At 34.6% G+C, this 56,874-nt stretch overlaps 3 protein-coding genes across 3 annotated transcripts; 1 reads left to right on the top strand and 2 right to left on the bottom strand.

Annotated features, from left to right (window-relative positions):
• The first annotated feature begins 9,175 nt into the window (after positions 1-9,175).
• Positions 9,176-10,662, top strand: LOC132285019 (E3 ubiquitin-protein ligase PUB23-like). Its single transcript, XM_059787182.1, has one exon. The coding sequence runs from the start codon at positions 9,360-9,362 to the stop codon at positions 10,620-10,622; it is 1,263 nt and encodes a 420-aa protein (XP_059643165.1). The 5' UTR covers positions 9,176-9,359; the 3' UTR covers positions 10,623-10,662.
• A 3,067-nt stretch (positions 10,663-13,729) lies between these two features.
• Positions 13,730-14,638, bottom strand: LOC132289471 (dof zinc finger protein DOF3.5-like). Its single transcript, XM_059789987.1, has one exon. It carries the CDS (start codon positions 14,636-14,638, stop codon positions 13,730-13,732), a length of 909 nt encoding a protein of 302 aa, XP_059645970.1.
• Positions 14,639-20,865: 6,227 nt separating this feature from the next.
• On the bottom strand, positions 20,866-55,644 carry LOC132293219 (protein virilizer homolog). Its single transcript, XM_059790595.1, has 28 exons — positions 55,251-55,644; positions 54,001-54,089; positions 50,978-51,101; positions 49,678-50,343; positions 48,918-49,286; positions 48,636-48,740; positions 48,076-48,258; positions 42,760-42,901; positions 42,502-42,683; positions 42,274-42,359; positions 42,122-42,170; positions 41,506-41,572; positions 40,926-41,404; positions 40,751-40,850; positions 36,222-36,355; positions 33,489-33,556; positions 33,190-33,406; positions 32,828-33,043; positions 32,517-32,672; positions 32,380-32,433; positions 32,077-32,291; positions 31,898-31,961; positions 27,902-28,230; positions 24,414-24,597; positions 22,924-24,315; positions 22,000-22,821; positions 21,765-21,836; positions 20,866-21,314 (listed from the first exon to the last, which is right to left on the bottom strand). The coding sequence occupies exons 1-28, from the start codon at positions 55,323-55,325 to the stop codon at positions 21,294-21,296; spliced, it is 6,660 nt and encodes a 2,219-aa protein (XP_059646578.1). The 5' UTR covers positions 55,326-55,644; the 3' UTR covers positions 20,866-21,293.
• Between the last annotated feature and the right edge of the window lie 1,230 nt (positions 55,645-56,874).

The following is a 56,874-nucleotide window of genomic DNA, read 5'->3' as shown; positions in this document are numbered from 1 at the left end:
AACCATCAACATCAAGTTTGGACATATAAATCAAATTACGGGAAATTGAAAGAACATAAAGAGTTTTAAACAAATCTAAATAAAATTCACTATCTAAAACTAAACGAAATATCCTAATGGCTTCAACTGGAATGTTCTCCCTATTCCCAATGAACAAGAAATCATCATTTGGATTTGCGGTTTGGATTGAAAGGAATCCCTGCATCGAATTTGAAATATAAACATTAGAGCCTGAATTAACTCACCAAGGATTAGAAGGAACTTTAATTAAGTTTGATTCAAAACATACAAAAGCCAAAGGCTTACCCTTCTTTTCGAACCATTTTTTACGTTTCATGCAATCTTTCTGAAAGTGTCCAGATTTGTTACAAAAAATGACACTTATCATTCTTGCGTTCCTTCTTTTAAGTAGCTTGATCAGAATCATTTATTTGGGGTATTGCTCGTTTAATGCCTTTTTCAGGCATTTTCCCAAATTTCTTTCTAACTTCATGGGTCATAAGATGAACATTATGATTATCTTGTTTCTTAAGCCTTCCTTCCTTCTGAACTAACATACTTTCTAATTCATTCACATTCCACTTGCTAGTGTTATAGTAAATTTGAAATGGCCCATATTGAGTAGGTAAGGAATTAAGAATAAATTGAACGAGAAAAATCTCATCCACATTAATCCCCAAAGTTTTCAATTTCGCAACAAGATTAGCCATGTCAAGAACATGCTCGTGCATATTACGAGTACCATCAAAACGCATACTAGTGAGGTCAGCAATTAATTTCCCTACAAGAGACTTATTTGCAGTACAAAAACGTTCTTCAATATTTTTCAAATATTCCTTAGCACTATCAGTTTGGGGAAGAATTGTTTTAATATTGTTTGCAATAGTCATTCACATAAACATAATACTCAATCTGTTCAATTTCTCCCAAACTTTATGGGAAATTTTTTCTTCCTCACTGCTTTCACCAGTAATAACAGTAAGTTTCTCAATTTGAAATGTTAAATCAAGATCTAACACACCTAAGTTGAACTGAACTTGCTCATTCCATTCTGAGAAGTTAGTCCCATTGAGAATTGGAACAGATGAAACATGCGAATTCACTGAAACAGGAAGAAATACCGCAATAAAATAATCATAATAAGGTAAATGCTTATAACATTAATACTTTGAGAAAACAACACATATAAAAATAAATAAATACATTATACAATTATGGTATCCCTTTGGGTAGTAACCACAAAATACAAAAAATGATGCTTAGATGTATTTATTTATATACAGCTTCATTGGTGACGCACTAATTAATTAAATAAATAAGTTACCTTTGCATATCCTATATCTACCTAATTAAAAATTACATACAACCCCTTAATGTTTATTTAACCACTTGAAAATTAATTCCCTTTGAGGAATTATTTCTAATAATTGAATAAATCCAATATTCATGAATTTTACAAAAAATTATAAGTATCAGTATTCATGAAATACTGCAATTATGTCTACCAATAAAATCAATATCCAATAACCATTATGGTTAGGTCACTTTGGTAGCTACCAACCTTTCTATAATATGAATATTTAATTATTTAGTAATAAATTTATTATTAAGTTACCCACATTATGCAACCATACTTCACAAAGTTAATTAATAAACAGTGGGCATCCAAAATATCAATAAACATATATGTAACAGCGGACATCCTTACAATAAGCATATATACTTCACAAAATTAATTACTGGAGTGTATTCCAACATTATGTAATCATGTATAAAATAACATCATTACAATTCACAGCCTCGATTTGCGCAGCGGAATCAAAAGTAAAAAATTTGCATTCTGTATACTACTGATATGCACGAAAATCACTTGAATTGTCTCATTATTATATATTTGTCTCATTATGTTTATATATATATATATATATATAGTTATATCAGCAAAACAATTAAGTTCGGAAATCGAGGCCTAATTTAACATAAGTCAACAAAATTGAACAATACAAATAGATCCGTAAATCCTAATAAGGAAAAAGCTACTGTACATGAATTAGAAAAATTTGATCGAATCTATTATTAAAGCAGTGTCCGAATAAAATTAATAAATTAAAATTATATAATTATAAAATTTTAATTTAAACTTAAACATATTAATTATGCAAGTATAATGGAAAAATAATGAGTTCCAAAACTACTGGCTCTAATACCACAGGTAAACTCTAATTAATTTGTATTAAACTTTAATCACAAATAATTATAATAAATCCCTAGATCTTAGAACTTCAATTAATTTCACATTCTTATAATACATAAATATATATAGTTAAATATACATACCTCAATTCATGATATCAAACCTTATTGAGATTAAATCCAACGTCTAAATCCTTTAACCACGAACGAAGCTGCAACTCTAATAAACAGATAAAGGTGGAAACTGGTTTCTCCCTCTTGGCCTTTTTCACATATAAAACGTTTATGTGTTGTTTCATTAATTGTACATAATTGATGAAGTTATATGCACTAAGAGAACCAGTTTTTCTTAGTAGTAACCTAATTCCACTTCCCATCAAAGTAAAGAACAAGAAAGGAAAACACTTCTCCAATAAGTAATTACCAAAAAGGTAATTATAAGTTGACCAAGAATAAATAATATTAATTGATATCTATTTACTTAACCACCAAACAATAATATGTCACATGTCCAAATCATATGGGGCACAATTAAATAAATAATCTTACATAGCAATCTAACAAAAAACTTAAGCTATTTATATGTAACTAACACCTAACCCATTTATACTTATTAAACTTCCCATTCCATCTAGATTTGGCATGGGACAAGGCACCCCCTGTAACACCAAGCCTCTTTAGATTTTGGACAATACTTGAGTCCTCCCCTAGGAGGATGAAGTAGCTCATGTGGTCCAAATACAATTTGAACATATGTCTAAAATTTTAAATTTTTTGAAAATAGTCATTACCCATTTTTTTACGGGTTAAATTGAAACCGATTATATATATAAATATATATATATATATTTTCTTTCCAAAACAATCACCATTGTTTTTATACCCCACCTCCATTTGAAATTGGAAAATTACTAAATTCATTTAGAGAATGTAACTAATAAAAAACACCTATTCATATATGTGATAAAATCTCATATTTATATAAAGTAACATATTACTGGAACAAATAAGATACTAAAATATTACTACGTATATGAAAATTTGATGTTAACCTGTAAAATAGAGCTTTTCTAATATGAAAAGAAATATTAGAATTTTGTGGCAAATTTTGATTGGTATAGTTTTGTGTCACTTATGAGCTTTGGTTGGTTTGTATTTAGATAAAGGTTGGATTTGCAGGGAAAGAGAGAAGAGAGTCACCCTAAAAGAGGGATTCTAAAAAAATTTATACTGGGAAAGAAAAAAAAATTGGGTTTCGGTTTAACCGGTAAGAAATTGGATATAGACCATTATTAGAAAATTTAAAAACTTAGATATGTGTCTAAACTGTGTTGGAGAGATAAACTTCCTCCTTTCTTGAGGGAGGACCCAAGTATTATCTAAAAAAATTTGTGTTCTTTTAATTTTTGCGGCAGGACTGAGCTGTGAAATTGGGCAGGATGGCCCAATTGTCATGGGTAAGACTGGACTGGACTGGACTGCACTGGACTGGCCTAATAATTATTGGGCTTGAGCAGTCATCGGGCCAGCCCATTATGAGCCATAAACACAAGCCTCGATCATGCCTTTTTGTAATCCATTACAGTAATAAAATACAAATTGAAAAATATATATCCGATGACTGCTCAAGCCCAATAATTATCAAGCCCATTGTCAAGTTTAGTTATTAATGCAATATTTCTTAAGCAAAGTCTTCTCCACAAATACATGCCACGTGTAATTTGTTTAGTTTAATTCTTACTTTTACTAATGGCAAAAGATAAATATTATAACTTCCGGAAAAGAAAAAAAAAGAAGATAAATATTATATCATTATATTTATATTTTTATATATAGATAGTTGGTGCCTTGATAGAGTCTTTACCTAAGTTTGGCAGGTGGTTTTATTATATAATTTTGACCTGTCTCTTCAACCTTTTTTTTTTTTTTTTTTAGATTTTAGATTTAGTAGAGTAGAATCATTCCGTTAATTTGAATTAAAATGGCCTCATCATATCATTCTGACTTTCAGAACTCGTCTTTTATTTTTTTAAAAACTGATAAACTATACACTTTAAACTCTTTTTGTAAGGGTGAGTTTTGGCGGGTTATGAATGGACGGGATAGAAATAGTTGATTAGTCCGTTAGTGACCCGATTGGAGCCGGTCACAAATGATTTAGGTATTTAGGCTACTCAGCTCACATCTAACCTAATAACTTGTAAATAATTTAGACACTAATTCTTTACTTGTTGAGAAATCGGGTTGTCCAAATATACATTATGCCTACCAAACTTTAAATATAAGAGTTCAATTTAAGATGGCATAATTTTTTTTGGATATACAATTTTTGTTGTACCAAATGGTCTATATTTTACATAATATTTAAATAGTAATATTATATTATATGATTTATTTGGACCATTTTGTACAACAATCTTAAAACAAATTCGCCCAGTTACGGTGCTGACTGACTCTTAACATCTGTCTTCAAGAATACAACTATCTTCTTTCTTCGAAATTCTCGTATAAACGATCCCACTTCCCACTTTCTCATATAGATAATATCTTATTAAAAGTATCCTATCATAATTTATTTGATTTTTCAAATTATAAGAATCATCAAAAGCGTAACTTATGCTTATCTTGCTATAGATAACACTCCCTCATTGTAAAAATCACAATGAAATGTGGATGAACTTGCTCATAAAATTATTACCCCGAATATCTAATAACGTGAATGACTTTCACACTTATTATTTACCCAAAAAAGGAAAGGACTAAAATGGCAGTTTTTTTCTTTTCATTCTTCTTGGTGGAAATTTATTTACAATGTGGATTTCATGCTAAATTTAGGTTGTGCAAACGCAACAAAGTTCTAAGTATTAGGCCTAAAGCCACACACAGTACACACTTGCTAACTACTGTAAGAATGTGATTATTATATTATTAGTGCTTGCCCTATATATATATATATATGTATGTTTTAACACGTGCAGTGAGAATGAAATTTCATCCGTCAATGCAACTAAAGTGCCTTATCATTATTCAACCCACTTTAAAATAGTAATAGTTTAATAACGTTTTTCAATTACTTTGAAAGTGATTAGATGAGTAGGTACCATCGGAAGATCATATATTATACATCTATCAGATATACACATTTTTAAATAAATAAAAAAAGAGAAATGGAAAATTGTCTAATGATATATCATGAATATGGTCTGTAATCTGTAAATAGTGATAATTCAAAATGATAAGTATTAAGAAGTAAATTTGAATCAGGGCAATGGAGTGAATTTACGTACATTCAAGTCCATATTTTTATTCTAACATTTGGATTCATATCCGATAAACATATAATTTTCTGAACATGTATACCTATTCGCCTATACAGACGAATAGCTGATCTCTTTTAAAAATTAAAATCCAAATATATATATATATATATTTGGATGATTGAGGTTCTAGTGAACAATAATAAATTTATGTGTCTGACTTGCTTACCTACAAAGTATATATATATATATATAAATTAAAATTTCAAAATTAATGGTATGAATTTAGATATATAAGGTCAACTTTATCATTAAATGTATAAGTTAGATTTGTCTTTAATAAATATTCTCTCGCATCTTACATGTATCTCAGATAAAAGGTTCGCGTGGTCAAAACTACACAAATAAAATAAATACTATAAATATAGATAAAGAAATGAATGCTAATATGACCGTTTAAAAGTGACGGTCCATTAGTGGGTTGACATTTAAATAGTACTCCGTAGTCCATACATGTGCAACAAGTGATGGACCCACGTTAGTGACATTAGTCCCAAAAAATAAAATAATAATAATAATAATAAATTTACAAATTTATATTCGTTACAACGTGAAGTGGACACCACAAAGACTGTCTCCAGTCCAAATAAGAATAGTGTCTGGTAATCAATCAATCATACATACATATATCTATATATATATATATATATAGAAAGAGAGAGAAAAGAAAGTTCGTAACAAGCGGCAAGAAAAATGGAAATGCAAATGAGCATGTGGCCTACAGAGTTAAGTGAGAGTCATCTCTGACCTGAGGGAACGACAGCGCTACGCTGATTTAACACGCCTTGTTCATAAGTTGGACAATTAATACTGCTACACAAACGTAAGAGTATATCCAGCGGATATATATATATATATATATATATATTGTATAAATTTGATGCATAGTAATAAATTTATAAAATTTTGAGCTACTTATTTTTAGCTCCAATAAAACTAATCTAATGGTTAATATTAAGACACGTTATTTGTCACATCTCCTTCCTCTTTTTCTCTCTCCTTAATCTCTCTTTGTAAATCTTAGATACCAAATTTTTCTCTTATATTTTCAGTAACTTTCATGTAATTAACCTACCCACAACCTACTTTTTCTCTCAAATCATGAGCTTTCTATCTCAACCAAACCATGCAGTCTCCATGTTTGGCCACTTGTTGGCGCCATGCTTGAATACTTCGGTGTGAAGGATTTTTGTTATTTTGGCGGATATTTGTAGTTGTACATAAGTCCATCCATGCTTATATTGACCATGGATATTTGTATCTTTTTTGGATATTACATCTGATTTTGTATCATCTTCAAAACCAACAATTGAAGTTTTAGGTTTTGCTCAGTTCACTGGGGAATAATCATAAATATATGTTGAGTTTAAAATAAAAAAAAAAAAAACAGAACAAATTAACAAACCAAGAAATCAATCAAGGAATCCATTGGGACTCTCTGAAAATTAATTAAGGTTTAAAATTTGGCAAAGGTCATGGCATTGCATCCGACCATGACGAGAAAGACAGAGAAGACCATCTTCAATTCGTTTCAGTCCCAACTCCAACAACGAAGAGACGTGTTTTATAGGCGTGAGGAAGTTCATCAAGATCGATCTCAACCTTCCTTCCCCACCTAATCTCGCCGGAAACATAGTCGTTACTTAAAAGGAAAGAAAAAAAAATTGGTATTAGTATCTAAGATTTAGAGAGAGAGAGAAAGAGGAAAAGGGAGATGGGACAAATGATGTATCTTAATGAATGACATGTCTTAATATTATCCTTCAGATTAATTTTGGAGAGAGCATGATCCGTATCCTTATTTTATACCTTTTGTGTAAAAATATATATACTAATAACAACCGATCATGTGTCGTCATATAATTTGTACAAATTTATAATAACTACGTATCGCCATATAACTTGTACAAACTTACTTAATATAAGGTTAATTAATTAATGGAATGAGAAAGAAGGAGAAAAAATAAAATATATTGATATGGCTATGTAAAATAATTATGTAAAATACATAATAATTTTAAATATTTATATATTTTAACAAACTGTTAAAGATAAGAAAAAAAAATTTACACATTATATGCAATAGTATATATTTTACGCAAAAGGCTGTTTTAATACTGCTGGCTCTAATACCATGAATACATATATACATCACATTATCTGAATCATCTCACATCCACTACTTGAATTGCGTAGAAGAAAACAGTTCACCCTCTTGGCTTTATGCATGCATGTTTGATGTTTCCATCAATTAATATAAACATCATGCTCTTCACGGCTTGAGTTAGCCCTTACGTGGACAACTTTAGCCGACACCGATCACTAGACACGTCACCCCACACCCTTTTTGTTTTGTCCAGACTCCAAACCAGAGCCTTATCCATATACACCATGCTTACAAGGACTAAGTAATTTTGCAACACTCTGTGTGTGCGAGAATACAACTTCAAAAAGGGTGTGCTGTGTGGGCGCCAACGGGAATATTCTAAATTATAATTCAAATCATTGAAATCTAAAATGTGGGCACAAATCATCATCATCTTTACGGGAATTTTTTTTTTTTTAAGGGCAAAAAAATTTATATTTTTTCATAGATATTAATCATCACCAGCTCTCTTTAAAAGAAAACGTATTTGAACACGTATTTCATATCACATTAAAAATCATGTACTTTAAAATAATAGTAAAACAACTAAGCAAGTATGTTGATATTATATATTAACAAAAATGATTCATCACCTAGAAATGATAAGAATAGAAGAAAGCTTTAATTGTTGAATTCATGGCAAAATTAAAATTAAAAAATAAAGTTTACACTATAGTTATGATAATCAAATATATTAAGGTCGGGTGTGCATGTATAAAATCCCTCCATCTTTAATTAAGGATTTAAATTAAAAATTATTCCACCTCGTAACAAATTAAACTGGGTGGAAAAGAAACGATATCAAAATAAATAAGTTCACCGAACTTATAACTATTTAATTCAACCTAAATCTTTTGGTCCATTAAAATTTGTAATTTGACCAACTTAATCCCCATCCAATGTATTTCATTTAAATCAACAAAATGCGCCTAACCAATTGTGTTATGGTGAACTAGAAATTGTTATGTGATACGCTTATACTATACGTATTCCCACAAATCTTCAGCCACTGATTCCATTGGATGTATTTTTGTAGATGAAATGGTTATAATTTGTTGATCAGTAATAAAATTTAATCTTCAATTGGAACGGTTGATATCAGATGAATAGAGGCTCAGATTCATGGGGTGCACACAAGTACCCTGTACATGAATCAGATAATTATTTTATTGGTCAAAAGTGCAGGGAATTGAGCCAAGTAAAAAGATGAGTGAACGTAGCAGCCAACTAAGAACCTCCCGATAGCAGTTGTCGGCGTCCACCGCATGATAAATTTCCATTTAAAAAACACGAGTTAGACAGAGAAAGGTTTGAGTTTTTAGAGAGAGAAAGTCAAAAGGACCTCCTGGCCAACAAAACACCCATTGATGACCAGGTAAAGTTGTCTTTCTTGAGCCCTTTCAATACCTTAGAAAAGTCGTCATCTCTCACGTTTTTCCGTGTTTTGACTTTCGCATTTGGAATCAAATATAAAACCAGCCCCCTCTACTCCCAACTTCTTCAAACCAAAATCCACAACCTCTCCAACAGCAATTCACAATCTACTTTCAAACTCTTATTTACTCTCTATTTACTCATTTTCACCAACTATATAAACTTTCTGAGTTTTTCTTATTTGATCCAACTTGTCATCTATCGATCCAGGAGATTTTAATTTCTTGGATTAAATTTGATCCATCTTGTTCTTCTTTGCATTACTTACAATGAGTACTGAAATTGAAGTTCCTCCTTATTTTTTGTGTCCCATCTCTCTAGAAATTATGAAAGATCCGGTGATTGTTCCAACCGGCATAACATATGATCGAGAGAGCATCGAAAAATGGATATTTTCCGGGAAAAACAACACATGTCCGGTCACCAAACAAGTCCTCTCCGATCCAGATATGACCCCGAACCACACCCTCCGCCGATTGATCCAATCATGGTGCACCATCAACGCTTCATACGGCATCGAACGCTTCCCAACCCCGAAGCCACCCGTCAGCAAACCCCAGATTGTCAAACTCATCAACAATGCCAAGTCTCTACAGCACCAAATGCAGTGTCTTAGAAAACTAAGATCAATTGCTTCCGAAAACGAAGCCAACAAGCGGTGCATGGAAGCTTCCGGTGCAGCCGAGTTCTTAGTTTCAATTATCATCAACAACTCCACCATTAATAATGCATCATCTGCAGAATCAGAAAAAGTATCATCAGACGAGGGGTTGGATCTCACAACTACAACCAGTGATGAAGCCCTAAGCATCCTCTATCATTTGCAACTTTCCGAAGTGGGACTTAAATCTCTCATCGGCCAAAATGGCACATTCATCGACACCTTGATGCGTGTTATGCAAAGCGGAAACTACGAATCACGTGCTTATGCTGTTTTGTTATTGAAAAACATGTTCGAAGTTGCTGATCCGATGCAAATGATCACTTTCACACCTGAATTCTTCGTCCAAGTAGTTCAAGTCTTGCGTGATCAAATCTCATTCAAAGCCTCCAAAGCTTCACTGCAGCTTCTGAGCAATCTCGGTCCTTGGGGACGAAACAGGGTCAAAATAGTCGATGCCGGTGCGGTGTCGGTATTGATCGATTTCCTCCTCGAAACTTCGGAGAAAAGGGATTGCGAAATGATGATGGTGGTGTTGGATCAACTGTGCCAATGCGCGGAGGGGCGAGCTGAATTGTTGAAGCACGGAGCTGGATTAGCCATCGTTTCGAAGAAGATACTTAGGGTTTCGAAGATGGCAAGCGAGAGGGCTGTGAAGATACTGTTTTCGATTTCCAAGTTCTCTGCAAGCCCTAGTGTGCTTCAAGAAATGTTGCAGCTGGGAGTGGTTGCAAAGTTGTGTTTGGTGCTTCAGGTGGACTGTGGCACCAAGACCAAGGAGAAAGCAAGGGAGATACTTAAATTGCATGCTAGGGCATGGAAGAACTCTCCATGCATGCCAATGAATATGATTTCATCATATCCATCTTGATTCATTAGAGATGATATATGGAGCAGATTATTGTTACTAATTTGTGTATATATAGCTACTTACATATATAGTTTACGTTAGAAACAAAAATTAGTGATTTATTAGTAATTGTAATTTGAAAACAGATAATGTTAACTGAGAAAATCAATCTCACATGTCCTTCTGTTATATTTGCTGTCAATTATACAAAGGAAAATTATACTCCGATGCTACTTTCATAGTAAAATAGTTCAAAATGCATATTTCCAGCTAATTTAAATCTATAAACAAACCAACCAAAATAGAAAGATCCGATCGATAGGTTCAAAGGATTTTTTTTAATTTTGTGGAAAGTTAGGAAATCAGATCTGTTCATGAACAGCTTTGCTTGATTAAGAATATGGTGTTCATGTAATTAATCGAGGCAAGTTCGAGCATTTCTATCTAACAAGGTATAGAGTGAAAAGGTTTTGAATTTAAAACTTAACCTTGCTTTTTTTAATTAAAATTGAATTAGAATTGCAAAGATTTCAACATAATCGGGTTCTTAATATAGTTAATTAATTTCTTCTAACAGCACTCAAATTTATAAAGCATTTTTTATTTCTTTCTGAAAGGTAATTGTATAGCATTGTTCTCGTCTTCTTACATTTTATGTAAATGTGATTTATGTTAGTTGAAGTTGTAGATAGTGGTCCAATCGAATATGTAATTTATCTTTTTTAATCAGAAGCAACGTACATTAATTGTTCATGCATATACTAATATATTGTATTATGTCAAAATTCCTCCTTTCTGGACCGAGACTGGTCTGAATGTGGATTCAGTCTTACATTAAACATATATACATAAGTTGAGATCCGTACTCTTTTAATTTGGAATTACGAGTTTTATAATAAATGTGGAGACGACTCAGATTTGTTTGCCTTGAAGATGATTTCAGCCTGTTGGAAGTTGAAATGGACTTTCTTTAAATTAATTAATAAATACTATGATTGTGAAAGTTCATCCTTCTTGAAGTCCATGCAGTAATTTGTGTTGCCTTCCACATCAGTAGGAGTTGTTTTATTAGTTAATTCATTGGAATGCAATACCACTTTTGAATTTACTTGGAAAAAAAAAAATTCAAGTTTTACATGTATATATTATTTCTTTATTTAATGGAGTTTTCAATTCAATTTTAGAACCAACGAATTGAATTGAAAGAACAAAAAAAATGAATTCCATCAGGTTCTTATATTATATTTATATATATTAATTTTGTTCCTAAATTCTATATAAGGGGGGTGAATACTTGAGTTGCATAAAAGTCGCATCGTCCAAACCATCGATAATTAAGCAGCGTACATACTTGGTATTGATCAATCCACGTAGTAGTATAATATGGAAATGCATATAATATACATGCATGACATGACATGAATTACTAGCTATTAAACCATTTGATAGGTAAATTATCTGGTAATTAATAGACAAATTCAATGACATGATTTTATGATATCAAAGTTACAGATTACATATATATATATATATACACAGTAGTTTAATTATGAATATTAAGACTTTCTTGGATCACGGGCATATCTGGGATCATGTGATACACTGAATTTTCAAGTACCTAGGGTTAGAAAGTTGAAACGCGAAAATGCTAATTCAACTTTGATCACATGGCTGGGCATCGTGTACGTAATGTGATACCGTACTGCGCTGTTTCAGTTCATTTTGGTTTTCACTACCCTAATTCCATTTTCCTAATTAAGCAACCTTTCTAACTCAAAACACTTGGTTGAGACAACTTTCTGAGTCCTTGGAATGTTCCAACGTAAAAATTACAAACTCGATCAACTTGGCTACTTGGCTACTTGCAATGGATGCCGCTTTCTGTGACTTGGTACGACGTATATGATATAACTACTATATAAAATTAGGCGTGGTCTTCACAGCCAGCCATATAGAACCTAACCTCTGTGGTATGTTCTATTTTAAATAAGTCAGCCAATCAAATCAATGCAAATATTGGACTTGTTACATTTTAATCTTCAACAGTGAACTAACAATCGTCAGAATCTAGAAGCCATATGATATAGCTTAATTACTACGGAGTATTACATTTATGAAGCTAGTTCTTCCCCAAACTGTTGAATGTACTAATCATGATGTTCTTTGGATCTACACTCCACCTAATCCAACCTGCAACCTCAGCGTACTTGAAGCTAGGGTTGATATTTGAATTTTCAATTCAAAATATATAAGTCGACGTCGAATATAGATATATGTTCTTTGGAAGATCCATAGTACGTAAGATTCAGGTCAGAGATATGGGTCTAGATAATTTGTATTTATACTCTATTTGGATCATGTTTGGGTTATAAATATGAATCATATCCATATAATGGATCCGATTCAATCCAGATATGGATCTTGACATTAAAATATGAATCCATTCCAGGTCTTTCCATTCTGAGCCTCACTTGAAACTAGTAGAATGAACATGTTTATTATGCTAAAGATTGGAAAAATAATTTTATTCTAATAACCTTGCTCCAATGTGTGAATTAGTATTTGTGTGTGTAAAACCTATGGATGTTTTCATAATCAAATTATCTTTGCATGAAACATTCCCTTCTAAGAAGGCAATATAAGCTTTGACAATGTATTCCTAAGTTGAAAGAAGTCAAGAACTAGTGTTTTAACACACTAAAGAATATATATATATATATATATATATATATATATATATATATATTCCTAGTTAGAGAAAAATATCGAGTTAAGAGATGCTTATAAATTAAATTCAGAATTGAGAATTGAAGCATTGCAACACCTTAATTCTTTCATTAGCGAGTAATTTTCTGCAGTAATCAATTTGAACTAGGAAGACAGACATTCTAGACAAGTAACAAATGATTTCAAGTTCCCCACTATATATATAGAATCTTATTGTATATGTAAGCATATATATCGTTGCTGTATTAATGATTATTTTCTGATAACTAAATTCCATTCTGTACATAATTACTATATATTTATGTATGTGTATGTGTACATATTAATTATAAAAAATAAAAAATAAAAAAAACATACAAAAGAACATGCATATATGAAGTAATCAGGGATCTTCTTCTCAATTAAGGCCTGAAAAATGTTGCATAGCTTGACAGCTCGAACGTGGCTCTATCTCCAATTAATTGACCTGGATCTTGAGCTTCACCCTTTGGCGGTTGTGTTACATGAAGCATATGGGTCGAATCCATCATTTGAGGATTATTAATAGACGACCATGGCGCCGTCTCTTGAGAGGCAGCTAATTCTTCTTCTTCTTCTTCACCGGGCAACGGTGGCAACGTCCCATAATTGCTGATCGTGTGATTACTACTACTACTTGTAAATTGCTGATGATCAATTGTGTCTTGTTGGTTGTGATCAATTGAATTGAACCCACAATCAGACAATATTCCCACATTATCATCTCTCACATGGGATAAATTTGGACACTCAACAACCTCATTTTGTAGCTGCAGTAAATAAGTACTAAACTCCATGTGCATGTCCACAACATTTGCTAACTCAAAGGATGATGGATCAATAGATTCAATACCAGTAGTACCCATTTCAATCCGTGTCTCGGGCTCATGCCCATGCTCATGAGGCTGTTGTTGATTCAAGAAGTTGGCGTAAACAAGTGCAAGATCGATGTTTGGACCATTGGATGACACCATTAATGATGAGCTAGTAGACTGTACCGAGTGGTTCCCATTGTGGGCCGAGGCACCCGCCCCATGATCAGCCAAACTCCGGGAGGGGTCATGATCGGTGGACATGCGTATGGACTTCCCTCTCCGGCTTCTCCGACATCCGCCGCCCACGGGGACGTTGCGGAGGGAGCCACCTTTGGTCCAATACCTTCTACAAGCTTTGCAAAAATACCTAGGCTGTGTTGAGCTATAGTTGTTGTAGTAACAAAATTTGGTGTTACAAGAGCCACAACGTGGGCAAGGTGGTGAGATCTCAACATTAGGCTTCCATCCTCTTTCCATCATCACCAATCAATCAACATACAATGGATCATAGGCTTTAATCTCTCTCTCTCTAGAACAGTAGGAGTTAGATAGAGGGGTATATATATATATAGTGAGAGAAAAAATGTGATACTGTTTATATGGGGGTTTATTGTAAATGTGAATGGGCATGCACATGAGTATGTATTGGGCTGTTAAGGATGATGGACCGGCCCGGTAACATTCCCGTAGCCTAATTCATGGTGTCGGTGTTGTCATACGTGGCAGAAAGGCATTGGTAGAAATGATGGTGATGTGTGAAGCAAAGGCCTCGTTAGGCCCAATCAGTTTGCTTCTGGAAGAGACTGGGTGGTTTAATATATATATATAATTAAGTACATGATAAGTGGTAATATACTAATATGTACTCCTTCAAGGTGAAAACCCACCTTGTCACGTGGGATTGGGCTTTTGATTCGGAGTGGGTTCCCAATGTGGAGCACACAATGAGTGTTTGAGGGTTTTTCACAAAAATACAAAATTGAAATTATTTTCAGGAAGTTGAAATAATTATACAAAAAGTTAATAATCTGCTTCCAAGATTTAAATAAAAACTGAAAATTTAAAGAAAAAATTGGCCAGAAGTCAAAGAGAAATATCATACCAAATCATTTTTTTGACATGTTGATTGTGAAAAAAAAAAAAAAAAAAGTCTCATAGATATAAAAAGGCATCAATAATGAGATGCTTCAAGTTTCATAAACGTGACATAACAAATTTAAGTTACTCCCACTCGTGCGGCGCGAGCTTAGATTCAGTATCATTAGAAGTTAAGAATGAGTGAGTCCTCTTTGGGAGGTTGCTTATATATTCATTTCGAAAAGGGTGTCTCGGATCATGGGCTTCTTGGATCATGCAGCTTCAGTACCCGAAATATTTATATATATAATATATTTTTTGAACTTGGGTCCGTATGTATGTATGCATATGTGTATAATTTGTATTTAAATATATATATAACCCTAGTTGAATGTAGAACAAAAGTTACTAGCTAATTAAAAATAAATAAGAGTTAAGTGAAAAAAAAAAAGGCCCCAAGAAATATGCAAAAAATACTCTTAATAAAAATTAAGAGCATATAACCTACCACTATCAACCTTTTGAGCAATGACCTTTTTTTTAAAAAAATCCCAAAATACCCCTAAGTGCTGATGTAAGCAATAAAAACAATAATTCTCTCTCCCCATATATATAGGCTATATAGCTCTCACCTGAATTACAGAGGGACTACCTTTCAGTCTCACAAGCCAAAGGCACTGCATTCCCTCTAATCTTCACAATCCAACTTTGAAAAGTTAATTCTATGTGTTTTCTTACAAAACCTCAAATTTGGTATTGCATAAATTAGTCCAAAATAATATATAGATATTAGTGTCATGTACTATTTATTTTTTTAAATCTTAACAACCAAACACTCACATACCCACTTGTTCTTAGAACTTGAATCACCAACTTTTTATTTTATTTGGGTCAAGTGTAAAAAAACACTTCTAAAATATAGTGTATATCACATCCCTTACGTGCAAAAGACACCTATAAAGTTTTAATTTGGTACAAATAGATCTCTAACAAATTTAAACCTTAAATTAACTAAATTACTCTTACTAAACCATTTTATAAAAAATATAAAAATAAATTATTTTGTAAAATGTGAAAAATACTCTATTAGATAACACCCCTAAAGTTTTAATTTGGTGCAAATATGTTCCTTTCACAAATTAAAACCCTAAGTTGACTAAATTACCCTATAAAAATAAATAATTTTGTAAAATGACCAAAAAGGACACTATTAGATCGAGGACGCCGGTAATAAACAAGTACAGATAAAAATAGAAAAAAAAAAAAACTAAAATAAAGTGCAAACTAAAGAAAACAAATCTGCTACAAACTCCGAAAACCAATGCACACTAATATTGGGATTTTTTTCCTCTTTTTTTTTTTTTGTTTAACAGTGTTGCTATGAAAAAAAATAAATAAATAAAGAAAGGAAAAAATATTTAGTAAAAAACAGTAGACTAAACTCTCAAAAAAAAAATTAACCAAAAAAAAAAAAAAAACTCAGAAAATTCAAATCCTTATTTTATAAATTCTCAAAGTTTTTTAAAAATATATATATATAGAGAGAGAGAAAAAAGTTTCAATATATATATATATATATAAAGTAATGTGCACATAACACTCCTATACTATGAGATTAGTAGCACATATATCCCTTGGGCATTTTTAAAAGAGTAAAGGGCAAAACGAGTATTACAATACTAATTCATGTCAAATTTTTTATTAAGGAGTATACTTTAAGGGTATTTTATGGACTTGTCCCAATTTAAAAGGTAAGGTAGTACCACTGATTTGGTAAAACAATTAGTACCCTAACATGTTTTAATATTGTTTATGATATCTGAATAATCATCACAATATAATATAAATGAAGTTTACCATATAATAATTTTCCCATTTTCTTCTAGGAGTGAAAGTTTACAATATAGTTAAAGGTAAAGTATAAAAAAAAAAATCCCTAAATTATTGACTTTTTGCAACTAACCCCCTGAACTAAAGATTGCCCCCCTAAACTATTAATTTGTTGCAATTAAAGACAAATCCATCACAAAAGACTATTTTACCCTTTGTTATTAAATTTGTCATTTCTTATTAAATTATTTTTTATTATATTTTTTCTTATTTAAATATTAATTATACCATTTACCTTAATTTTATAATTAGTATCAATTGATTATAAAAATGGAAAAAAAAAAATTGTAGCTATCATTTTCTAAAATGATCACTTATTATAATAAAACTTACTATACTCACTTTAAAAAAAATTAGTATATATCTTCTTTTTCAAATAATATTCATGAAAAATTAATAAATTACGTAAATAAAAAAAATATCTTCTTTTTAATGCAATATATTCATGAAAATTAAGAAATTACTTAAATTGTTTCAAAATTTTATATTTAAGATTTTTATTTAAATAATTAATTTTAAAAATTAAAGGCAAACTTTTTCAAATTTACTAGAGAATATATCATCAAATTAGCATGAATTTTTTTCGTAATTTATTTTAACAAGAAAAATGTATCAAGTGTAATTCAATAAGAAATGGTATTTTGGGCATTTAATGAAAAATAGGTAAGATAATGGGTCATTTTGCAACTAAATGTGATAATTTATGGGGTTTTATGCACAAAACATAGTTCAAGGGGGTTATTTGCAAATTTAGACATAGTTGAGGAGATTTTTTTTACACTTTACCCTATAGTTAATTATTTTTTTCAACATAAATGTAATAAAGTAACAAGATAATATATAAAAGTTAAAAACTCAATCATGGCAAATTCTTCAAACAAAATGGCCATGTTTTCTCGTATGAATCTTTTATCTAGGAACATTTGGAACATTTCTTTCTTTTCGATCTCTACACATTTTATGACTCTACATCGTCTCACTGCTGACCTTGACCCTTGTTCGAATAAAATGCTTTATCTACATCAAGTTCGTAAAAATTGTATTTTCACATCGAGAATTAAAACAATAAAAAATGACCAAACTAATAGGAAAAGTTAAAAGAAAGAGAGACATATATGGGGTATATACCCATCTAAAGTACTTAACCCCCCTTCCAAATGTATAGAAGACTGAAACAATGGAATGTAATGTCTTTCTCCATTATTTGAAGTGATTTTGGGAATTAGCTAGCGGTGAAATTTTAAAATACATTTTTGCTTTGCAAAGTGTATTACATATAAATTATAATGCTAATGGGGTCATTCTAATGGTATGTTTCTTTTTATCTGCAAAAAGCATGATGATTAACAATATGCAATAGATGCTTAGTAAACTATTTAATTTACATTTCATTGGCTTTGTCTACAAAAAAAAAAATAATAATAATGAATTGTTTTTTTCTTTAAAAATCAATCATGTAACAAACAAACAAACAAAAAATTGTCTCGAACGGATATATATTTTGAAAACAACATAAAGTAACTTGAATTTCCCGAGAAAAAAAAAAAAAAAAAAAGAAAAGAAAAGATAGCATGATTATTTTCAAATTATAGATTATGCTTTTGATCACCATTTCTAGTATGTAGGATAAAAACAGCATTAACATATGAACACATTAAACATTTATGATTAAAAAATATGATTAATTTCACCGACACTTCCTTAAATTTGGTTAACTATCACATTGAAACACTTTTTAAAAATTACTATCATTAATATCCCAAATCACTTTTCAATTATTAACACCGTCAGAATAGGTGTGAAATAACATTTTTATCCTATTTTTTTAAATACCTTTTAATCTAAAATATCATAATTTTATAAGTACGAAATTTCCCCCATTAATTATCCATCAATACCCAACACCTTTAGCCTCACTCATACTTTCTCTCTGACCAGTGACCACCACCTCACCAGTTGAATACATTATCAATAATCTATTTCAAATGAGAGTCAATATAGAAAAAGAGTTATACAAACAAACAAAAGAAATATACCCTTTATATAAATATATACACACACAAGCACACATTACTCCACTTGTTCATTCATAAGATCAGTTTTGCTCTTTAATAAAATTCATTTATAAAAAATATATATATCATCAACTCAGTTTGAATTTTGCAGTGGTTAAAAAATAAATAAATAAATAAATTGAATTTTGCAGTAATTTAGGTGTATTCTTATGTAATGTGTCTGAATCATTTGGCCGTAATACTATATAAAGTAAATGAAATACGTTATTGAAATTCAAGAATTAAAAGCTAAAAGCTTTTACGCATTATAACTGATCAAACGTTTTGCTAATACAAATATAATGCATTATGCAAGTCAAGAGGTTAAAAATCACTATAGTACAATCCTAAAAAAAATAAAAAAGAAGTATGCCTGGTATGAATTAATTAATTTGCTTAATCTCTAAATTAATTTTCTTATATTTTGATTCTTCGAAACAAACATCTCTAAAAACTTTTTTATCGATCTTTAAAAAAAAAAAAAAAAAAAAAAAAAAAAAAAAAAAAAAAAAAAAAAATTAACATAAGAAAATAAGAAAACTTTTTCCTAAAAATAGCAAAAATCGACAACATAACCAAAATCTAAATCTACGTAACTCAATTTTTTTCCCTGGCATATTTGATCATACAGAGAAAAATATTATAAATTTTTTTTGTTGAAGCCAAATAGAGAAATAATTAGTGGGATGGTATTTAGTAAAGCCAAAGTTTGTAATGGGTATTTTGGTCTTTTAAATAAAAAAATTTTTAGGTTAAAAGGGATTTTGACAAAGTTAAATGGGTAATAATGTTATTTTACATTCAAAAAGTGATCTAACACCACTAAAAAGTAACGTTTGTGTATGAGTAAAAAACTGAACAAACATTTATAATATGGGTGATAATAATTTTCAAAAAATATTTTAAAGAGATACTTGGTCAAACTTAAGAGGATGTCAATAAAATTAACCTTAAAAAATAAGCTTAGCACCCTTTTCAAAGTCGTCTGATTTCTCCATGAATAATATCCAGTTTTTTGGGAAGTATTTGCTCTCGTGTAGTCAATCTGTCATGTTACGTATGGTATCTTATTCTTGTACTATTTTTTTTTAATTCCTTTCTCTTTAGTTAGCCTTGAGGATAAGGCACTTTTGGTTAAATAGAAATTAAAAGAAAAGAAAGGAGATGGAAAATGAAAAATGTGAAGGAAAAGAAAAGTGACTTTAATGCATTTGGTCTTAGCAAAAATGTTGGAGGAAAATATCATTTTATAATTTTTTTTTTTCGGAAAGTAAGGTTTTATATATAACTGTGCAAATGTACAAAAGGCCGAAGCCCCCAAACACAGCCCAAACAATATTGAGCCCAAGCCTATTCTAAGGCAAGATTACAAGCAATCAGAAATTATCTAATTGTATACAGAATCAGTGGTTAGCCACCCACAGTCCGGTTTGTGGAAGAGGACGGCGACAGAGTAGATCAAAAAACATCCCGCCGATCACTGTCAAGAGAGGAAACCAAGTTGATTGAACTCTGAGAGCAGTGAGAGAAGGCGGACGAGGCCGAGCCCAAGCTTATAATTTGGATAGAAAGTAAGTTACAGAAAGATACCTGTACTTGCATAACTTGCCCTTATTATATACAAAAATAAAAAAATCCATATTAAAACTGGGAAAACACAAAAACAAAATATAATAAAAAAAATTGCACATCAAAAACTTATTTAGTTCCTCATAAATTAAATTATCCTACCATTTAATACAACGTACAGTACCCCAAATGCATTTGAGTGGGATACATTTTTGTAATACAATTGTAGGGCCCACTGCCTTCTCTTGTCAGAAGCCAAACCCGTAGCTTGAATCACTCATCAGCAAAAATTTGTAGAAATGAATGGCAAAAAGCAAAAAACCAAAATATCAATGGCTATAAAGTTAATTACATCCATGCGCACACACAGCGCCCATCGATACAAATTCATGTGGACGATGTGCACAGACATTCCTGATATTGGTGGTTTTACCAGCACAGATTAGTCACTCGTATTGGGGACGATATGATCCGTAGTTTACAGGCTAAACTGTAGCAGCAACCGAGGTGAGTATACAACCGTTGGTCCCAATATCATGCCATTATAGGTGGCCCAACCTCTCCTAATAAATACAGAAAACAAACAAATCGTGCACATGAGTACCACATTGTACAAGACATAAACGAATTTAAAAGCATTAGAGCTTCACAAATTTTTTTTTAGTAAAAACGCTACCACGACCATTCAAAAAGAAGGAACAGTGACTTGCAATTGGTTACCATCGTATAAACCAGTCAAACACAACTGGAACCAAATTTTAGTTTCACAAGCCGCCGCCCATTAGGTTGAAGCATATGATAAAAAATAAAAATAAAATATTAATAAAAAAGGAACGGATTTTATTCCTGGTAAGCGTACCCATACCGTCACTATCCTACTTTTATCACTTTTGAGCAGAGGCAAGCACTACTCGAATAAGGGGCAAACGAGCAAATGAAAAATAAACGCTTCCATATGTGTGCGCTTGTACATGCATGAGAAAGAGAGTGATCAAAGTGAATGACTATCAAACCTGAAGCATCTGCATTAACCTCGGATGCTGCTCTAGAAGCAGGCAAAGTTGATCCCGGTCACTCAATAGAGACTGTCAATAAAAAATAATACAAATGATCAGAAAATCGTTCTCGATCAATGCATCTGACATTTTTTTTTTCTTTCTTTTTTGCCCTAGGCCTGGTGGTGCGTGTCAGACATTTTGCAGCTGCATCTTGCTATTTTTAGTAGCAATATTTGTATATAACAAATACCTGAATAGCTTCTGGGGAACTGAAGTAATGTTGTAATGACATTCCAGAATCTTCTTGCTGCCGGCTTGCACCATCCGCATGCTGATGCAGAACTTGTGGGTTAGCATGTTCAACCTGCAGCTGCTGCTGCAGATGTGAAAAGTTCTCTTGTTGTTGATGTTGATAAAATACATGGATTGGAGAAACTTGGGGTTGTTGCAACATTTGTAATGGCTGCACTTGCAATTGAACAGGGTTCTGTAGCATAGACACAACTTGCTCGGATGGCGATGAAGCTGGAATAGGTGGCCTGAGATGCTGAGGCGGCTGTGGAGGACGAGGAAGTTGTGGTGGCTGCAGTGGCTGCAATTGAGCAAGAGATTGTACAGATTGGAAGGAAGGAAGAGGAATCGGAAGATTCTGCGAGATACTGGGGGGATTTTCTCCCTGATGAGGAGTTGGGCTGCTTGCATAAAGACTTATGGGCATTGAAGTGGGCCTACTAAAAAGCGAGGGTGGTGCTAGTGGAGGTGGTGGATAAGAAGTTACTAGGGATCCTGAGGCAGAAAGGTTGCCAAATCGAACATCATTTAAGGATGCAACAGAGGTCTGACCTAACTCAGCTGTCCCAATACTAGTTTGATTGTATACTGAGGATTGGGAAGCAGAAGTTCTTAAAGATGTCAAAGAAGGCGTGGTTGAATATGGAGGTGCCAACGGAGGAAGTGGTGGTGGAGGCCTAGCAGATCCACCAGGGGAAGACATGGAAGTCCGTGCAGGCATGAGACTAGAAGATGGCACTGAGGTACTGTTACTTAACACAGATAGATACTCTGTTTGGACCTGCAAAAAAGGGAGATTAAGTGATCCCATAAATGTTGCAAAGGTAGCTGGAGAAAAAGAGACTGCAGGAGAACTTTGAGTAGAAGGCCTATCTTCTCTTACATGGAAGCCTGTGGGCAGAGGTGGCTGCACATCTGTGATAGAGTTAACAAACTGAGATGACTGACTTGGAAGAGGATCCAGGGTCTGAGAATGTAGAGACGCAATTGTTGGAGGTGGTGGCATAGGAGGTAAAGGAGGTTGATTCAACGGAAATTTCTGGTCATACAATCCTTGAGAACGTGTACTTAAAGGAACAGCACCAATTTGTTGCAGACCATGCTTCAGATAGAAGTTGTGTGGAGGCATCCTAGAATCAACCGGCACAGATGATGTGGAAGCCTTATTATAAACCATGCCAGGAAACCCAGAACTACTAGCTGCTGCACCAGAATCAAACCCCCTAGAGGTCTTAATTGGAACATTATTTATGTCATCAGACTGTTCATGATACTTCTTATCTGAAGAAATACTTGGTTCCCGAGTCAATGGCATCTCAGGGCGCGAAACCGACATCCTTGAAGAAAATTCATTCTGGGTATTTTCATCAACATTGGATGCTAATGGTGTACCCAAGTGAGAAAACTGACTACTTTCATTCACATCGCTCTCTGTTTCCTCAACAATTGAATGGGGAGAACTTTGCTCAACAATGACAGGTGAAGGCTGCAGTGGATTATCGTCTGGTTGAGGGAACGGCAGCTTATCATCAGATTCTGATTCCTCACCTTCAAACACTATATCAATACCCTGAAGATCATCATCAGGATCCGGTTTCAACTGCCTAGATTTATTAGACTTCTCCGCATCTCTTTCACTATCAGGAGGTGCAATTTTTATTTGGGCAGCTGCATCACCAACTGACATCCCCATAGGATTTTGGCGTTCCCTCTGTCTGGCCATGAATTCATCAACATGGATAGACGGAGGTCTCCCACTGGTTGAACCAACTCGTGGCACAGCAATTACATTAGAACTACTAGTACCATCAACATTTCTTTCCCTGGCAACATAGTCATCCACATGCATAGAAGGAGGCCTGCTAGTATTTGGCTTGCGCTGCCGGAAAGTGTCCCTACGAGTAGGGCCAGAAGGGGCAGCAGAAGGCGATCCCCGGGAGAATGCACTTTGGGCCGTAGTCTCAGCTGGAGCATTGTCTCCTTTACGCCGATTTGGCCCCTCGAGTGAGGATATTTTCCTTTTGACAGGAAGAACTGCTTGTGACAATCTATCACGCAAATTTTCTGGACATTCCCACAGAAACTTATCACCAAGTCCACTAAAATTGTAATCTTCAGCCTTTTCAGCAATGCCATCTGATATATTACGTATCTTTGATGAGGCTGGAACATTACCTGATGACCGAGGAATGACATTATCAATTATATCATCTGCCTCTACTGAGCCAGTGGGCTTTTGTAGCAAAAAGGATAATGACTTTGCAGACTCCATAACCTGCACATCAATTTAAATTTGTTTAAGTATCTGAACTTAACTGTGATGTGGAAACAGAAAAATCACACCAAATCAAATGCTTCTGAAATTAATTATACGTGATGCAAAGTTGTTTTAATATCAGCCACGGATGAAAACTCTTCATCATTTAGCTTTGGGCTAAGCAGAGTAGTCAACTCCTGTATACACTTCATATTTTCTTCATGAAAACCCTCAGCACTACTCATATCACATGGAAGCCCAAATAAGTACTTTACTGCATCTACCCTTTCAGGGTTCAAACTGAAGAAAAAAAAATTGTAACGTTAGTCGCCTGAATGACATGAAAAAAATCAAATTATTAAGATAACATAAAAAAGACGAAATTCAAGCAGGAAAGGAAGCTCATGGAAATGAAGTCAATATGCATATAAACCACTAAGTAATTTAAAGGTCTGTTAACACTTACCAGTCAAAATATAAAAAGGGATCTCATAAGAACTATAGGAAAATGAAAGTTAGAAATAGCCATTGGCAAAGCAATCACAATCCTAAAAATTACCACTAAAACGGACAGCCGTACCCTGGTATATGCATTTTGACAATGATGTCCCATGAATATCTCAACGATACTATAAACTAGGTGAATGGGTTAGGGTCAATTAGGACCTGGCATGGAAGGGTTGATAAAAAGAATCTCTTATGCTTCACCTTCATAAAGGTTAAGCTCCATCAAATATAAACAGTCTCAAATTCTCGTAACTCCACTCCATTAATCAAAAAGGGTATACGGGTAGTACTTATAGGTGATTGTATTTTACTACTCTAGCTAGAACTCTAAATTGAAAGATAGGAGCCTCTCTCACAACTAAGACTCCAAAAAAAAAACTTCCATATAAAGACCCAATAACATAATTTACCCAAAATCCAACTCATGAACAAGTACAATAAACCAAATCCAGTAAATCATGAAATTACCAAGGTGCCCCTAACTCCTAAGGCTTAATAAAATATAAATAAATATGCACAACAGCGTACTAAAATGAAATAAAAATAAATACCCAAAAACACCACCCTGAAGGTTTGAACAATCCGATTTTTAACCAAAGAGGCTTCTCATATGTTGTCAGACCCATAGCCTTTCTTTTAGGCTTCCAACGTCTGTCATATTTGCACTCATTCAAACAACATGGCAACACCATGTTGTACTAGATATTTATAGGGCAAATTACACAAACCTCCCCTGTGGTTTGAAAAATAGGCAAACACCTCCCGTGTCTTTCAAAATGACACTGACATCCCTTGTCAGTCATTTTCGCTTACTGCATTAACAGAAGTTGCAAAAACACTATTATATCCTTGCACAAAAAATTAATTTTTATCTTAATTTTTCAGCTTTTTGTTGACTTGACTAATAGCATGAAAAGACAAAAATAACCTTGATTCCATACACATACATAAGGTGCATGCATGTGTGTGTGTATATCTATATATATCTAATTTGCTTTCTATTGATTTGAATGCTTCATATCTAATTTGCTTTCTATTGATTAAATCCTAAAACAAAATTAATTTTTATCTTAATTTTTCAGCTTTTTGTTGATTTGACTAATAGCATGAAAAGACAAAAACAACCTTGATTCCATACACATACATAAGGTGTATGCGTGTGTGTGTGTGTGTATATCTATATATATCTAATTTGCTTTCTATTGATTTGATATGTTATCCATTATCCATTCTATAGATATACATATATATTCATTCTCTCTAATCAATCTCTCTTGGAAGTCGCAAATCAGAAAGAGTCATCAATGGGTACCAAAACAATCCGTAAGTTTCTCTCTCTAGATTTCCCCTTTCTCTAAGAGTACGGTTAGTATTACTGATATTGGATCGGGTTTTTTTTTCTTCAGGTACTGTGAAGAATACAGAGAACCATTAATGGACTTTTTTTTGTCTTGCAAACCAAAAAAAGTTTAAAGGACCTCTTTCCTTCTCACTCAGCTCGACTATGGGTTAATGAATCCTAATTGGATATGGCCCTTGTCACCAACGTTTCCAAATATAAACAAAATCTGAAATCTCATCCAACATATTGGAATATAACCTTTGCTGAGAAAACCCTACCATTACGCCGCCCAATCCCATTGAACTCGCCCCTTCCAAATTTTTATTTTTTAAAAAAACCCCTCCAGCCACACTAACAGAATTTCCAACAACTGCATTCTTTCTTCTCCGGTGCCAGCTTTCCCAAAGTTTTTTTTAGCTCTGATCCATGCACCGTACTGAAGACTCGGACCAACCAGATCTCTCTAGCGGGAAAATAATCTCTCCCTAGCTTGCGAACATTTCTTTCCCTTCACAGCTCTCTCCCCGTCACTGAAGTTTCTGTAATTCAAGAAATGTGGAATATATGGTGCATTAGGGCATACTTATAATTTCAAATGGGTCAAAATGGAATCATTTTTGGCATTCTACAGCAGTCAATGAGGATAACATTGTCATTTTATAACTGTCAAGGGCAAAATAGGCATTATGCTGTAATATTCGGCTGACATCAGCACTGGTTAATGTTGATCTTGACAGAAAGTTAACAGATGGATTAAAGTGTTACAAAGATACAAATTACAGGGGAGGTTAGTGTCATTTTGGGAAACACGGGAGGTTCTGTCATTTTTCAAAACACAGGGGAGGTCAGTGTAATTTGCCCATACTTATAGCACACTTTTATTGTTCCAAAGTAAACAAAAGCCCAACAAAATTCAAGGAATCCAACTTCCCATTGGTAATATACAATCATAAATTCACTTCAGAAGTTCGACGACTTTCCCATCTAATCAGAATCTCTCTCTAGATCAGTAATATCATTAAAACTTCCCATTGGTAGCCACTCTTCCCTCCCTTCAGAAACAAATATTTTTCAAGTAATATTGATCTTTTCTCTCCAAGTTTTTTCCTTCTAAATATAAATATATATGCCTACTTACACTAAAAGCAGGTTAAATGCATATAATTGGGCTTTGGTACCATCATTGATTGATATGCCGACACTACACTACTCAAGTGTAACTGGCCATTGTGATCTTTAACGATGCACGTGGACTCTGTTCAAGACAGTTATTACAGTCACAACCATCACAACCCGTAAAGATCCAAAAACATAACATAGCATCCTCAGTCCATGCCAGAAAGTTAAGATGAGTACAATTCAGTGATTACAAATTATGACCATATGCAACTAGAATGCTAACCCCCCCCAACCACCCCCCCAATCAGCAGAATTATCTATTGAATGATAATGGATGTTCAATTGCATAAATTTAGAATTAGTGATTTAGTTCTAAGTTTAACAATGATTTGAGAGCCTTATATGTATGGATTTCAAATAACAAGATGGAATGAGTTACTTGAAATCCATGCCGGCAAGGACTTTAACAACACAATGATTGCAATAAAATATGTCTCTCCTGCCTCTAACCTAATATCCATTGAGTTTCAGGATCCAACTTGAATAAAAAATCTTTTGTTTAAACTAAAATCCATTCATTTATCTAAATGGAGCCTAAAATTATTAAAGTAGCCAGAGATGCATAAAGAAACCGACCTTTTCCCGTCCATGCAAAAGAGCAGAGCACCTGAAGACAATACGCCAACAGCCTCAATTGCAAATAATGGTGGAACATCCTTTGAATCAATATAACTTAATAAATTTGTCCAGCAGCATAGTAAAGGAGGATGTTTCCTCCATTCAAATTCATTCAAAAGACTATACTTTCCATCCTTTTCATGCCTACTCTCAGATTCAAATTCCTCAACACCAGAGGACTGGATATGCAAAAAAATGGACATCAAAGCGCTTTGACCTTCATTACAACAAACCAATTCTTTAAAAACGGATAGACAATCAAGTAATTCTTCCCCAACTGGTAGGACCTGGAATAGATATACAAAAGTAACTCAGTATTACATCAAGAAAGCAAGAAAAGTATTCACAACAATGTCTAGGAAAATGCACAGCAATCTCAAACTCATAAGTTCGAGTAAAACACATAAAATATTCCTTGGCATAACAAAACCCATATGAAGAGGAGAAGAGAGAGGCTATCACACATTAGAAATTAAGGCCCTCATAACATATGTATGCTTTGAATGATTTATTATACAAACTCTCTCTCTCTCTCTCTCTCTCTCTCTCTGTCTCTCTCTGTCTCTCTCTCTCTCTCTCTCTCTCTCTATATATATATATATATATATATGTTACGACAAACACAGCGAACCCAAGATACAAGAATCACGACAGAAAATAAACAAGCCACACACAAAGAACACAATAGAATTATATGTTGTTCAGCAATCCTACGTCCACGGTGGAGATCCAGCGAAAGTCTTCACTATTCGAAAAATAGGAGATTACAAGTTTCAGCTCCTCACTCTCTTTCTCCACGATTTTCAGTGTCTCAAAATCTCTTTCCACTCCAAATTCTAAATTGCCTTATATATTGGGCTACAAGAGAGTACTAATTAGGCTCCACGACCCACAAGCAAAAAAGGGGTCAAAACAAAGCTCATCCAATTGGTCATCGAGTCGTAAACGGGTCACAATGCAACCAAACACCAAATTTGGGCAACAACATCACTATGTATATATATAATAATTGTGAAAAGAAAAAAATAAGTAATATAACAGCGCATTGATCCAGATCCAGGTTCAAGATCAGCAGATCGGACCAGCCGATAAAAATAAAATTTGAGATCTAATAATACAGAAACCTCTATCTGTCTCGCCTCACGGAAAAAAGACAGGCATCTGCACTGGAATTAAATAGAAAGTAAACAAAATCAGTGTTATTCAAGCCTTTATGTTGTGGGAAAACTGGGGGGTAAAATTCTTTTTCCAAGAGAAAATCATGATGCCTACTGATTGGTACTACTACCAGAAAGTCTTGCTTCAGATATCAAATTCAGTTTGTTTCAGTTGATCAATGCAGTGGTGTAAATCATTTAAAAATGACACGGTGTGTCATTAAAGGCGCCAAGGCAACAAAACATATGTTAATGAGCTAACGTATATCATCGGTAGTAGCGCACAATCGAACTATCAGCATCTAACAAACCCAAAAACAGAAATTTCATGTGCAGGAAATAGAGATGAGAAGAAGCCAGTTAAGATTGCTCTGCTCTGCACAACAAAGATTGATAAAACACTAGTGGGTCCATAAGGAGAGAAGGGACATGTTAGCCCATGAATTCAGATTGATGTGGCCGTCAGAAAGCTGCATAGATGATGTTTTAAATGTTATTTGTAACTTAACCAGAATAGCTATAAGGTTTTGTCAAGTAGCAAACAGCTATATGGTTTTGTTTAAGTAGCTAGAAGAAAGTGTTGTCAGGGGCTTATTTGTTATTACTTATATTTGCCTAAAACATTGGCATTTCTGGAACTTGTTAGTAAAAATAGAATGTGGTGGACGAAGGAAAGTATTCTTTCATTCTTTCTCTCTTTCCCCATCTCTCTCTCCCTTTCTCTGCTCCTATTTCTTCTCTTTTTCTTTTTCTTCTTCTTCTTATACTTTACTCTTGATTTGATTATCTCTTAAAGTCAACATGGTATCAGAGCATGGTTTGTAAAGCTCTGGGTGTGTAGTTGAAACCCTAGGGCAAGTTTGTGTAAACCCTTAGTGGGTGTGAAGGGTTTTGAAGAGATTCCAAGATGGGATTTCTTTGCAAGGAAGTTGTGCTAATCACATCCACACCTACTGCGGATTGTAGTCTCGATCGGTGTTTTTATCATAGTTGATAATTTGTTATATTATTTACTTTCGTTAGATTGGTATTACAATTACAAAAATATTCTACAAAACCCTACTTATCAAAAAAAAAAAATTACACTACAAAACCCGCCCCCGCCCCGTTTAATAAACGATTTTGGAACAGGGATGAGGGTGGCTATTCTAAACGGGAATCAGGATTATGTTCCCCGCCCCAAATTGCCCCATTGGCATCACCAATCAGGACAGGTTTGGGAGGCCTGAAGTCAAAAGTGGGGCAGGGATGAGAGAATATGTAGTTACCCCATTCAGGTACGGCAGTTCAGACAGGGTTGTGATTTGAACAAACCCAACTCCGGTCCACTCAGCCTGGATATGCTATCATACCTAAGGATTGGAAAACGTAAAACATTGATCCCCTTTGAAGAACAAAACTTAAAAATGCTGTCCAAGGGTAAAACATTCCATGAAAAGCAACTCCTATCCCACATGTGCAGAGCCTTTTCAGCATGTAAAACCTACCATGTGGTTCCAATTTGAAGTTTTAACAACTATGCTAGTAAGTATTTGAACATCCTAGTATGCGTGCTTTTACCATTCTTGTAAAGTTACATCACCATTTAAATTGAATAGAAAATTATCATGATATAATTTTTCCCCCAACAAGTAACCTGAACTCATCCCAAGTAAATTTCTCTCATCTTTGAATGTGGGACAAGCTTGTGGAAATTTTTTTCCATCAGAGAACGTGGTCAGCGAAAGATGCCCCATTCCAAACTCACCTCATCACATTCCCAGATGGGAGCAGGAAAAGGTGGGAAGAGAGAGATGAGGGGATGGAACGGAGTCCAGAGGTAACAACAATAGACAACAATACGGGTGACTAAATGCCAATGTAGCCATGAGAATTAGTGATCTGGTGATTTTGCTGATGGATGTCATGGTGATTGCCTCAATCAGTTGAAAGCACTCTTCCTCTCATTTCTTCTCTCTTAACCTTTCCCCAATCCCCCGTCTTTTCTTTGCTTTTTTCCACTATGTTTTGCCAGCAAAAACCAGTTTGCAAGCTTTCCCCGTCACCATTTGCAAGCCCTTGTTGCATTACTTTATTGTCAGCACTCCATAGGTGACAGTTCCTCCGTCAAACTGCTTCCAGTTACCAAGCCTAGCCGTTGACTAAGATCAGATCTACCTACTTGCCTCTCTCCCATCTATTTCCAAGCCTAGGGACATCAGGGAAGCTACAGTACAGGGCATCCCCAAGCAATTTTGTAACTGAAACAAGAAGACCATAGTTCTGCAATTTTAATAGAGGTTGAATGCCATTGTCATCTTCTTCACTTTCAATGTGAGACGGTGTGAAAGATTTGAGAAGTTTCACAATTCATTCATGGCCAGTAATCTGGGTAAGATGGGCAGGTTTTCATGAATCTTGTCCTCACCCCAAACAAGAATTTGGTTCCCACCCCCATACCCCCAAAACCTGACCCTATCCCGATTATTGACTCCCCGTACCCGTGCAGCAAGACTGATCAAAACGGTTCCTTGGTTTACTGAGTTGGTTGTCATCCCTATCCAAGCCCTTCACTCTGAATCATTTCCCTACTTTCAGATTTCTCTACTTTTCTTCCCTTCTTTTTCCGAAAATTGGAACTTACAAATGCATAATAACTTTTTTAAGCTCCGCAAAATTTGGGATAAACTGAATTTCAAATAATCGAAATTAATAACAGAAATTTCTGATTAGCATGAACAATCAGATTACACCTACATGCTTTGTCTTCCCTTTTCTTAAAGACTAGACCCCATATCTACTATGAGAAGCAACATACCTTGCATAACTTGAGGAGACAAGACAAAATCAAGGAACAATCTTCGGTAGTCAATTTTCGGTAACTGTGTAAAAAACCACCAAAGAATTTTTGCAAACACATCAATACGACATCTCTTCAAGAGGTGACAGAATAAAAGATCATACCAAAAAAGAAAATTTAATGCAACATTTGCTCACCTATCATACGTCCCAGGGTAAGGCACAGATGTTCCAGAATCACAAATCAGTAGTAAGGACTTGAATACAGGGATACACCAACAAAGCTGAGAAAACCCATATTTTGTTGCATTTCTGCTTTCTTGGAACTGCTTCCCATCTGAATAAATGGCACTAATACACCCCTCAAGCACTTCTGTGAGCATCTGAACAGCATGCTCTTTCAACAATAATGGCTGATTATGAAAGGCGTGTAAGATATTTTACCTCAAACTGCTTTTCAAAAGAAGGAAAATTTAAACAGAGGTGATCAAAAAAAATTACCTTGGCAAGTGGATGCTCCAATAAGATAGCAACAAAATCAAGCAATCTGTAAACCTGAACAAAAATGCAAGTAATAATAAAAGTAAGTTAACTGACAAATACTGAAAAGAATATATGATTGATGAAATAGACACCACCTTGTAAGCATCAGTGTCCGCTAATGAAGATGATTCCAAAAGGCAATCTCTAATCCACAATATTATGGGACGCAAAAGCGTGGAAGCACTACCAGCATTTTGGCATGCTATACGAACAATTAAAACCCGAAGCATGTCTTGTATCACAACCAATGTCTGACCAATCAAAATTGCACCATCAGAAACAAAGAAGAAATGCATCTAAAGAAAACAGCATACATATGCCACAAGTCCTCTCCCACACACTCCTCCAATACTGGATGAGGAAAAATACAAACTATGAGTAGATATATCGAGGAGGAACCACATACACTAGTAGCATAATGGAGAATAATCTGTGCAATTTTGTCAAGCTGTGGTTTCAACTGCTTCAGTAGGGTCTCGCAGTGTCCAGGCTGTAAATACCAGTTAATCTGCCTCTCTTTCTGAGGCCCTAATAATGTCCCAACAGCCAATGTTCTAAGAGCACTCAACATAGGCATTCCATTCTTCCAAAGCCAGACACCTTCTTCGGGAAACAGATCATTCTTGTGGTGCCAAACATATTAATTAAAAACAATCATATTTCACATTTTAAAGAAATTAAAATTAAAATTACAACCTTTGGATAGAAGTTCATGTCCTGGTACAATGAAGCTCTCTAAGATACAATGAAATAGGAAAGGTTGCATACCAGTAGACACAGCAAACTGCAGGTTTCCTTTGGGCCCAACGTCAGTAATGAGGTAGCATGAAGACTGTCAAGTATGAAAAGGAAAAGACCAGGAACCCAACCATATAATGGCCAACAAGAAAGCGCTGACACAGTAAGATTGCAAACAGCTTCGAAACCAAGTGCAGAATTAGGATAAGAAGAGGATAAATCTGCAGCACATGCAGCTAACTTGGGGCTGCAAACACGGGAATTCATTCAATTATACTCCGAAATACATTCCCTGCTATCTGAAGGTAAACATGTGAAATTCAAATTACCTCACTTCTCTATGCAATCGTAAAAGGGAATTCATTAGTTTTGTATCCTTGTGCTGCTCCTTGGTTTCCTACAAACAAAGCAATGAAATGACTCACTTCTACAAGAAAACTCGTGGGGGTATTTTTCATCTGGAGTAACAAATACAATTAAGCAGAATCGATACTGAAAGCCCAGAAAAGTAAATTGCACACAAGGCATATAGATTGGTTGTAGGTGAAAGAGGTTCAGGGGCTTTAACATTCAGACAGAGACTGGATTTATCTGACCAGTTCATTTAACATCAGAGTTTCAATTGACCATCCCAGAGTTATACTGAGCTTTCTTTTTCAGATACAATGTTTAACTTGCATAATTTTCTATATGATGATAACTAACTTTATCAGACAAAGCATTTCTAGAAAAGGTTAATATGAACATAAGAATTTTTTATAATGTCTGAAGGATTTCTTGGTTATTGGGGTAGTGGAGGTGTTAGGAGAAAAAATCATTAACCCTGGCTGGCTACGTCAGTAAGACTAGTGTCCGGTGAAAGCATCTTTTGGGATGTAGAATTGCATATCCATGGGAGGAAGAATATTATGCTAGATACATTTCTTTTTTGGATGTCTCAGAGTTTGGCGGTACAATTTGTACATTTGCTGAAGATTGTCTTATTCAGTAATTATAGGTTAGTTGCTGCTGTATACATACTTATTGTGCATATGAATTGCTCCCTTTTATTGTGCTTTGTTAACAATACAACATTTATATGTCTCAGGAAAAAAAAAAATTTGTTTTCTGAAATTTAGGTAAAGCCAAAGGTTGAAGAGATCAAAGATTCTATTGCCCATAATAGCCACAAAGCTATGAGCCTATGAATATATGTTTTTCCTTAAGGAGGTCAAGGATTGATGTAAAATAATTAATGTTCTGATTTGGGGTAATTAATGGTATATCAAAGCAGACAATTATCAAGTGTATCACAATCAAACAACAGTGGAAGTATCTCCTCTAAGCTTCAGAACCCCACTGTGTTTCCGACATGAACGTACATTTAGAGCTTACCAGGCTCTAGGCTCCAGAACATCGACTCTTCCATCTTCAGCTGGTGAATTTTTCACTTCCCCAGCAGCATTCGCCCATGTAAAAATTGGGACAGAAACAAGCAAAATGTCCCACTCCTCCATATTCATGAAAGTTATACACTGCTGAGCCTTCTCTTATCTCCTCTGAGGAGGCAACCTAATTTGGTTCGTTCCTATCCCTCTCCATTAACATGAAGTAACAAGTTACGTTTTGGCATGTAACCACCACAAAAGAATATAGATCCATTATTTGATGGTCTCGTCAACAAATCAAGGGTAACGTAGCATGAATAAATGAATTTTACAGTTTCTTTCTAGTTTCAGGTACTCAAACATTTCCATTTTGAATGGCCTAATAGACAAATGAAAAGCTGATTCAAGTATGATTTTTAATAATGTTGGACTATTTAACAGATCTTTTATATGCTTGTCAAATATTTTTCTGAAAGTTGCAATGGCAAGATATGACCATATTGGAGCATCTTATGTAAGAGAGATGCTCACGAGGGGCCTTCCATTCATGTTCCCAAGTTCCCAACTGACTCAATCGGAGCAGCACATGCATCTAGCCCAGCAACCTCCCAGTAGGTCAGAACACACTAATTTGACTTCTATCTAGTCTCTGCTAAGGTCAATTATGGAGGACCAGCCTACTAAACCTCTCCAAAACAGTGAACATATTGGAGCATCTTATGTAAGAGAGACGCTCACGAGGGGCCTTCCATTCATCTTCCCAACTGACTCAATCGGAGCAGCACATGCATCTAGCCCATCAACCACCCAGTAGGTCAGAACACACTAGTTTGACTTTTCTCTGCTAAGGTCAATTATGGAGGACCAGCCTACTAAACCTCTCCAAAACAGTGAACATATACACACACACACACACATATATATGTAAACATATAGAGAGAGAGTTGACTAGAAGCAATCACATGAAGAAACCTATCAAGTAAAATATCTATAAAAATCCGCTTGATAGTTGATGCAGTCAATTTGGTGTTTTGTTTTTGATATGTACAACCAATTTACATTTTCAAATCTTTTCTAATGATAGTAAAAAATTAATAAACATTTTGAAGACTTCAAATGTAAATCAGTCAGCAGAAGTTCTTTTAAATCGAACAGGCTTTTAGCACATTCAATCCACTAGACATAGGCTTTTACTGGTTGCTTGCCACACTAGAACTAAAGAAGGTGAGATCGACTAAAATGAGAGAGAGACTCGTTTTGGTTTATTTGATTTGGTCGGGGACGCCTTCTGAAAAATGTTGCTGCTTGGCAATGCGAACGAAGTATTGTTGTAAGAATAGATTAAAGGGAAAGTGTAGAAAATTGTTGCTGCTTTGCAATGTGAAAGAAGTTTTGTTGGGTAAGAATAGATGAAAGGGGTAGTCTAAAAACCAAGTATAAATATCAATAAAATTACTGAATAGAAACAAGAAGATACTTAAGAGGAAAGAAACACGAGAATATGTTGCTGCTTTGCAATGTGAAAGAAGTTTTGTTGGGTAAGAATAGATGAAAGGGGTAGTCTAAATCTCTCTCTCTCTCTCTCACACACACACACACAAACCCACCAAGACATGAACAAAGAAGGCTCCAAAGATGACAAATCATTTACAAAACAAGAAGAAAATAAAATGCCAAAGAAGTAATCAGAAGTACCTGCAATCTCTGCAAAAGAGTTATTAGCAATACCAAAGAAGGGATCAAAAGATCAACTAGGCTCTGCTCACGATATCGTTCCAGAAGCAAATCCGATGTTGAATTGCCTTCTGTGCCCTCATCGACAAGGTAATCTGTTCAAGACAACAATCAAATCACTACTTTTGCAGCTGAGAAATGTATATAGCAATCAACAAACAAGAATTCTGTTGGTTGGAATCCAGAACAAAGGGAGTAACGTGTGGTCAGCTTGCATGTAACCCAACCACTGCTGAGTGAAATAATGCTAAATTTCAGCAAGAAGTAATAATTAATATGGACATCTCACTAGTAATAACAACGCCAGGAGAGAGTAGGGGAAGGGTTAAAAAACACAGTTACTAGAACTCGCCCAACAAAAAAAAAAAAGGTAGCACAACTTTAAGGAACAGCGCAAATGAACATCAAGTAACATTAGATGATAAATACGATATTTACTTTGATGCACAACTGATTATAACTAACAAGAACTGCAAAACCACCGACTTGCATGATAATTAGCAACCCAAAACTCACATGACCAGATACTGATACTGAACATACAACAGGCAAAATTCACTACCACAGATCCACTTCAAAGAATTGGCTGAAACTTCAATATTTTTAATTGCTTTTACACAATTTAACTATTTTACTTATTTGTTGTAAAGTGTATTAGTCAAATTTTAATGGGTAATAAGCTCAAATAGAAGTGTTCTAATAAGTTGTGTTCTTTTATGAATCAATATTCATTGTTTTAAAGTTCCAAAATATCATCAATTATTAGATCCATAACATTTATATATCATTTACCTAACAGATTGTACCTTTCAAATGATTCATATAAAAAATAAGTATAAATGGAAGCAGATCAGTTTCGAGTGAATGCATAATCTGAGATAGAGCGAGAAAATTTTAATTTGATTAATTCAACTTATAAGACTCTGGAACAAGTAGAAAATTAAAAAAATGAAACCATTAATTTGAACAACAAAGGGCAATTAATCAAGTCAGACAACGGGTTTTACAAGAAGCCCTACAAAGAGCTCCAGGAACCCTGAATAGTTGTTTGAATTACAAGTCACATTTACGTACCATCAGTGCCAATATTGGCATGTTTAAGGCGATGAAAGAAATAACTGATTAGTCCTTCTATTATAGGCTTTTTTTTTGGCTTTCAAAAAAGAATTAAGAAATACTCATGGTAACCATTCAAGCAGACGAAATTAGTAATATTATCCATGAACGTATTGAGCAATATAATAGAGAAGTACAGATTGTAAATACCAGTACTGTACTTCAAGTAGGCGATGGCATTGCTTGTATTCATGGTCTTGATGAAGTAATGGCAGAAGAATTAGTAGAATTTGAAGAGGGTACAATAGGCATTGCTTTGAATCGTAGACATTTTCAATATATGAAAATCTATAAACTAATTCTGTTCCAATGAGCACTATCTGTTGACCTAACCGGAGCCCAACTTAAAATTTTGAAGAGCTTGCGCATGGTATTAGAGATCTTGATAACGGACTCGGGTTCATATTTTAGGAGCTCAAATTCACTTTGGACAGAACTTGGACGAGAGTTCCTCCAACATGACCAACCCATGTATTCGAAATTTTCTAAGTCTTTTAAAGATCTTTAGGGCTTTATGCTGTTTAGACAAATTATATTGGTCGTCATAGGTTTGGTAATAAATTATTGACCTTGTTAATGGTATATAGTTCGTAATATTATTACAATTATTTTGACGTGGTATGAACAATTTTGCTACAAGTGATATGGCTATGGTTTCAATGCTTAATGCATAAATTATGGGTTTTTTACTTTTTTTGGTGAAAAAAAAAAAAAAAAAAATCATTAGAGGTGGCAATTTGTGTTGGCGTGTCCTGGTCGTGTCGACACGAACACGATTAGAGTCGACACAAACACGACATGATTATTAGTCATGTCTAAGACCCTTGACACGAGCATAACACGATTATTATACGTGTAACACGACACGCGTAACTTGTTTAATAAATGGGTCAAGACTTGATACGACACGAAAAGAGACATTTAATTCATTTTTGACACGAACGCGACATATTTATTCTACACGTTTAGCTAAATGGACCATTTTTTACACGAACGTGACAGGTTTATATGACACGTTTAGTTAATCGGGTTAATCGTGTTTACAGGTCAGACAAGAACACGACACGTTTAGTTAGCGGGTCAATTAGTATCGACACGATTACGACACAAACACGATTAGCCCAAACCCAAACTCTCTTATCTCGTGTCGTGTTAGCGTGTCGTGTCAAATATTGCCACCCCTAATTAGCATGTTATATTCACCAACATAACTCGTTCGACATGTCTAGATTTTTGAAAATTTTTGCAAGTTGACAAACTTGAGGAACCCATGCGGAATGGTATGGTTGAGTTGTCTTGAGTACCTTAGGTATTTGATTGACACAGGCTGAGGGATCAGTACCTTGGACCTACTGAACCCTAGGTACAGCCAACCCACGCAAGTCACATCCGTACTCAAGTGGAAGCATCCATGAAACTTACTTTTTAATTTAGTAAGCTAAGTTATTCTCCAATAAAACCATGCCAGCTGTAATCAATAGAAAAGGTAAAACATATGACTTTAAAGCATTGATTGATATCATTAGTTGTATTGGAAACTCCAAAATGCTGCCAACTCTTCTGTTGCCCCAACATTGCTTCATGTTACAACTTCAATTTTCAAGACTATCTGTTCCCAACAATCAAGGCCCTAAAGAAGCACTTCTGACAATTACTTGCCGATTGCCAAAAAAGTCAAAAAGGAAAAAAGAAAGATTGCTTTCTGAAACTCCAAAAAAATCCACCTTTAGCACCCCTAGTACATTCATATTCATAAAACAATCATTAGGAACCTCCTACTGATGTGCTGCCAGTTTTTCTTTTTCCTTTTTTTCCTTTCCCCTAATCATTTTAAGAAATCCAAAGTTTTCAACTCATAGAATACCCTACATGGAATTAACCATGCTAGCACAAAGAACAACTTCTATCAAAAAAATATAACTCGGAAGATGATAATTAGAAGGAAAAAGGAAAAAGAAAAATGTTGAAGTTTTCTATCGCAATAGTAACAGAGAGTAAAAACCTTCAAAAAGAAACTATCTCAGTGTTATTAAAGGCTCAAGGCGCTAGAGGTCCTTTGGAGCTTAGGCGCGAGGCGTGCGCCCGAGTAAAGTGAGGTGCACAATTGAAATTTTAAACTATTATAAAAGCATTCAAATCTCATAAGTCGTATGAAAATTCTAAAAATTAATATCAAATATAAAAAAAGTAAATCCATCAACCATATAAGCATTCAAGAACCATGAAAATAATAATAATAATAAAATTAAATTAAAAAGAGCACAATTTTGTTTTCTTGGAAGGCAAAATAGAGCACAAAAAGAAATAAATCTTTTAACAAAAAAACTGTTAACGACAAAAAAAAAAAGACGTAGAGACAAAAGAAGTAGATGAAGAGAGAGAAGCACATGAGAAGAGAGAGAAAGCGTTAAACAAGAAAAAGGAGAAAAAACAGGGCCCAAAAAAAAAAAGAGAGAGAGAGAAGAGAATTAGACGAATAAAGAAAAGTAAACAAAGATGAGAAGAAAAGAGAGAGAAGAAGAAGAAAGAACTGACATGGCTTCGTTGTTCGTCTCTACAACTAGGGCTTCGTTGCTGGTCTCACAGTCTCACTCTTTCTATGTTCGGTTGACACTGACTCTTGGACTTTCTTATTTGTTTATTCTTTTGAACAAAAGTTCCTTCTCTCATGTGGTTAGGCTTTCTTATTTGGTTATTAAGTTGCCAAAAGTACTATTTTTGGCTTAAGAAATAGAATAATCATTTTTTTTTTTAAAACAGTGAGGCGCGCCTAGTAAACATCAGTGCACCTAGGATGACAACAGGCGCTAGACCTGCGCCTCGAGCCTAGGTGTGCCTTTAACAACACTTACTATGTTCAAGCAAAAGATGTCCAACAGTACCCATAGACATGTAGCTTCCACATCACAATATTCTATCCCTGTTCACACTTACAGGACTCAACTTGCACCAACTCAGAGAATATATCTAAACTTCCTTATAACAAATTAGTCTTGTTGATTATCAATCCAGGCAAGTGAAGCATGGCAGCTTTTGTAATGAATTATAGAACAGCTTCCAATAATATGTATTAAATTTCTTTCCACTACTGATAAAATTAATTATAATTTATAGATGCATACTTCCATGATATATTAATTGAACAAAAATTCAGTATCTTCATAACACAGACCTTGCAGGGGGAGGGGAGGGGAGAGAAAAAGAAAAGGAAAAAAAAAAAAGGCCATCAAATCTTGCAACCATAAAGGAACCTAAACAATTAGGTATATAAAATTGAATCAATAACCTGTTACCAGGTGAAATAGCATCTCATTGCCAGTATAAACGTAATTAACATATACAGCCATTCAAAATTAGAAACACTTCGCACTTACCATAGTTGTTGGAGGACCTCTCAAACATGAACCTGCAGTCAATTAGAACTGCATGGATAACTAGTATGGCACCTTCGTCATACAGAGCATCAGCAACGGCCTTCAACAATTATACAATAATTAGCCAGGTAAAATTTCATAATTTACGTAGTGCTGAAAGTAAATTGATCCATACCACATTTTCTGAAATGAATGCCAAGATTCGAAATGCTGTTGTCAGCTGAGCAACAGAAGAGTCACGAAGAGCAACGCCATGAAAATCCTTATCGGAAATAGGTTTTCCAAGTAGATTCTCAATAACATTACTATCAGAATTGGAAGAATCTCCAACAACATTCTCAACATCCATTGTGTCTGATGCTAGAATGCTTGTTGAAGCCATGTGTGCATCCCCTCCAGAAGCTAACACAGCAGAATACCTTAGAAGACCAATTGCCCCATTTCTATGATAAACCACACCAGCATCTATCCAATCTAACAGCCGTGTCGGAGCATCTTTTCTGTTGGACCCCGGCGAAGAAGAATGTAAGGCCTTGTGAAGTTCTGCAGCATGTTCAATCCAAGAACCCAGAGAAGATGCAGTTGAATCAGTGACAATTACTTCAAAAATCTCCGCAGCGGAGTGAAAGATCGCAAGATTTAGTGGTGGAGCTCCTGCAAGTCAAGAATTTCATCCAACTAATGTGCATACTCATGAACGAGTGAGCCAAAAAAAAATCAAATATTTTAAACACAGCCACAAAAAAGCGTATTACCACTATTCAAGGAAACTGGATCCAGATCCTTGAAAGAATGAAATGCTTCCATCAAAACTGAAATAGCCTAAAAAGAGAAATAATAAAGAAATGCTCATTACAACAACAAACTGAGGCATGTAGTAATATTCAATGATGTTGAGAAGAGCGCAAAAATATATGATATTAATACCAATTGCAAACAAAAATACTATCTCGTGGTGTATCATCACTCTGTACAGTAATAAATTCTATAATTTAAATAGCATCTTTACCACTGAACCTGTGCAATAATAACTACTTCAGAAACAACTTATCTTGTAATACATCATCATCATCCTTGCCTTTATCCCATATGAATGGGCTCGGCAGGTCTTATAATGCTTAACTAAATTTGGAAGACAGAGAATGGAAACTTATTTGGCATACGCAATAACAAAAACATTAGTTACAACTGAATAAATATAAATAAATAATAGTGATGTGAAGTGAAAATCTTATATAAAAAAATACTAATATCAAGGCTATTTATGAGTTTTGAATCTCAAGTGGACTAGCATGACAAGCATGGAATTAAAACTTAGCTTTTCTTATTCCACAGCTAACATATGGATCATAACAACAAACTCACTAATACCTCAGGAAAATGCCCCAGAGCTAACAAAGCCTGACGCCCACAATCAGACCTGTAAATCATCTCTCAAGCATTGGTCAAAAGGCAAAAAACTAAATCATGTCAACTTGGAGTTTAAGCATTTAACTTCAAACAAATAAGTTAACATATTCTACCTAGAAAGACGACACAGTTCCCACAAAACCCATAAAATTTCTTCAGAGTAACAAGTTGATGTAAGCAAACGATCTACAGCATTAACCTGCACCAAAAGCATTAGAAAATCAAGGTACTTAGCAAAAACACAGTAGTGGAATTCAAAAAGAAAGGAAAAACAAAAAGAAAAAGAACCAATCAAAACAGAAACCAAGAAAAGGTATTATTGACCAACAAATGAAACTAACCACCCTCAAATGTGTTTCAATAATCATTCCAACTTCCCACGGGCGACAAAAGAAACCCTTGGATATCAAGACAAATGCATAAGGAAGTGGAACAGACTCTTCCTTTTTCAAATCATCAGCACCCTTTAGGGAAAGAATTACTGTAGTGGAGAGTTCAGGCTGAAGTAGTAGGAAGATTAAGCCTGAAAGAAAGAACCAAGATGAATCACAAAAATTCACAGGTCTGACAAGATATGAATATGGCAACATTCAATAAACCTGAGCGACAGAAAAGGAGTGAAAGAATAATGGCCTCAATATATGATGCAACTTCCACCAACATGTCCGTCACATGTCCCACTTCAGATCGTAAGATAGAAGATGACAACAATGCGGCTGACAAAGGAAGGAAACCCCTCTCCTGTTTACAAGGAAAGTCAGAAGTTATCACACAAGAAAATGGAAAACAAAAATAAATAAATTATAACTAACAAAAGTAGCACAGATTTTTGCCTTGAAGACATTAAAACCCTGACTGCATCATATCGTTCTACTCAACCCATATTTAAGAACATGAATTAATTTGCTTTGATCAGTATTCAATGGATACTCACCTATCTGTATTGAATGAGTTAGATTAAAAGTGAAAAGAAAAATAAAGGTTAATTGCATTACTAATTTAATTTCTAGAAGTTCATGCAAATAAAATGCCAAAGAGATGCTTTAAAGTTAGGTGAATCATGTTATACACAACACTACAACAGAGACGAATCACGTATGACCAAGTGTGAAGAGACAATATCAAGACAGTATATCAAAATTGCGCTGTTTGTTTTCAACACAGATGTCTACAAAAGAAAGAGGACCCAATAGATGCATTGAGAGAGAGAATTGTACACATAAAGCAACATCGCAATTTCTTTGTCCTTTTTTTCTTTTTTAATAAACAAAAAAGCAACATTACAATTTTGTCCATTTTTTCTTACAAGTAACATTATACATTTCTTGTAATCCCTCTAGTATTTTTTTTTCATGATTTTAATCCCTCTAGTGTTTTAACTACTTTATGACACAATAAGACCTAATAGGTTGGAAGTCAGAACAGGAATAGTCCATCTAAATGAGAGGTTGTACTTGGAGGCCAGCAGCAACAGGCCTCCTTTAAATAGGTGGGAGCTCATGTCCATTTAGGTTGAGCATAAAGAACGACTAGAGAGACCATTTGCAAAGAGAAGGCTGTGGAAAAGTCTCAATGGTGGCAAAGTTCCCAAGCCAAATGGATAAGATAGAACCCGTCAAATAATATTTGTAACCGGACATCGAGAAACTTTCAAAATTTTGCCATGTAAATTCTTGTAACTTCTGCTTCAGAAGATGGGATCTGAGGCTAGAGGGAAAGATAGAGCTTCTAGCATCAAATTCTTTAATCTGATCAACAACACTTTAGAAGATCTTTTCCCAAGTTCGGAAGGGCCCAAGCAAGGAAACTCTTGCACATTGAGAAAACTTTCAGAAATTTGCCATGGAGATATTTGTAACTTCTGTTTAAGGTTATGGGATCTATGGCTGAATGGAAAGATGTAGTTTATAACATCAAATTCTTTAATTTGGTCAACAACACTCTAGAAGATCTTTTCCCAATTTCGGGAGGGCCCAAGCAAGGAGACTCTTTCTCCACTTGTTATGAAGGTGTTGACTAGGTTGCTAGTTATAGCAGTAGATAAAAGCATGCTGAGAGAAAATTTGGTTGGAGTATCATGGCTGTATGACCATATAATTTTTTTCAGTTCTTGTTCATTAGTAATACCATTATCTTCTGTAGGGCAGAAACTGAGAGATATCCAATGCATTTAGTCTAAGACTGCTCTGAGAGTTAAGATGGGAAGAGTAAGCTAAGTCAAATAGGAAAGGTGTTGGATGCATCGTGTCAGCAGGCTTTGAGAAGAATTTGGGGAGAAAGATTTACTCTTGCCCCACTAAAATTTAGGGCTGCATTTGAGTTCTTCTAACATAGCCAAATCTGTTTGGGACTGGACAATAGAAAGGTTTGAGCAAAATAAGAAGATTGGAAACGTGGCACTACAAACTTATGTTTATTTTCAACATTGTGGCCTCAAAGGTAGAATAGAGTTCAGAATCTCAAAAATGAAGTTTCTTTATAGTGCGTGTGACTTTTTTCTTTTTTTCTTTTTTCGAGGGTTTTTCATTAACATTTCAATTAAGGCCTGGGGTTTGAAATTAGGAACCTTAGTTACTTAAGGAAAGTGATTATGGAAACGTAATTACCTTGGGAAAGCTTGTAGAGGAGAGCAGTGGAAAAAAATTATGGGTGTGCTTGAGTGGGTTTCAAACAACCTAAGGGAACCACAAGAGGTTGAACAGTGGAAAGCGTTAGAAAATGATGGCAGCACTTCTCGAGATACATTATTTTCGTGGAGGGAAACAATAAAAGGATTAGTTCTTTGCATGACACTTAGGTGCTATTCCATAAAATAAAAGGTACTAAAAAAGAATTAAGGCTACAAGAATTTGAATAACTAAAAACCTAAGAATAAACTTGTAGATTGACATTGAATTCCAAAACCACCTTTTGATTTGTGCATTCAATATTTAGTGAGATGTCAGAGTTCTCTGACTTAAATTAACCCTTTTTCAATGAAATTTTGTCTTAAAGAAATAACTAATAGTATGTAACAGGCACACTTAATAGAGAAAGCATTGCAACTCTAGAGTTTTTAAGCACTTTCAAAACAACATCTTAGTGCAAAATGCATCAAATATTTACAAAAGATGGCTCATTTCATTTGTTTTGTTGGAAGAATAGGAACGAGGTATCGAATATTGCATATTTTTACCTTCCTTAAATCATCTGCCTGCATTGAGTCCCAAATATAATCACATCAGATTGAGATTCCAAGTCTGTCACCAATAGAGTTTGGGAAACATCCAGGGTATGCGCCATTCACTTGGCAAGAACCGCAAGCAGTGGGAAGCAATCATTGCAGAAGCAAAATTTGCTCATAACTATTCTAAGAATCATATTTTCTATAAACAGAAACTGAAATTGAAGAGATGTTCAACAGTATAACATGAGTTATATGCCCATGGCAACTGATATCGATCTAGATCGATCAAAAATAATTGACCTTATTCAACGGTATTTACATGAGTTCCTCTTACTTATTCTTAAGCAAGCCGAGGTTAGTTAATCCACAATTTTTGTTTCATCTCTTGTTTCCTTTTGTTTTGAAAACAGACAAGACATTTTTATGATTGGGCACCCACATCACAAATTCGGAAGAAAATGCAAAGGGCAAAAAAATGGCTGAAGATACGAAAAGGTTGCATGATCAAATCAGGTCGAAAATTGAATAATCAAATGTAAGGAGAATGCAGCAAGAAGATACATGACAACAGCTTTCAAGAATGAGAAACGGTATTGGTGGTGTTTTATGTACACTTCCAGCTGGAACTTATTCCAAACTAGAAAAAGGAAGATTAGGCCTTATCAAGCCATCAAGAAATTGGAAATAATACTTATAAAATTAATTTACCTCAACACTTGGGGATTGATCCTACATTTAATGTTTCAAAATCATATCAATACCATGAAGCAATGAAGAACAAAGAGTTACAGTACAGCACTAGTAACTCAAGGGCGAGTTTTCTTCAAGGAGGAGTAGGGATGGCAATTTGACCCGCCCCTGCGGTTAGCGCCCCGCCCTGTTTTTGGCGGTTTTGGGGGACCGATTAGCTTATTTGGGCGGGGATGGTTTGATGTAATAAAAACCCGTGCGGGTCTGTTGCGGGTGCGGGGGGGGCGGGGGGAGGTCGCCCCCCGCCCCGCCCCGCCCCGTTCCGTTTAGATAGGCAAATTACTTATGTACCCTTATTTCATTAGTATATATATTTCCCAGTATATATATTAAGTACCCTATATAACAATATTAAAGTAACAAATGAATTTGATTAGAAGGACGTTGCAATGGTGAAGAACTAAAGATGAGGGGGCAAAAAAAAAAAAGAGCAAATCTATTTAAACAATAAATAAATTATGGTCTTTAACGAGGCGGGGCGAGTACCCACGGGGGTAAAAATGTTAAACGGTTGCGGGGATGGGGTGGAAAGTCCCCCTGTTTTTTCGGTTTTGGGCGGGGAGGGGGGCGGGGTTTTTAAACGGTTGCGGGGGCGGGGGCGGGGGCGGGGGAGGGTACACCCGCCCAAGCCCGCCCCCGTTGCCATCCCTAAGGAGGAGGGTTTGACGCAGATAACTAGTGGTGCCCTGAAAAGTCTCTTGCTATTTAGTGAAAAACAAAGCTCACCCATGATTAAGGTTTGGAGTTTCTAAGTGATAGCTTTAATTTGATGCGGGAATTAGAAAAGGCATTCTAAGAAAATAAAGGGTCCCTCTCCGCTATAGCAAGTCCTTGTCAATATAAATTCAGTATATCATCAGCTTGTAAACAATTATCCAGTCAGGCTTTGGCTAGATTTCACTTTAGAAATTTTTGTACTTGGGTCTCGCTCCCCTTTTGAGCGGTTCTTCAATAAAATTTACTTATCAAAAAAAAAAGAAAAAAAAAAAGAAAAGATTTCACTTTAGAAACCTAGGTTCCGAGCAGTGATCGGTGTAGTACCAGTCTATCTTACAGTTGTAAGTGGACTATTTTCATTCTCCGCTTGCTACAGATTCAGTAGTGAAACAGTTCAAGCCAAAAAGTGACAGATGGAGAAAGTTAATATCTACTGAAAATAGTTAAATTAACGCTTATAAGATGGCACCATTTCAAGTTGTTATGTACTTCGTATCTATCCTCATTATTCCAGTATCAATGGTTGAGAGATTGGAGAAGATTCAGAGGGTTTTGTGAAGTGGTATGAGGGAGAGTATAAGGATCCGCGGCCTGGAAGAGATTATGAACCCCTTTCCCATCTAGGGAATCCTGGAGTGAGATCATTTTGACAAGTTAATCAAGCATTGTTGGTGAAAGCCTTGGAGAGTTAGAGGTATGCAATGGAATCCAGTTATAATATGATAGGACCAAAATTAATGTGAGTAAATATGATAAGAAAGACATGACAGCTTGTGTTTAACTAAATTATAGCCTAAACAGAGAGAAATAGTGAAACAAGATTCATGTAACTAACCCCAAAAAGTTGAAAGAAGTAATTTGTTTAGTTGAGTTGAATCTATCATCATCTTTCTAAAAATGTTTTTGCTCGGTTTTGCAACAACTTCTCAGTAATCCTCAAGAACACACAAACCTGCCTAAATCTCTCCCAATTAATGATACTTTTTTTTATAAGTCTCCCAATTAACGATTGAACCAGAATTATCCTAATAACTATGACAAGCAAAGTGGTGGTGGTGACAATGGAGCTAGTGATGACGGGTGGCGGCAGCGGGGGTTATAATATGCGATAATTTGAGATAATTGACTTAACCCTTATCTTATGTAAAATCAAAGAGGACAAAAACAACGTGAAAAAAAAGTCTTACCAGAAAAAGAGAAGAGATGCAACTGAAATAAATATACTTCAAAGTACGTTGAAGGCCAATTTTAGAATGAAAAAAGAGAGAATACAACAGTATACCTTAAGAAGTGATAGCAAGTGTGAGTCAATATCCCAATTCGAAAAGCAGCAATTTGATGAAGTAATGAAGCTACTGGTTGCTTTATATGACAATAGACCTTCTGTTCCACCCAGAATAAAGGATCTTCTCCAACTGGCCAATGAAGAAGGATCTTCAATCGGGCCGCGCATATTTATCAATTTCTGCAGCAACAATCTTGTCAAGAAACACAAACTAAGAAACAACAATTGTAAGATTATATTACAAGTCAAAATAAACAACTAGTAATTAGTAGAACCAGTTAGTATGGGCCTGCTTGGTTTGTAAAACTGTTTTCAGAGAACTGAAAATCAGAAAACTGTACAAAGACTCTGCTTGGTTCAGTTTTCTGAAAACTGTTTTATGAAAACTCAGATATGAAAATGCCTATTTTCAGAGAACTGACAGTTTTCTGTTTTCTGAGTTCTTGAGAACTGTTTTCAGAGTTACAAACCAAGCAGGCCCTACTACACCTTTTCACATGCTTTAAAAAGCGAAAAAACAAAACAAAAAAACAAGAACATAAAAGCTTTTGACTAACCAAGAGCTTTTTGAGTTGAAGTTTAGCGCTGTTAAGCATGTCCAAAGTGACACTTGTAATCCTACCAGCAGCAGAAAGACCTCCCAATACAGATAATACTGCACACTGCCAGAAAAGCAAAAACAACTGAGTCTCTATAGATAACATTAGTATGCACATGCACACAAGTACAAGCTCCCTCCTCCACCCATCCATAGTCCATGTGCACGTGCACACACACATCCCTCACCAAGTCCAAGAATTATTTTGACAAATAATCTCAAACCAAGCCAAAGCATGTACCTCATATTTGGAAGCGACTTCATATAAACGCAGGCGATGAAGTACATAAGTTGCAAGAGAAGCAACATCGTGACGCTGCTTTCGCAATAACAACTTCAACAATTGATTATAACCTTCACTGATACCAGAAGGAACATTTTCATCTTCACGAGGCCACCAACCTAGGAACCCTTCACACCCAATTGAATGCCGAGTAGCCTGCTCAACAACTCCAAGTAACATTAATGTAACAGCACTAGAGTTCTCAGTGCCATGGCAAAAAATATACCCAAGCTGCTCCATGCCGCCATCATTAACAAAGTGAAAGCAGCTCTCTCTACCGGAGCACAAAACAAGAGCCAAGCTCAACCACAGAATCACATTTTTATTCTGAAACGCAAGATAAGATCACTAATCATTACATTCATGGGTCAATATAGATATATAACATACAGATAGAGGGGAAAATCATTTTTTTTTTCTTTAAACTGCCATAGCCCACTCCCCCAAACAGTATCATCAAACAGTATTTACTTCTTTTTCATCATTTTCCTTATATATTCAATGGTCAAAACAGTATTTACTATACATTCAAGGCTTTGGATGAGGAAGGAACTTTGGATGGTGAAAGCCTTAATGATTAATATTGAAGGCTCTCATCATATTTTCCTCATCCAAGGCTTTCATCATACTTTTAAAAAACTGCCATACCCCATTCTGCAAAAATACATAAATATATAAATATAAAAAATAAAAAAAAAACTGACAGATTTCAAATCACCTGTGAAAGCAAAGGATGTCCAACTTTTCCAGAATTCTTATTAAAAGGGAAGTACTGGCTCAAAATATCTACTAACTGTTTCGAAGTAGCCAAATCAGCCTCAGATTCAAGAACCATGCTCTCTGCCAAGAATTCAGCTAAGGACTTTCCAGATTCATGTTGAAGGCTTTTACATATTTCCAGAAGCTCCTTCCTGGCCTCAGGAAAAACATAATAAGAATCTACTTCACAATTTCTTGATCTGCCCTCAGTAATTTGTTTCTCACTAATACCTCTGCACTGCAAGCTCTCCGTGGCATAAGAAGAGGCTGCTGACACCACAGAACTAACAACTTTATTGATTGCATCCCCAAGGTTTGACAACTCCAAAATCTTAAATGTGAGCAGTAAAAATTGCTTGATCTCAACAGAAATATCCAATGCAACAGCATCTAGAGATAATGTTTTTAGGGGAGATATGGATTCTTCAATTGTAAATTTAGCTGGGAGTAATACAGAAGGAAGGTCTTCAAGCTTTTCCTCAATAGAACGAACAATATTGGTCAAAGAGCTATCTAAATCAATTTCAAAGTTGAACTGCCCAAGATCTTCGGCTGTGTTTCCATATATGACCAAGGTAAGGCTGCGGTAGCTGCCCCTTACAACCAAATGACTAGTTACTACAGCCTGCAACAAGATAGTGTATTACTTCCAACAAACTTCAAGGTTAGGATACATCACTGTTTTTGCAATAAAAATACACCAAGAAGCATAATGAAGGGGAGTTATATAATTTGATTCAAAACAAGGGAAATGAAGGGGGAAAGGCACCATCCAAGTTCACATAATAGTGCACCCTATCACCAAAATGAACATTACAGGAGTCAATATTATTGTCCTATCCCTCCACAATTTTGCACAACCTCAGTCAACTGATGCTAAAAATTAAACTATGATTGCTAGAAAAAAAAGGTCAAAATTACCATTGCAATAAAAATGTGAACACAATCTTTTCTTCTTTTTTTAGTAGGAAGACTTAAAATATTATGATAAGAGGAAACCCCTTTAGTATTGTCCTAGTCTTAGACTTATATTTCTCAAATAGGAGCACTAGCTTATTAAATCAACCTAAAAAATAAAAATAAAAAGATGGAAAAGACATACACATGGAATGAAAATAAATAGAGTTTCATATTAAAATTTCTTTTAAAAAAAATAAGAGCAACTTCTTTTGACGAGGCCAAGGCTTCCAAACCAATGGACAAGTGAAGAGCATAAATTGGTACCACCTATTAAAAAGATGCTACAAGAATTGAGATACCTCAACTTCAAGCACATTAGAAGAAGAATGAGAATACAAAAAGGGCTGACAGAGCCGCTTGAATCTTGTTTCCCCTTCACACTGCACAAAAACCTCCAAAGCAAATGAAGGAGGTGATGTGGCCCTGTACATAAAGAATGGCGCCATATCACATGAGAGAAATAAAATAAAATAAAAAATAAAATAAGTGAAGTAAAGAGCACTGTAACGTGAACACTTATGGGAAGGTGCATAAAACCAATGAGAGGCATAATTCAGCAATTTAATAACTGGAAAAATGGTCCAAGGCATGGTTGTTAAAAGCTCAAGGAGCACTAAGCACCAAGGCATCCTAGAGCCTAGGCCCAAGGCACAACTTAAGGCACGAGCTAAATCTGCTCAACTCAAATCGACAAGCATAATAAATATACTCAACTCGACAAAGCCTTTTTCCAACTACTTGAGGATGGTTACATGAATCCTATCTTTCTATACCGCTCTATCTAAGCCCATAGCCTAGCCAACCACGAGTTATCGTATCTTCTTTCCTAACTATACCCATATTACTTCTGACCCCTATCATTACCTTTAATGTAAACCATTAACATGCCACTCTTCCTAACAATGTCACCAATGTGTTCATTTCTAATTCTATCATTATGTGTCTTGCTGCACATCCATCAAAGAAGAATATTAAATAAAATAATTTAAAAAATTGCATGCATCCGGCACTAATCAAGATCAAAGCAAAGGAACATTTTAGTTGAATGAACATATATATGTCTTTTGACTCTATATATAAAACAATTGAATCAACTTTCACTTAAAACAATTCAAAAGATAAAAACATGAAGCTAATAAACATAAAAAAAATAAAAAATAAATAAAAGAATGGATTTTTGACACATCAACTAATGATTCAATGAGCATATATCCGTTTGATATACATATTTATTAATTAAATCAGATATCACCATAAATGTGCAACAATTTTTTTTTTTTTTTTTTTTTTTGATAAGTAAATTGTATTAAAAGCGTTCAAAAAGGGGAATGCGACCCAAACTAAACAAAGACAAAACGGAGCCTATGAATTCAAAGAACTCATAAAGTCAACAATCTCCTCAAGAGAGGAGTAGTCTCTCCCCTGAAAACATTAGAAGCAAACATTAGACGCAAATAATGACAAGTACTCAATCAGAAACTCATGAATTACACCAGATATTCAATAAGTTTTAACAATGTGATTCATTGGATATGAATTGTCAAAAAAATGGATATAAAAAATTAAAATAAAATAAAAAATCATGTTATTCAATAATTAAAAAGGCGCGCTTTTTTAAATATTCGGGCCTGCTAAAAAAGCACAAGCCTGAGGGTTTTAGATGGACATGACTGAAGGGGCCTGGCCCACAGTACATTGAGTCACTCCAGTTGAGCCTTAAGAAGTCTGGGGCTTTTGGAGGCCAGGCACCTTTAACAAGTATGTCCAAGGGTGCACTAATATCTCTCTTTAAAAGCTAAAACATTGTTAAATGTCTCTTTATTATACACCATAAAAGATAATGTTCCTAATTTACAAAAAAATAAAAAATATGCACAATTTTAATACTCTTTGGACCACATATAAATCACAATTGTTGGCGGTACTGGAATTATTATTGTTTACCATAGCTATTCTTCTTGATAATGACAAATGGAGTACAAGAAGAATTTTCCTCAGCTCAAGGGGAATCAGGGAACAGACCAATTCCAAGTTGCAGCATAAGGTTATCTCGGAGATTTTTGGTTTAGGTGCAGTCCCCTTAACCCCCAACCCTCTTCTCTCCCTTTTTCCTCTGATGATGGCATTATCCTTTTGGTGATGCCTTTCTTTGCCAAGTGAGAATTCTTGAAGCAGTCCAAGATTATTTTAAACACCCTATGGCCTGGGGCAAAAAAATTTCCGGTTGGCGATTTGCATAGAATAAAGCATGTCTGATATCCTAAATTTATGGTTAGTTCACTCCAGAAAAAACCATTTGACTCTTCAATTAAGCAGTTTTTGCAAAGCTACTTCAATTTGTATCCCGTCACTAAAAGTCTGGGGATAATTACCTCTTCAGGAGAAGAGATAATGGTCCAAAGGTGGCAACTTACATTATCAGAACTACCAGTGGACCACCACTCATTTTGTAGCCAATACTTTTATATTTGCAAGGTCACTTTTGAGTTAGAATTCTTACGGAGAAACCCGTAGGACATAGGACAAGGTCGAGTACAAATTTTTTTATAGGAGCACATTTTCAATAGTAGGTAACTAAGCGCCTAAATAATCTCTACTGGGCCACCCTCCATTTTGCTTGAACTTCGGGAAACGTGCAGGAGATTGTGCTTTGCTAGTTCACATCTGTGCAGTTTTTTATATCATGCCAAAAAGAGCCCATCTTAAGGATTGAATCTATAACCTATTATGAGCAAGACAAGCCTCTACCACTAATCCACAACTGTGTTTCTATTATAAATAGGGCTACTTTTTTATTTAACCAGATCCTTCATTTTTTCAATAAATTTAATAGAATATGACATCTAAGCAATTACTATGATGATATTTCATTTTAATAAGTAATTACATACACATCATACAGGCACCTAGAGACACAACCGCTTTCTAAATATTTTAGATTTTGACGCACTTGCGCTGTTGCTCTCAATCCTGCACTCATTCACGTTCCTGCTTCATGTGACTTAGATTCAAACTAAAGTGAACTTCAGAGAGTTCTGACAACAAAACCAACAATGATAAGACGAAACGATTTCTTCATAGGTCAAAATTAAAATCTACAAAGAAATTGTAACATTTATATAACCACAATCACATTTCTAAATTGTCAAGTGATAGTTTCACTTATAATGAATTATGCCATTTATATTTTCCACCCACTTAAAAGGATATTTTCCTGAAAAATAGAACAAAAATAATACATAAACCAGTCACTAGACTGAACATCCTTCCTGGGAATATTGTAAGAGATTAGACATCAGTTGCATCATTACTAGCACCATACCCAATAAGTGTCACTGCTGGAGAGGCTGATGAAGCATTCTGTTCAAGGAACTCACACGCAGTGATGACGATAGGTTCAGCAAATATTACCTGTAAAGAGAAAAAACAAGTTAGCAACATTCAACTAATAGACAGAACAAATGAAATAACAGATAACCAAAAAGTACGTAACTGCATTAAACATGACAACTTTGAAATGAACTTTTCATTTGTCAAAAAGACCTAACACCAAGTCTTGATCACCTTGACCATGACAACTTTGATGACAATTCCTCTTATTTTCTCAGTTAGAACTTAAAAAGACCTGAGGGCAAGTCTTGGTCACCTTGACTAAGGTAAATCCATGTTCTCATTGGATTTGCAGAGCTTATCAAAATTTGACACTTCTCATAGCCTTATCCAAGACTTTAGCCTAGCCATTGCTATAGTACACTTATAAGAAAAACATATTGTATGTTTGTATAAAATTCACAAAAAAATTTGACCATATTCAGGAATATAGAATTTTTCAGATACAAAAAAAAAAAAAAAAAGTGATGTAATTGTAGGAGAAATATATTGCATTTCTATCCACATATACATATCCAAATAGAAATATATGTTGTGTCTTTTCTTTTTCTTTGTCGATGTAATAAGGAAGATCATTAATTATTAAGATTCACAATTTTCTTTTTTATTGTCGATGCAATAGGGGAGATCATTAATTATTAAGATTCACAACTTACAAATTTAATATTTTTATCGAGTAATAGATTCACTTATCATAAATTAATGTGAGATTTATATATATATATATATATAAAATATTTCTTTGTTCCCATGTCCTTGTTTTGTTCATATCAGTATATTAAGTGCCTATACTCCGCAAGTAGCCAACCAATAACTATTTCCTAAAATTATTAACAGTTCCATCATTGTAAATTCAACCTATTTCCAATTAGCCATTACAGGAATAGTGTGGCTGTACACTTCTACAACCAGCAGAAATTCGCCTCTAAATACCAATACCAATTGCATCTAAAGACGTCCCAAGTATTAAAAATATCTCAAATTAAGAAGGGAAAAAATTCGTTCTTTTTCCTAGGTATTCTTTCCTTTTCTTTTTTCTCAGAAAGCAAACAGAAACCACCAATTACAATCTCAAAACGAATCTTGAAAAACATGTCGAATTAATCACATGAAAGAGTAAAAAAGAAACAGATTGAACGAAGAAAAATAAATAGTGATGGGTAGACGAGAAGATGTGCATACCTCGTCGACGTACTCGTCGAGTTGGGGATGGACGAATGTCTGAGCGAACAGCACACAAGGCTCGGTACGACCCATTTTTCTTTCCTTAGATCACTTTGAATGTGTTCTGCATGAGTGACTGTGCTAGGTTTTACATAGCAGACGACGAAGAAACCCAGCAACGACTAGTCTAATAAAACCCAGCGCAAGTCTTCTTTAGAATCCCAGCCCGTTTAAGATTGCGACTAGATCTCGCATCCGAATAAACCCGGCGCAAGACTTCTTTAGAATCCCACCCGCTTATACATCATTAAAAGTCCTTTAAATATTTACCAAGGCCCCGTTTGGGAGCTTTCTCGCATAAAGGTCTTCGAGTCGGTTTGGGGTTTACTTTTGAAATTAAAAAATAATAGTAATACATCTATTAATAGAGTTGTCAAAAAATTACTCTTACTAAAAATATATGTTAGTTGTTTGGTGACACAATATAATAAGTATTTTTATAATTAAATTATTTTTAAATTTATTTTGTAATAATATTTTTAAAAAGTATTTTTTATTACTAATTTTATAATAATATCCTTTAATAGAATGTTATCGTAATTGATAATAGCAATTTTATAAAGAAATACGTATAATTGTCTTTATAAAAAATAAAAATAACATATAATTAACTAATGAAAAAAATTTGGCTACAAATTTTAGCTTCATTTAAACACTCTACTAAGCTAAATTTGGTAACCATTAAAAACTTTTAATGGTTACTAAACACATCTAAACATAATTTTTTAAAATAAAAATATGGGTAGAGTACAACAACACCATCCTGAGGTTCACCAAAATGACAAGGAGATGAAACTTAGCCTATGTTGAGACAAAGACACCCTCTCAAGTTTGATACAATTACCAAAGACACCCCATAGTAATGAATTGACATTTTTGCCTTTTGAGTTTTTTATTGACTAATTTGAATATTGAAATAACCTTTTCTAACCTCATACATAGGGACTTTGCCCTAGGAAAAAACGGTGCAGAGTGAGCCGCCGAAGATCCAAAGTTGTAGCATATGTATCCACACACACAAGGCGGTGGTGGCGGCGACAACTGTGAGCTGTCGTCAAGTAGAATCGCACCGGTGAATTAGATGACGATGATGACGTCTACGGTTGGCGGCGATTGTATCACCCGCAAGTTTCTAAAGGAACGGGCCGAGATCGGAGTTATCGAGAGATGACTTATTGAGAGCTAATAGCTTTTTGTTCAGGCATTCTCATACGACGATTTAGATGGTTTTGTAAACATACGGGTCTACTTTTCTTTTTCTTTTTCTTTTTTCTTTTTCTTGTTAGTTATGCAGCATGAGCTAACCCTAATGTTGAAAACCCAATGTTAGATCTTTTTGGGTTTTGTTTGTTAAGGTTTTCAATTCGCATTTGTTTACCTGAAATTGAAAAGATAAGGCATGGAATCAATCTCTCTCTATATGTTCTTGTGCTTTATAGAGATACTTTTTGTATTTGACAGAGACACAAAGTTTGTGGTTGTTCTACTGTGTTTTCAAAATCAATTGGGCTGGGGCTGGTTTGGATTATATCTGTACAACGTACATGTTAGCTCTCAGTTTTCACATCAGCTTTTACATCAA

Source organism: Cornus florida, unplaced genomic scaffold (assembly GCF_030987335.1).
Source record: "Cornus florida cultivar Cherokee Brave unplaced genomic scaffold, ASM3098733v1 CherokeeBrave_3.0.0_Hap2_Chr02, whole genome shotgun sequence".
In the NCBI taxonomy this organism is placed as follows: domain Eukaryota; kingdom Viridiplantae; phylum Streptophyta; class Magnoliopsida; order Cornales; family Cornaceae; genus Cornus; species Cornus florida.
Note: the sequence above shows the minus strand (reverse complement) of the source record. Positions and strands in the feature narration are given on the sequence as shown.

Coding starts and splice junctions, on each gene's coding strand:
- LOC132285019 (XM_059787182.1), top strand. CDS start 9,360: ATGAGTACTGAAATTGAAGTTCCTCCTTATTTTTTGTGTCCCATCTCT.
- LOC132289471 (XM_059789987.1), bottom strand. CDS start 14,638: ATGGAAAGAGGATGGAAGCCTAATGTTGAGATCTCACCACCTTGCCCA.
- LOC132293219 (XM_059790595.1), bottom strand. CDS start 55,325: ATGGGTCGTACCGAGCCTTGTGTGCTGTTCGCTCAGACATTCGTCCAT. Junction 48,741..48,917: donor AAGTCGCTTCCAAATATGAG/GTACATGCTTTG, acceptor CTTTTCTGGCAG/TGTGCAGTATTATCTGTATT. Junction 41,573..42,121: donor CTCTGGGGCATTTTCCTGAG/GTATTAGTGAGT, acceptor TTCTCTTTTTAG/GCTATTTCAGTTTTGATGGA.